The following is a 62,217-nucleotide window of genomic DNA, read 5'->3' as shown; positions in this document are numbered from 1 at the left end:
CTAATACCCTTGAAAGGGGACACGAACATGGTCAAATCAAACTAAATGTAATACTTCTTAACGTTTAAAGAGTAATTATATTCTAGGACCTGATGACATGACTTTATGAAAATATGCACATTAGCAGGTTTGCACTGGTCTTAATTTAAAATCTGTGGCAGTAATTTTCTAATCAGCTACATACATGTAGGAGAGTTATCAATTAGAATACCAGTTAGCAGTGAAATAAGTTAACGTTTTTTTTTGTTCCGATGTACCACAGACCCATAAATCAATGCAAAGCAAAGGGGTGTGAACATGAGTTGTTAAGGTAAATCAGAGTTTAAGAAAAGTGAAAAATGTATAGGCAATTATCACTTCATAATTTTACCATTGCTTTTTTGGAGAATGCTTATATCCCTGATAGAAGCACAGAATAATTAACTGGTGTAAGGACCTCATGGTAAGATAAGGCAATGTGCTCTGATGAGTCATCTATTTTCTACTCATGGATCCCAATAATCTGCTTCATACTGCTCTCCGTGGTGATAAATCTGTGCTGGTATGTGCAGCCATCTCACGTGAGTCACAGGGTCTCATGGTTTCTCTGCAGAGTTGCATGACAGCTACACAATTAAAAGCCATTTTACAGAACCAGAAGCACCTACCTCTCTGTCACAGTATTCCCTTACCCGAGATTATGATGCACTGCGCTAAAAATAACATTTCTATGGGGCGTCACTCTGTGGTTCGTACCCACATTCTCTACACCTCTATAAAATCTAGAAGAATTTCTTACTGCATTTTATATTCATTTAGTGTTGATTTATTGTGTCAACACTTTCATATTCTCATGATTATTGCTTTATGAGCACATTTATACAAAATGTTGTCAGTTACATGTTGTGCAGTCTGAGTTATATCATTTGATGACATGATATGGCTCCAAATGGGGATGAAATGTGGCAATGCAGGGAGCAGTGTATTCTTTCTGTCACTGAAGGCAGCTATGAGGAAATGTCGGCAGAGGCCTCCTTCAGTCTTTTCTCCTTTGTGCCAAAACATCACCTCCCTCTGGTGGAAATACACAGTCGTTTCTGGTTTGGTAGATTCAGGTTGATGAGTAATAACATAAATCCTATTGGTTGGATGATTTATTTTTAACATGCATGGTTATTTCTGTCATTTTTTTGTAAAAATTACCTAAATACTAGCACAAGCCTTACACATGAACATATTACAATTATTATAAAAATGTTGTCTATTCATATTATTGTTATTATTATTATTATTATTATTATTATTATTATTATTATTATTATTATTATTATTATTATTATTATTATTCCATGCAATATGACTTAAACCATTCCATTAATATAAATCCACAATTTATTTATATATAGACATATATTTTTGTTTATGTCACATCATTTTCAAGTATCTAAAAGTATCCACAGGGCACATTTAAACTGTCACACTTTTCAACAACAGCTCAAATCATACACATGAAACTAATACTTGTCTTACTGTATTACACCTCAGCTACCTATTAATAGGCTAGGATTATAATGTACTGCACATTGTGGCAATAATCGTTTTGCCAATGCTAACATTGCAGCTATACGTAGACTACTTGTGCAACATCTGAAAAAACACCACAGTTTAACATAAAAGTTACATGAAAGATTGGTCGCTAACACAACACATTCTGTTTCTTTTCAACAATTAAAACAGAAATGTCAAATGAGTTACAACGACTGGTTGAGGCACATTAGCTTATTCCAAATGTGAACACATCCCAGCCAGCAACAAGGCTCTGTTGCTCTATCATGGCAAACAACAGCATGTACTTATAGTACAGTCAGAACATGCTGTTGTTTGCCATGATGATTTTAATGAAACAACCAGATGAAGTCCTAAGGAACAAAAAATCGCAGTCAACTCAGCTCTCAATGCAGGCTAACTCTGTTTTTAACAGCTAGCTTGCAATGCTATCTACTTAAAAACCAGCAAGACTTGGTTTGTTCTTCACACATAGTGTCAGTGCTCTATTTAAAAAAAGGTTGTCAATGTCAAGTTATAGTGAAAGTAAATATTTTGTCTCTGTAAACTGATATGCTAATTCACATCTCGATCCACAAAATCCACATGTTGATCAGAATGTACCAAGGATCCAAATGAGGGTATACAGTTGCAAATCATTTGTTATATTTATTTGTAGGCTACTAGACATTTCAGAAGAGTTGATGGTAATTACATTACATTACATTTTATATTTGTAATTATAACAGATCTAAACAATCTAAATGCACATTGCTGTTTATGAGTTAATAGGTTTGCAACTTTAAATGAACTGCCAACTGGCTTTCCTTTATTGTGTATGTCATTTTTACGATTGTAACTAGAGCTCGATTGCTTTTAAATAATGCACATTCTAATCAAATGCTTTTTAATTAATGAGGAGCAGTAAGGGACCTCTGTCAGTCAGAATACTATGCTTGTTAGAGGCGGTAACACCATGTAGTGCCAGGCAGAGGTGACATTTGATAGGAAGGTTGAAGGTTGTCTTGCCTCATAGCTAAAATGGAGGGAAAGGACGGGGAGGGGTCGGAGAGGGCTCTAGCAGATATTGAATTTCAACAGGACAGCATTCCCAAAAAATGTCAAGACGGACGACGTGAGGCAGCAAGGGACAGGATAAGATCGTGGATGTTCTCTTAGCAAACAACTGGAAGCACAGTTTGAGTATAACCTGGTCACAGAGTTTAGCTGCCAGAGGACTGAAAGTAGAAAGCTAATCAAGGACTTTGTGTATATGACAGACGGACATGATGACAGAGAGGAAAACATACAACCTGATGAGCCACATCCTACCATTAGTCTCTGTCATCAGCTGTTTTACACTTAGTGAGTAAATGCTTTCATCTCGCTAGCTAACATTGCCTGTTTGTAATTGTTTTAGTCCACAGTTTGATTGTGTGTGTTGTGCTTGATTAACATTTAAAAGGAAGTTTTCGTTTTGAGCAATGTGTTTCTGTAACTATGATCAAATCTGTCCTGGAGAATATTTACTATTTTTACTATACTATCTCTCTTACAGCAATTTGCTTCTCATGCCATCTGTAATGCTATTCAATTGAAAACCAAATCCACTGATGGAACTATCACTCTGGTTTCAGACAGGGTTTGCTTTTAAGTCCAGTTGTTCTACAAATTATCAGGAGAGTGGTTTGTACAGTTCCCTGGCCTGGGACACGCAGAGGAATGGACAGCAGTGACCCACAGGACGACGAAAGAGGAGGCAGAGGGAAAGAAAGCGATGAAGACAATGATAAACAGCTGAAGAACCAGCTCAACTGTGAGGAAAAAGGAGTGCAGGAGATCAAAGGGAACGAGAAGGAGAACAAGAAAGAAAGCAGGCGTTCTGGGTCTCTGTGGAGGAGTGGATGGGCGCTGAGTGAAAGACTGGTCATCAATGTCTCAGGGATGCGTTATGAAACTCAGCTTCGCACCTTAGCCCAGTTCCCTGATACCTTGCTCGGAGACCCCAGGCGCAGGTCACGATACTTTGACCTACTTCGAAACGAGCTCTTCCTGGACCGAAACCGCGCCTGCTTTGATGTCATTCTGTACTTTTACCAGTCAGGTGGAAGGCTTCGAAGGCCAGCGAACATACCCCTGGACATCTTCATGGATGAGCTGATGTTCTACGAGCTGGGAGACGACATCATGAACCGCTTCAAGGAGGACGAAGGTTTTCCAAAAGATGAGGAGGCCCCATTGCCGACCAACGAAATCCAGAAAAGACTGTGGATGCTGTTTGAGCACCCCGAATCCTCATCGGGCGCACGTATCATAGCCATCATCAGTGTCATGGTCATCGTGTTGTCCATCCTCATCTTCTGCCTGGAGACACTGCCAGACTTCAGGAATGAGAAGGAGGCCCGGGAGGTACGTAGTGTGATCAATGTGTATGTTTGGGAGGAAGAATAGTATAAGGAGGGGTCAAAGATGGAAGGATTGGAAGTTTTTAGGGTTTCCGAATTTCCCTTAAAGTAAGGTGAATGGCTTGATGACTACTAAAGGTGGTAAGTATCCTCCATTAAAATAAACAATTTACTTACCCTGAGATCATTTAGGTGGGTGACAACCGTACAAATAAATAGGATTGTGCATTCAGAGAGGACACGGCCAAATAAATACAAATAAATTGTAACATTTGGCCTAAGATTTGATATTTCAATAGTAAATAGTTCGACATGAGAAAATATATTGTTGGTAGTCATTTTAAAAAGGCGCACTCGACCATTCAAAAGTTTTTAAACCGTGTGCTCATGGTTTTATAATCAATATGACACCAATTATGTAATTGCCACCTGCCAAAACTGTAAAAGAAGAAGCCCAAACCAAACCACCTGGGATTAGGTCTTGAATGGGATGTGTGAACAGCTTGGGTCAGGCTGAAACATGATATCACAGGAAGCAGGTGTTTAGGTAAACACACACTTGTGAGTACTACAGCGTGTTAAGAGGAAAAATACTGACATGTGAAGAACTATTTTCTATGTCTGGACACAAACCAGAGAGAGAGAGAGAGATTGAGTAAGGGAAGCTTGAGTGTGATTATTTTAGTCGGCTGTTAAATTTGATACACTAGGATTCAGGAAGCGCTAAAGGGTACAGGCAGTAACCCATGGGGCATGGAGTACAAATAAAAGGAGGGAAAGAAAGGACAGGGTGGCGAGACTGTTAGGTGTGTTAATAAAAGGTCACACAAGTGTCTGAGCACATGGGCAAAGGTGAACCAAAGCCTTCTCGTGGCTTAGAACTGGAGACTAAAAGGTCTCACAGGCGGCGAGGCATACATTGGGTCATGTTAACACATTCTTCCAAGACTGCGGTGCTAGGCCAGGGTGCCTTTGCACAAGAGTGTGCCAGGAAACTACTGTAACTTACTCCAGTCCAAGTCAGCTGCAGACCCACTGAACTGCATTGGCAATGTTGCATGGCTGTGGAGGCCAGGGAGCCAGGATAGCAACCAAGGTGGAGATGGGAGAGGAGACGTTCTCATGTTTCTCTTCGGAGATCTCACGGGGTTATATTTAGTCTTAGGAGAGCCCTTAGAGCAGATCAACACATAGATGTCCACCTTTAGTAATAAACACTACCACAGAAAGTCAAGAAGAATACTCGTTTATTCAAACAATGCTGAAATGTATTTACAGCCCATTACAGCATACTAAACTGATCCCCTTATATCCGTGTCATCCGCTTTCACACTTTTAACTTGATGTCAAGTGTAAGATTTTTTAAACTGTCACTCTCCAATGTTTGAATGTGATTCTAATAACAGACACGGATGACGGAAAGACAGGTGGAGTGACAGAGATAAACGAAGCTATGGTTGAAATGTAAAGCCGCAGATGTCAGACACTTTTATGATGGTGTCAAAAGTGAGAACCAATCAGATCTTGGACAACATACTGAACAGTCTATGTCGATTATAAGATTACCATGAAACAGTAGTCCTTTCTGAGTAGCAGTTTGTAAAATGAAAAAATTGTTTAACATTTCAGGAAATACATTTATTTTATCTGCAAGACTTTTATAACACGGATGGAACACGGATAAATGAGAGAACTGGACACCCCTAAGATGGCACCCATTTAGCCCAATGAGAATACTTGTCTGGTACATACGGGAACATTTTTCTTCTGGCTTCCAGGTCACTTAATGTTCCCAGTAATGTTAATCCCATCATTCATCGGGCCTAGACTAGCTATATAAACTAGCAACCACTTTTAGTGAAATTGGCAATGGTTCATTTAAGAATGCTATGCTAACAAACTTTCTGTCGATGATGGTTCGTCTTTAGCAACTGTTAAAGTGATACAGATTCCAAAGCCAAGTTCCAAAATATTTCTCTAATGTTTTTAGTTGTATGAAATTACTCAATTGACAAATTTGGAAAGTTACAGAAAGGTTGTGTATATTTAGTCTTGTAAAAGTGATCCTTCAGCTACGGTTTATAAGTATGTTTGATATCTGTCTTCTTTTACTCCAGGAATATTTTTACAGGTACCACTCCCAGCCAAAGAATGTATCCGAGCACATGCCTCTTCCACAAAGTATTTTCCAGGACCCCTTCTTCCTGGTGGAGACCATATGCATATGCTGGTTCTCCCTTGAGCTTATCATAAGATTTGCTTGTTCTCCCAGCAAGATAACCTTCTGCAAAGACGTCATGAACATCATCGATATCAGTGCCATCCTGCCCTATTTTGTCACTCTGGGTACGGAGCTGGCCAAGGACAATGAAGCCTCTCCAGGAACGTCTCTGGCCATCATCAGAGTCATCAGGTTAGTGAGGGTGTTCAGGATCTTCAAGTTGTCTCGTCACTCTAAGGGCCTTCAGATCCTCGGTCAGACACTGAAGGCTAGCATACGAGAGCTGGGCCTGCTCGTCTTCTTCCTGTTTATTGGCGTCATCCTCTTCTCCAGCGCCATCTACTTTGCAGAGGCTGACCATCACAACACAGACTTTGTTAGTATACCACATGCCTTCTGGTGGGCGGTTGTTACCATGACCACAGTGGGTTATGGTGACATGTACCCAATGACAGTTTGGGGTAAGCTGGTGGGCTCAATGTGCGCCATTGCCGGTGTGCTCACCATCTCACTGCCAGTCCCCGTCATTGTCTCCAACTTTAGCTACTTCTACCATCGGGAGACTGAATGTGTGGATAATACCGAGTACAAGACGACTCTGTTGGAGGACGAGGGGCCGGAAGGGGAGGAAACAGATGACGGCGATGGAGATCCAGAGGGGGGTTATTATGCCATTGAAGGCATCTGCAACCCTTTGAACGGGACTCTGCTGGCTGGACTGTGTGCAGGGCAGAGCACAGAGTTCAGTGGAGGAAACACATATCTGAAGGAATCACTGGTTACTCAAGTTTAGTGATGGTGAGTGTTATTTTGTACTATTTGACAGTATGAAAAATGACAAATGAATGAAAAGAAGAATGAAACGCAATGAATGAAATTAGAAAAAAGGTTACTGGAAAGTTAAACCATAAAAATAAGACTGATAATATGCTTTTTGTTGACTTTACTTTTAATTTACAGATATTTATTACAGCACTAGAGCAGCCAAATACCGCTGAAAAGCTAATTTTGTATAATGTAGCTTTAAAAAAGCAAGAAAAAGACAGTGAGTTTTATGTTCTCAGGTTCTTGATACGCAACAAATATAAGCTATTATTTATTAATGCTATCAGCTTGAGTTTTACAATGACTTTCTGAATATATATATATGTGCCTTGAAACTATGATGTCTTAGCCCTGTCACTTTTTGGCTTAAAGTTTGAAGTGGAAGCAGTTAGATTAGTAGCAATATAGATGTAACGTCTCATCAAAACTAAACCAAACCCACATTCTCAACATTCTTCTGTAAGAAATGAACAAATTCAACCTTTTTGTAGTTTTGGTTTAGGTGACCTTTATCACTGCTGTATTACTCATAATGACACAGTGTTACCTATTTGTGTTAAAGAGGAAGGTTTTGAATGCTATAAAAAAACTTCTGTACTTAACTGCTTAACTATGCACTCAGTGTTTTTAATAAAGATTATATTTTATTATTTTTTGTTTAAGTGGCATTGTAATGTATGTCTGTTGTACTAAGTATTTATTTAGAGAAATGTAACTGGTGCCTCTGAAAATAATATCAGCCTTATTGATTATAGCAGTGTGATTTTAGGACATAAAATACATCAAACTAGAGAATCACAATTAATACTTCACTGGTTAGCACAATGCATCCAAGCACAACATTTATTCACAGAGGTCTGCCAGATTCACTAACGTATGTGTGACCTTTTCCACCACAAACTAAGCCAGTATAAGCAGTAGCTCCGTTGTACTGGAACACGAGACTTTCCACAACATCACATGGAAGGTATGTGCACTAATATAACATTACCAAGTGTATACGTCTTTGCTGACGTGATATAGTTTGTGTTAATGGCGGCAGTGGAACAAAGCATAGAGACAGTGTAAGACAAACTATTGTTATTGTTAAAGAAACTTCTCACAATAATAATAGTAGTTGTGCTTATGAATATTAACTACTATTCTCCTTAATGGCGGCAGTGGAACAAAGCGTAGAGACAGTGTAAGACAAACTATTTTTTTTATTAAAGAAACTTCTCACAATAATAATAGTACTTATGTTTATTACTATTAACTGCTAATCTCCTTAACCGAAGCATCAGTTTTGGATCCAAGTAATAACCTAAATGTCTCTGACCGTAACAAGTTAACAGTAATGTACATTGTAGGGAAATGTCATTATTTAAATGCATAATATGTCATTTGAGAAAGGGTTTTGTAGATTCAAACAAAGACAAGTGTTTATGAGTGTTTGGCCCTTTTCGCACCATTGCTTATTTGTCCACCAGAGAGCGCTCGTGCTTTCAAAATATTCAGCCCACTTCCTCTCCACCATGAGTGCTATGATCATTCGTCAAAATAAGTTCTTCCTTATTTTGTATAAAGTTTCTCCCATGGTTTGTTTAAATGTTGATTGAATTCCCCTGCCAACCAATGACTGACTCAGACACACAAAAGAAAGTTACATCATGTGTATTTTCATTCAGAATTTCTCTCAACTGATACATAGACATACATAGTACAAAAACTTGCCATTTCTTACTTATTTCTTACTCTTACAAAATGTACTCAAAGTGCAAACTGTTAAATCTGATAATTTATGATTAGGTCTTTAAATACATTAATAATGAACCACACACACAATAAATAAATAAATTACATTAAAAACATTTTGAGGAGCAAAAACTACTCATTCAATAAATAAAAACAAGTCCCTGGTCAATAAATAATACATTTTTAGAATAGAAATCTATGTATATATATATATATGTTACTGGCCCAATGTGAACTGAGGACTGACCATAGCATTCAGACCCATTCCAAGAAGGTCCTCAGAGTCCACGTTGAATCTTTGAATGTTTGGCGTCTGTTCAGGCACACTCTCCCGTGCCAAAGTGTTCCTAAGCGGTAGGAATCTGGTGAAGACTGTGTGACGATCCGGGGAATGTCTTGGTGCGAGAGACAATGGAAATCCATGGTGCGAGGAAATAAAACGAGTGTATCCATCAGCCAGCAGCAGCTCTCTGAAGGTGCAGTCGTCCTCTGAGTAGAGCCCCTGAAACACACAACAGATATTAACCATCATTGAACTACAAAACCATGGAGTTTCTTGGGGAACATAGTAGTTTTTGCTTACCTGCCCCCTCAAATGACTTCCACTGTCCATACAGAGAAACAGAGATGATGATTGTCCCTTGATGACAATTTCCCCAGTTTTCACTGATTTCAGCTCTAGCACACCTGGAACACAAATATACGTCTTTACTGGACCTCAAATTATCCCATGAGGATGTTTTTGATAATAAAATATCCTCCAAAACATGCTCCCTTTCTGATTTATCTCCCAAATACTCACTGTGAAGAGTCTGAGCATCACTTCCTGACACTCTCCCATCCAGGGTCATCTGCAGATACATCCCTCTTCTGTGATTATCTGGATCATGAAAAAGGAAGAAATTAGCATAATGGATAAAAGAGCAGCAGCATTTCATCAATATGCAATATTAAATCCGTTGTCGTATAAATACCTGTGTAGAGATGTACCTCTCTGACTTGATTATCGAAGGATAAAATTGGGTTGGAGTCAGCGAGATAAAACGACAAACAAAAATGAAGTCGAACAATTAGGAGAAAAGACGACAGGCCAGAGAAATACTTGTGTTGAAAGCAAAACATTTGGAAAACAGGTTCAGGAGGGATAATAAGGAATAAATACAAAATAAATAGCTTGATACAAATAGCTTATAAATATATGACACTGTACAAGCAAGTTCTTTTTGTTAAAAAGGAGCAAGGTTAGCTCCCTTTTAAAGGACTTTGGAGAAGGAGGTGCTACCCCCTGAATGTGAGTCAGACATTTCTACATAATGAAAGCGTGATTTAATGCTGAGAGGAAGACCTGTGTTTAGACACTATGTATGGGCTTCTTCCTGCCATTTACAGTAAGCCTGGCCTTTAAAGTTGGGTATTTGGACTCGGAAGTCAGGTGGGATTAAATTCCTTCGGGTCAACTATCACTCGAATCCAAAGATTTATGTATTGATTTGATGTTTTTAAGTGTTTCCAGTATTTACCCCTTTTTTCAGCATGTGTTTTAACATTAAAGGCCTACATTTGGATTATCCTCCGCCACAGTTCAAATGCCTTATTTCAGATGTTGTTTCAAGTTATTAAAAATGCGTTTATTTGTAATTGTTATTCAATCATTATGTTTCCTCCCTATTCTTCTACATCACTGCATACAAGTGTAAGCATGATTCTATCCTGTTGTTTTTATATCTCTTAGCTATGACACATAGCCACATGTTTATGGTTGGCTAATGTGTTTCCAAGCATTTTTAAAAGTAAAAAACGTTGTTTATTAGGACACCTCCTCAATGGTTGAATAAAAAACAAAATTCCAAGTGTTGAGTACAGTTACAAACCACATTATGAGCTATTATCGGTTCACATTGAGAAATATCAGTAGATACACTTTGTCATGTAGATAAAACAGCTTACCATAACTCAGGGTGATTTCTACTTTTAGAAATATACACATTTTTACAACTGCAAGAAGATGAAACACAAAAACATGTCTGCGTCATCTGCTCAATAAATTATAATAAACATGCACGAGTGGAAATGCCTGGATTTCACTTTGTTTATCTTATTTTGATGTGTGTGTGTGTGTTTGAGGGCGAGAATGTGGGGAAACAGGGGCTGAAACTTATTTACAAGCAGGAGACAAGTGTTTATGTGTCTGCAGCTGTGCAGTCACAAGAGTAGCTGTACGTCACCTTGTAAAGTCACATATAACGAAACACAGGGCATCACCAGGAAATGTTACCTTCTCTCGAAAAAGTGCATTATCATTGTAATGGGATGCAACTTCCGGGGTCAGTTAATCCAAAGTGATATTATTTCTTAATCAAGCTAAAAGAGTTTGGGAGCAATATTGACATATTACACTGTCTTCGTCTGTATTTATATATCTTCACTTAATATATAAAGTTTCTAAACAGTCCTAAATCGGAGAAGGTTTTGTGGCTTTTTTATACAAGGGTCCTATGTGAAAGTTAAATAAAAATACACTACATTTGTGTTTGATGTGAAGCCTGCTCAGACATGTTTCCGGATGTTGAAAGTGAAATGTGAACAGAATTGCAGTCATAACCACAATGGCCACGAGATGGTGCTAACCTGTTTACTCTTCAACCTCCATATATGAGCACCTTCTCACAGGAAGTTACAGCACTGCCACCATCGCGTGTACAATATCAATAAATGTGATTTCAAGACGGGATATTTGAGAGTTGAATGGACTGATAATGCATCACATACGTATTAACAGGGGTTCAATTGTTTTTTTAATGGCTCTTTTTTTTGTATCGCCTTTTCAATATAGCCTTTCAATTACTTTTAAAGTGCCATAAGTGCCAGAGAAATTCGACATACTGTATATTTGGAATATTTGCATGTTTTTTTATGAATTATCATAGGTCAAGATTCACTACCCTGCATAAAGCAGACACCTACAAATTATGGTCTGGGGACGAGCTCATTGTTTCAGGAAGGGTTGAGAGGTTTTCCCGTCACCGCACTGAGGGCAGCCCCCTCCGGTAGAAAAGGACAGAGAGAACATCTTCACCAAGTCCACTTTCCCAGTGTTCAAGAAACGGCTGGCAGGTCAAGTCAAAACAACTCGAACACTGGCTGGTGTCTATAGCCTTTTTCACATCTATATTTTATAACATGTATTATGACTTTTTCATAATTGTTTCACTATGTCTTCTTGCCTGATATTTTTCACTAAGATATGACTTGTTTAGGTTTTCGGAATAATATATATTATTTATGTTTTTCGACATACTATACTATGACTTTTTTCATGTTTTTCGACCTAATATGCTACGACTTATTTCAACTACTTCCATTAAAGGTACATGTAAAAACATGCCCTATAACAATTTTATGTCACAGGACCTGTCACATAGCCAAAATCTGCCAATACATATGACATTGTTGATCCCTTCCTAAATGTTAACCTATTGGTGGGATGGTTAACTTTTCCACCCTAAACTTTTAAGTAAAGAGAAAAATATACCTCCTAAAAAAATTCTTGCTCCACTCTTACCTATTTCTGCTTAGTCTTCATATATTTCTTCGTGTTGTGTCCAAGTTGAAAGTTCAATTAAGAATCTGCATTTCAATAGTTACTCTGAAAAACGAGAGAGAGATACATCCCAGCCAGCTATCTGACACCTTCTCTCATTGTGGGGAGAAACTTCCAGAAACTCATCCAGCAGCATTTTTACAGGTATGTTTTTTTAATTACAGCTTTTACAATCATTATTATCATATTATATTCAATTATCATCACTACTCTCCAATAATATGATTGTAAATCATAACACAATTTGTTTTTTTTTCTTCAAAATGTACACATACAAGTAGCATATCTTAAATGTCCATAATTTAAAACATATTTCCTTTTTCAACTTAAAATTAAGTTACAGTCAGTCTTAAAACTAGGTATGAAATGAACGTACAGTTTAATACACACACACGCACACACACACACACGCACACTCACACACACATACACACACACACACACACACACACACACACATACACACGCACACTATACATACATACAATAGCATTTATCATAAAAAATGATACAAATAAAATACACACATTTTACAAAGTCCTGACCCAAGCTTCCAGATCATTAGATGATTGATATCATGACGTTCACTCTAGAATGGTTGATTTTGGCATGCATATTAACACAAATGCTTACCTCTTTTTTTCCCCACTTTGAACAGGATTTTGTCATAAAGCACTTGGCTAAACGTCTCATTGTCTGTCATATTCACATTTGTGCATCTCATGTCTGTTATGGCTTAAGAACATACATTTAATTTCCCCTGTGTATGCTCACACGCTCCCATTGAACCTCCCTCTCCCCAGACTCTACTGTGTTGTGATGTTACTAGTCAGAGTATGTTCTATTTTTAGTCTAAATCATATTGAGATCACCTGAAAGGGTTTCTTTCTCCCAATACGAACTGGAATGCAGTTTCCAATTTTTAAAATACAAAAAAATCATTGTGTCAATATTGCCATCTCACACTCAAAAACAGGATATGTATTCACGATAGGCGATGGTCACTTTCTACAGGCCACTTTCTACAGAATCAAACAGCGTCATGCCACAACTATGGATCAAGATGGGGTGAGAGGAAGAGAGGGATAGAGAGAGACGGAGGGAGGGAGGGAGGGAGGGAGAGAAACAGATGGATAAACAGACATTCACTCTCTTCAGAATTCATTCACTCAGTGTCTTTGATTCTTCGAGACATCTCGTGTAAATCTTGTTGGTCATCTTCTTAGAGTCCATTTTTTTTTTCAAAAATGTGATTTTTTTTTCTTCCTCGGGTTAGGATAGAGGCGGGGCTCTACAAAATGGAGTAAAAACAAAAGAATCGTGAAAGCTCCTGCTGAGATGAGATGTTTGATCTGGTGTTCACACAATCTATTTTTAGCTACAGATAGACTGAGAGTGATTTGTTCTCACCTGGTGTGCTTATCTTTTAGCAGGAATATGTTCTGACGGACCCCGACTCTCCTCTCGGACCTACTGACAGAGAAAAGAAGGTAATCAGTCATTAACCTTATTATGTGCTCCATGTGACATCTCATCATATCCTCTTAAACTCAGTCTTTGTAACGATTTTGACCTTGGATTTAGGGATATTTAACCAATTAGATAGCTGCTAAATCTCCATCTTTCACCGTCCATCTTAGACACTATGTTTAACACTGTGAAGTGCAAATAAATGAATAACTTCAAGCTTTATTAACACTAAAATAACACTCTTATGGTCTCCGCTTGTGTTGCGAAAAACGGTTTCTGAACAAACAAATAAATCACTGAAAAGTAGAGACGACAGAAACCAAATGTCACATACAGTAGATGACACTTTTTTGGATCTCTGAGAACAAAAACCTGCAATGACTTATTTTTGCTATAGAGGCCACTAAAGAGAAAGATCACTGATGTTTTCTCACACATGTTTAAACTCTATGAACCACTGTGTGATGCCAGATCCCAGCAGTTCTGCTTTAAATCAGCCGCTGGGAGCTGCTTCTCCTCACCTTCACTCTGGACTTTTCTCAGGGTGACGGAGGGGGTCGAGATGGCGGAGGCACGGAAGTTGGCAGGTAATGTCTCTGAGGAGTCGGACGTCACGCCGCGGAGGTCCTTCTCCCGGAACATTTTCCTCCATGACGGTGACCGTGTAAATGTTTTTGAGCCGTCCTGTGGAGATGAAATAACACAAGTGATTTTAAAATGACAGCATTCACACTTAGGGATATCTATATCAGGCTCTTGTTAAGAAGGATTTGGTTGTGACAATAGACCATAGTCACAGAGCATTTAGTCCTATAAGCTGTTACATGACATAAATACTTTCTTTATAAGGATGTCAGATATTTGAGTCTTCTATGCAACTATTCTTTACAACTGAAAGGAAATGATAATGTCGTGATACACATTTAACAAAGGGCAACAATTGACACGTTTTGATCAAAGGCCCTTTTGTAAAGTAAAACAGTCTTAGCCTCGGCTGTTACGATCAACACACACTCCCGCCTCCTGGCAGTAGTAATTATCGTGATTGATTTTCTACTGCCATCCTGCTTTGTCGTACCTCATCTGGCCTCCTTTCTGTTCCCATGGTGATGAGACCGTTGTACTCCTTCTCCAGGAGCTGCCTCGCCTGCATACGATAGACCAACAGCGTTTTCAGATCATAGTTAAGATCATTTAAGAGTTAGAGATCGGGATTATTTTGACGGTAAACATAAGGTGTGGCAAAGAGAACTTCTGACAACAGTTGTGAGATAAGGACTCTTTGTAGACACCTAAAGTGATTTGCTGGGGATTACCTGTGTGTTCTGATTGGGTATCTGGAGCAGGAGGGCCAAGTCAGTGTAGTCGAAGGTGTCATCTAGTGCCAGGAGGGCCCCGTGCACCCCGCTTTCTAACAGGTTGTCAGCAAACTCCTTCAGACCGATAGCCTGCACCCAACACATCACTCGCTCATTGGACCACACCATGACATCTGTGGAGAAGGTCCCAGAGAGGCAGTTATCAACAAAAAGCATGCACAAATGTACGCTTTGATATAATGTCTGAAGGGAACATTTGGTATTAAGAACAGAAGCCTCACCTTGGTTGTGGTGTTGGCTCTCGTCCCTCCTCCTCTCCAGCTCCTTCCTGTCATAGTTTAAGCGCTTCAAGCACATGATGCCATAGTGAAGACTCACCCTGTAAGTGAGAAGGACACATTGCTCTTATTTCCATCAAAGCTGGGGTATATACATCAGAGGATTATGAGACAGAGCTCAAACATGTAAAACAACTCATTCTCTACTTCTACATAGGAGCAAGTCACAACTACTTATTTGACTTAAATGTTCTGTGTCCCTTTGTAAACATTTTCGGTTTCTTTGTGAAACATGTTGTGTCTCATTGTGGTTGTTTTGTTTCTCTACGTTGTTGATTTGATTCTCAATGTTGTTGTTCCATTTCTATTTTGTGTTTCTTCATGGTTTGTTTGTGTTGCTTTATAGTCCTTTTGTGTCTCATTAGATTTGTGTTTTTTTTTCTTTGTGGTCATTTTGTGTCTCTCTTCAGCTGTTCTGCATGTCTTTGTAGTCATATGGGTTTCATTCAAGTCTTTCGGGGGACTTTGTTATCATTTCATTTGTCTAGATGGTCATTTAGAGTCTCTTCCTGGTTGGTAATTGTCTATTTAAAAGTGAAACCTTGTTGTTAAAGGTATCTTGGGCCTGTGCCCCATAAGCCTGTTCAGTTTTCCATCCATGGATATATACGCCAAAGAGAGACAATGTGTATAAACGTCTGACGTTCAGACCTGTGGAAACTGTCCACCATCTTCAGCTGGCCCCTCAGTTCCTTCTTGGTCAGGTGATCAAGCATACGGGCATCCACCAGAGACTCCATGAAGTAGGAGCGGTACTGGGGCAGACCCAGGCTGGGCAGCCATTCGTTTCCAACCCACTCATGGTTCATGTCTCCATAGGCCAGGATCTGGAGGACGAATGGGAGGTGGGTGTGAGAAGGGTCAAGACAACACAAAGTCCCCCCGACTACATCTGTCTCTCCTTCCCGTGTACGTTATAAACACTGCAGTGCTGTATATACGCACAATCATGCAACACATCCCGCAGTTGTGCCAGTTGATGCATCACACGTAACTAGAAACATGGGAATTGTAAGCTAAAATGGCAAAGATAAATAACTCTCAGGGATTTTCCGAGTAATTAAGTGGTGCAAATCTATCAAAACTAATTCCAGTCTTGCTCAGTTTACAGTATAGATATCATTAAGCTAGGTTTTTAAGGGTTATAACACCTGGCCTTAAATGGACTGTTTAACCACTTACTGCACAAATACATTTGAAGGTATCTGGACAAGAAATAATCTATAAAGAATATTTTTACTGTCTAACATTGAGCACTTATTTGATGTGAACTTTTGCTAAAGCACGAGCTAAAAAGAGCACACTTTTCAACAGCATTGGCCCCTAAGTTGCCTTAAAAGCAATGTTTGGTTTTCCGCTTCCATTGTGACATTCAGAATCAGTGACCAGGTGACTCACCTGATCCCAGCTGAACTCCTTTTGCTCCTTGTGTTCCAGGAAGAGAAGAAATGGAAGAGAAATGGAACAGAGAGTTCCAAAGAGAGGGAAATATCACCAGGGGGAAGTGTGTGTGTGTGTGTGTGTGTGTGTGTGTGTGTGTGTGTGTGTGTGTGTGTGTGTGTGTGTGTGTGTGTGTTTGTGTGTGTGTGTGTGTGTGTGTGTGTGTGTGTGTGTGTCCGAATCAGGAGAGAATGGAGAAGAAGTAGGGAAGGCAGAGGGAGGAAAGTTTTGTTAGTGAGAGAGAATTAGTTGGAAAAAACACTACATCAAATACAGATTTGAGGGAATAGTAAGGGAAAGGAGTAGCCAAACAAGCCTAATCAGAGACAAAGAAAAAGAACAAAAGTTTATAAATGTGAGACCTTTTATTGAGGTCATAATTTAAACGATTATATATATTTAACAATATTTGACTGTAAAAGTGTTGGTATTAGAACTGTTTGAGGTATTACGTGCTACATCCATAAACATTAAGTAAAGCAATATTCTAAATAATGGATATCTTTTAGTGATTTGGCAGAAATGTAATATTCTTACTGGCTTGACGGCAGCAGCGAGAGACTCCATCTCAGCATGCGTCATCCAAATATTACTGGTCGACTGTAATGAAAGTAAGCAAGTCATTTAGACATCATTTAATCGCTGATTTTCAAGAGTGATAAAATGCTGTTTTACTGAGCCTTACAGAGCGAGTGCTGGCAGGTGCAGACGGACTGGTGAGGGAGACCATTTCCTGAATGGCCAGGCGGAGTTTGAGCCGGTGGAGAGGGTTGCTTATGCCGATCTCCCGCTGGATCTCTGTGTCCGAGAGGTTGGCCATGATGGCGCCGCTTTTCACGTTTGCACGACACGCTGCCACATACCATGCTGGCATGCCTACCCACAGCTGGATGAACAGAGAGATGGTATCAAGCAATGTATCAAAAAGTGTCACTTTTGTTTTTAAGCATACAGATTGTGTAACTGTAACTTGACGCTATTGTAAAATTTGATCGGTTCCATTGGATTTGTCCCTGGAGAAGCTGGATATCTATGTGACTCTTTGGTGGCTGTGTCAGGACTTACCTCAAGCCACGTTACAACAGTCGGGCCGTCCCATGAGGCAAAAGGCAGACCTTGACGACAGGCTTCCTCTAACAGGTCATGTCTGGCGAGGAGAGAGGAAAACCTTTGTCAAAGATACATTTCTACATATCTGACTTCAACACCGTCTTATTTAAATCAGAAATGTGTCATAGTAAAACCATTGTATAGTATGTAACTAAGAAGTCATAAAACGTCAATGTTTAATATGTGAAAAATAAATCAGAAAGATCAAAAGTATAATGTTTCCAAAAAATACATTGAAATGTCATATTATAGTATGCCATAACATTGACTATTGTATAAAGTGATAATATATTGTTTACTAGGATAAGAGGCATTTAAAAAAAAACAAATGGTCATGAAAATGTTGTAGGATAGTATGTTTTACAAATGTCATCAAATGGAAGCTGGCAGACAGAGGGCCAAGAGTCAACGGACAACGAACAACACAGACCTCGTTGACAGAAACCAAATTATAATTTCCCCCTACATTCTACAGTTCCAGATATTTTATATGAGAAACAGAATTGATATGTTTTAAGTGTGTGTAAAGATGACTGATCTCACTTCTTTTTGCTGCGGCGGTCTTTCTCCACTGTTCCAGTCCCAAGTTTAGCCAGGCCTAACGGGTCAGCTGAACCCAGGTCATCAGAGGGTGTGGAGGCTGGAAAGTGAAACGGTCAATAAATAACATTTATTCTATGAATCCATGATCAATGTTGACATAATATATTTGTTAGTTAGACATAAAAAAAAGTATAGTGAAGTGATTGAGTAGTTTCAATCGGTTCACGGACCCAGTGAGGAAGATTCCCGACCAGGTGTACCGATCCTCCCTTTTTCCTTTTTGCCAAAGAGACGACCAATTGAGGACTTAATGCTTTTCTTTTTGCTGGCCTTGTGGAGGGAATCCTGGCTGGCGGTGGTAGAACCGTCAGCAGAGAGACTGAGGACAGAGACAGAAAAAACAGGAAGTCAAATCAACACATGGAGCAGATCTTGGGGATAGTTTGTTGGCCAAATAAACAATCTATAAAAAAAACCTTTGTGAGAGTACCTGCGAAATTCACGGAGGTCGTCGAGTCCTGCTCCCGGGTGAGTGTGTGTCATTCTGTCCAATCGCAGGGCTCGAGGAACCGCGGGAGTGTTGGAGTCAATCAGGGCAAGAGCTCTGCATTCTTCACCATCTTTGCTATTCTGCAGGGTGGAGAGAGTAGGGTGAGTTTATACAGGTTAAAATGTCCTCGTTAAAAAACACATTTGTAGCTTATATCACAACATCCACACCGTACCTGTCTGTCATTCTCTCTGGCAGGGGAATGTGGCAGGCGGGGGGTCGAATGTCCAGAACTGGGAGGTGAGGGAGACGCCAACGTGGAGGAGGTGATGGAGGGGGTCATGTATCCCCTCCCGACGCTGTCCCGTCCTCCCAGTGAGGAGGGGGGAAGAGATGGGGCATCGAGGGCCACGCTGCTGACCCGGCTTTCTATCTCTTCGGCCCTCAGCTCTGTGCTCTCCTTTTCTTCCTGAATGAGCCTGAGAGTAGATGGGAGGAGAAAATACGTTTACATTTCAGGCTTTAATCTTTAATCATTTTGATTTTAGGCAACCTATTGGTGGCACAAATGGCTTTAGCATTTCAAATGAAACTGTAGTGGATGTAGAACTCACTTAATCTCCTTGTTGATGGCCTCCAGTTGCTCCTGCAGCATGATGGCCAGAGTCTGTACATCTGTCTGTCCGCTGGGAGACAGCAGCTCCGACCCGAACAGAGTCTCCCGGTCGTCCTCATCGTCGGAGCAGCCTCCGTCTCCAACATCATACCCGGGACCAAGCATGGAGCCGCTGTCCCACTCTCCATACTGGGAAGAAGGAGAAATCCATAACATGATCATCCTAATACAAACTGATACTATAATCATCATCATCATTATTATCTCAGTGTGGGATGAGCACCTTGTTGCTGTCGTCTCGAGCCCCCCAGCGACCTCGGTTCGTCCGCCTGACCACCATCCCAGTAGTGGAGTTGGTGTAGCCGGACGGGAGCGAGCCTCCGCCCTGAGGGTACCGCAGCTCTGAGGCGCTCCCTGGAAGAGATCTTCGAAAGAGGGTGGAGGGAAGAGAGCTCACGCTGCCCGCCCTGTGGTGAGATCCAGAATTCATTTGCGATGTTAGTACTTAAAGATAACAATGCGCCCATTTCCTGAGACTAACATTATGAAAGACAACACACCAAATTACCCTAGAAATAAAAACAATGCAAAACAGTATCAATATGTTTAAAGCATACATTATTTGTACTTGTTAGCCAGGACAACACCCTCTAGGTATGGTCTGAATAATTACCTTTTAAAATAGAATTTAGTGGAAGCACATTAAAAGTAAACACAGGAGACAACAAAAAGAAGGGGGCAGCGTAAATGTAATATCCCTAGAGAGAATAAATTCCCTTAAAGGTTCATTGTGGCTAACCTGGAATAAGAGCCAGGCCTGCCTCTCAGCTGATCTAGCTCCAGTTGGATTCGCTCCAGCTCAGCAAGGAGTTGTTCCTAAAGCACAGAGGAAACAACATTGTTATTTGCTTTGTTTCTGAGGAAAAGGTAAACTGGGACTTTTTTTAAATGTAAGAAAAAAAGTCAACATCCTTAGCAAACATGTAGGAAGTGTGATTATGCACAAGACGGACAAATGACCTCGTCCTTTCCCACACAGAAAGATGAAAATATATTGATTACATAGCTGAAAAAGTGAATACCTTATTAGCTATGAGATCATCTTGGATTTTCTTCATGTTAGACAGTTCCTCTGATAGAGCATTCTAGCAGAGCGGAGGAAAGAACATACATGTTTTACCAACTTTTTCCTTATCTTCCATTTTATCACAAAATATTTTTGCACCACTAATTAGTCTCCTCGTTACCTTCTCCTCTAGCGCTGCCATCCTCTCTTTGAGGTGGAGCTGCAGCCTCTCATTGGACTCGGACAGAAGCTTGTCCACTGTATCTGAGAGGCGTTTGTTGTGTTCATCATTCATCTTCTCCCTCTGCCTCGCCTGAAATGACACGATCCCAAGAGAGGTGTTCAACATGTATAAAAGTAGACAAACAAACTTTCATCTTGTTTAAAAACGGTATACATGTATGTAGCCAAGTAGAGAGAAACATAATATTTTACCCTCTGTAGCTCTTGGTTCTTCTCCTCGAGTTGAGCCTCCATTTGTCGTAGTCGCTCCTCAAAGTTTCCATGCCGTTCCTCTGCCTACATTAGAAGAAACAACATTTCCATACGCTCTTGCAAACAAAACCAATTTCTTTTTTATTTGGGGGCAAAACAAGTGTTTTCCATTTCTTCACTGCTTGGTGTTTTCAGTTCTGCTTATGTTCGTATGTTTGTATATGTACGTGAGTAGGAGTGTATATACATATACAGTGTATGAAAATGGGTACCGGTGGGTATATAGGTTTGTATTAATGTATATTTATAAAATCCTCCCTCTAATTCCTTGTCCATGGTGAAGCATGAATTGCATTAACTGAAGAAAGAGCTAGCCATTGGATGACATCATGAGTAACATATCTTAGTCCCTCCCGCATATCACTGCCCTGTTATCAGCTTTAATATAACTTTAAATATATTATTAAAAGTATCCCAAAAATTATGTAAATCCAAATAAAGGCTTGCAGGCTTTTGTTCCAAAGGGGCACATTATTATCTGTTTAACTGATATTTAACTATTTTATATACAAATATATAAAACATAATCATCCATTAGAACCGTAGTGGCATGTGTTTTGGATAGAAACGGACAGTGTGTTTTTTCCCCTTCACTCAACGTACCTTGTTGAGAGCAGCAACCCTTTGGGCAAGCTGGGCCTCGATCTCAGGCAGCGTCTCAGCCCTCTGCAGGGTCTGCTGGAGCTTCTGCTTGGCTTCATCCAGACGTTCCTGCAGCTGTCTGTTCTTCTCTTCACTCTGGACACACAGAACAAAACACAAATGTTCAGTACTGAATGTATGAGTCAAACATAACATACGCTGAATATTTCATTTATTTGAGCCATTCTTACCTGTCTGTGCAGTGATTCCTTGCTGGCCAGCTCATTTTCCAGCTTGTCTTTGATATCATGGAGAGAAGTCGCCTCCCTCTGGGCGCTGAGGTACCTGCATTCAACACCAAGCCACCATTGAATCATTACAGCTGCATTTCTCAGCCAACATAACTTGATAGATGTGATTATTATGCAAGGCTGTAATTTCCACTGGGAATTCATTCACTAAAATACCCAAAAACCGTGTCCTCTTACTGTCAAACTGCCAGAATCCAGATGGGAGAAAATATGAAGTGATCAAAAATGTTTAAATGCTGAATCTGAGATGCCTTCATATAATACTGTGTGCTCACAGCATCTAAGCTTTACAAACAGTATTGAGAGAAAAACAGTCATTGTTTGCCCTCAAGCAACAAACACAAGATGCTAATCTACCCTTATGGGTGGAGGTCGATGGAAGCTTGTGAATAAACCATACACTGTATATATAAAGGAAATAAACCTGCATATAATACTCAAGTGTAAATCATTCTTATTTACAGATAATTCTCCTAAAAAGACACTATCATTAATTCAACATTATGCAGTTAAAAACCGGCTCTTTTTTTGGTAATTGATTATTTATTAGGTATTGATTTAAAAGATTAATTGTTGACATTGGAAAAAGGGAAGTTTGAATTTCTTATTTTTTTGAAGACATCTACCTTCAGGCAATTAAATGAAAAGATTCATCAATTTAACTTTTAAAATATGATATTCTTTAACACTAACTTAGTTTTCTATACTGTACATTTAATCCAAAGAGTATGATATCCAGTTATATTGCTGCTTTTAAACAAACTGTGCAACAATATCTGCTTTCTTTGGTTTTCACTCACAGCTTAATAAGGATATAATGCAAATGCAGTTATGTTAAACAGCCTTAGACTGTATAAAGAGGTGTCAGAACACCTTTGCGACACATTTCCACCCAAAATGTGGAACATATGGTCCTTCTGCTATGTTAATTACAGCTTATGTATGAAATTCTGGATCCAATAGAAGTCCTCACTAAAGCTAAGAATAGATTCCTCAAACACGGCAACGGTTACCTGCGTTCTAGTGTAGTAATCCTTTCCTCCATGTCCTCCCTTTGGCAAAGAGCCTAGAGGAATACAAAATGTATCATGAAACAAGACGATGTACAGGGCGTTTTATAATATACAAAAGGTATTTTTACAAATGTATTTCATAAGTAATAGCTAGGTAAGAGTTATTCAACAGAAGAAGAACATGTATGTGTGGGTTGCCTTTATTTTTCTTAAGTATTTATTATATCTTCTTTTGTATATATGCAGTAACAACAATATTCACATATCCATGTCTTAACAGTTTAATTTATCTTAATTTACTTCAACTACCCTCCAAAATATAGCATATTAATACTTATGCCCATTGTGCAAATATAAAATTGGAGCCCCAGGACTCGAGGGATCTCATGGTCTGGGCCGGAAAGATACAGACCTCTTTCACTTCCCTTTGGAGCTTCTGATTGGCCTCCTCCGACTTCGTCACCTCCCTCCTGGCGGCCGCAAGCTGTTCCTCTATTTCCCCAACCTGACGTGAAGATCACAAATGGACACAAGCTGACACAGTTTGAACCTACGTGAGTCAGAGTTAACTCCCACGGCACCAATTGGAATAAACACTGCACGTGATTCATTACAAATGTCTGTCTGGCCATTGTAGAGTTCAAAAATAGTTTTTAAAAGCATCACTGACATAAGTGTAACATGCTGAGAGTCTGACGCATCCAACACGCAGAACTAAAGACAGAATGTGCTTATTTCAGTTTTCTTGTACATCCTTATCTCCTCTGACCAGACTGTCAAACAGATTCTCGGTTAGGTATCTTTACCTATATATTGTTGACACGTTACACATGTCAAACAGTGCTACATACAATATGTCTATGATAACATATAAATGCCCTTTTTATTTTGCATTATATAGTTTATATTTTGACTTTTAAAAAAAAGCAGCTGTAGTTCAACAAGAGTGGAAAGGGAGACTTGTAGATGTGCTGAAGATAGATCACCTCTTCAGTGTTTGAGTTACCTCTATTCAATTGAGGACATTAAACAACATTATGATAATATCCAGTTGTCATTGAATGTAACAAAACATTTAAAAAATGCAGTATTAAAGTTCAAACGTGCAGATAAATGTTTATTTCTAGTCCTCCGTGCTAACAATTCACTCACCTTTAAAGGATTGTATGACATTTTGGTAAATGTTTTTATTTGCTTCCTGTCAAAACTTTGATATGGAGGAAAAAGGGGTAAAAATTGCCTGTACACAGATAGATATACATTTATATTGAAATTTCGGCTAAGATTTAACATCGAACCCTGGTCCCCACTTTGGAAAAATAATTCCAAAAAGTGATGTCCCCACTTTGTAAAAATAAAATATTGGTCCTCATGATGGCAGTCAAACAGGAACACACACTCACCTGGCGACACATGAGGGCCAGCCTCTCCCTCAGCTGGGAGAGTTCAGATCTCTGCCGCTCTATCTCTCCTTCTCGCTGCCTCTCCAGCTCGCTCTCCTCCAGGCCAGTGGAGGGCCCATTGGGTAGTCGCTGGAATGATGACAAATATAGAAAAAAATGAAAAGTGGAGTGATGAAGGAGAACAACTAGTTAGAAAAACTCGAGGTTGTAGGTGAACTAAATGACATGTGGATGACATACTGACACACGTGGTACCCATAGAGCACATCTACTTTCTACTGACTTTCTAGACTCTAACACATACACATGAACAACTGGAACCAACATGCATAAAGCCCTCCCTTACATCTTTCCCGCCGTCCGCCCCTTGTTGACGTCTTTTAATTTGGTCTCTTAAAGAGATTACCTGGAAAAAGGGAGACACAATATAAATGAATTTTCTTTCTTAACACATAGCTAGAACATCCTTGAGACACAAAGAAATCATTCATACTGGAGTTTACCTCTTGAGCAGATGTTGCAAGCTGGTCCTCTAGCAAGGACACCCTCTCGAGGGCCACGCGGAGCCTCTCTCGGACCTGTGGGGTAAAACAATAACTGATACAGCGGTGTATACAAATTACGAGTCAAGCAACATTTTGATTTGCTCTAATTCGTCTCCCAAATTAACTACATCTTCTTGACCTTCCTGATAAGCTTGAAAGAGCAAGTTATCAAGCGATAAAGCCAATTAAACAGTTCCTAATTGGCTAAAACTGTCACATCATTACATTCTTTGACTATCTTTAAAATGTGCCTTTAAGCAGTCTAAGGCCCTGCAGGAAAGTACTTTATCCCACCTTCTCATCCAGAGCCTTGTGGTGCTCAAACAGAGACTTGAGGGCCTTGAGGACTTCCACCTCACTGGAAACCCCCGCCGGGGACTGGGCTTGTCTTTTCACCACCGTCATCCTCAGACTACGCTCATGGCGAGACACCAGACACTCCAGGTGCTCCAGCAACAACTACAGGAAAGAGTGGATCAAAGTGGAAGGAGACGGAGAGGTGGCACGATATTGCAAAGAGGTGAACAGAGGGAGGTAAGAAAGAGAGTTTAAAGGATGGGGACACGTGAGGAAGAAAGAAAATAAGACACAGAATAAGAGACACACAGAGATTTGGAGAAGATGCAGAGAAGTGAAGGGTTTGTAAAGACACAATGACGAAATATGGTGGAAAGATGACGGCAGGTAGCATAGTGAGTGAAAGTAAAAGCAGAAAAGGACACAAAAGGAGTCATGAAGACAAAATGTGGAGGAGAAAGAGGAAGAGAAGCAGGGAAAACACCCAGAATCAAATTAAACAGTGTGACACCCACACAATCACAATGGGTGAAGAACATAACACAGAGGCTGTTTCAGTGCTAATAAGCAAAATGGCCGCCAAACATCTTACACGTGTGTTGTTTCTCTCCGCCTTGAGCTCGGCAATCTCCTCCTCCCTCTCCAGAAGCTGCTCCCGGCAAACGTTCAGATCTTTAGTCAACACAGCAAACTCCTGTGGAACACACAAGCTGCGATCAGGGGCAAAGAAACAAACTGTTTGGTTTGATAGTTTAATGTGAGTGGTCTCCGCTTGAGCTGAAAGTTTAAAGGAAAAGATAATAATTCAGGCCAGACCAATGAAGTGACTCGGAATGAAATGGAATCGGCTGCTGTCAGCACATATAGATGGACACATAGCACTACAAATATCACCAAAGCCCTCCAGAAAAATACTGTGTGGAACACCTGAGACCATGAACATGGGGAGACGCACATGAGGTAAACCCACATAACAATCATGTAAATCACTGACACACTTTCCATCACTCTCTCTCTCTCTTCATCGCTTGCTCATCCTCCTCAGTGAACTTGCATTCATGGATGGATTACATCACACTGTTACACAATGGCTCTGCACTGGAATAGAAGAGAGACCCCCCTCAAAACACAGCATCAATATGTCCCCCACAGCACTGCTGGGAATACATTTGCAACTCCTGCATAATGCCTTTAACTGAGTGCAAACAGGAGGGCGTGTCTCACATTTTGTACACTGGTACAATCCATGGTCAGTGATTTTTTTATGTCTCCATAAAACACCTCTGAAGCCCTCAGCTAAGAGGCAATAGCTGTTTATGTGAATGACAATGATGTGCATATGCAGTTTTACAGTCAGGATTACCTGCTTTATGATTCAGAAAAGGTTGAAGTAGACACATGAAATTGTTCTGTGTTTGCATGCAGGATGTAAGATGGAAAGAGATCTATACAGATGGTGACACAGTGGGTCCATTGGCTCTTGGCCTTATGGGATTGTTTCTTTTTTGGAAAGGGGTCAGCTTTTCAGTGTTTTTCCCTTATCCTCTTCTTGTTCATTTTCTATTTGATTTCATTTGTCCCCATAGGCCTCAATTAATTTAAAATATTTTGCAGCCCGCTTTATAATGTACAAGGACATTAGATGCATAAATTGGAAATACACATTTGAAGTGATGGGCTGCATATTGATAAAGATGTACAGGTTTGTACACAATATCGCAAACACCTATAAAGATTTATAAAGTTATTGGTTATTGTAAGAATTTTGCCAATGAGAAGCAGGTATTCACTGGTAGTCAGTATCGCCGTCTGAAAGAAATTCATAATTTAAATCCTTCAACTAAATTAGATTTAACTTGATTCCATCACTTTTCATGGTCGTTTTTGTAACTAGCAAAGCATGCAGACATGTTATGACAATGGGAGCAGCTGTGGTGACTCACTATGTTGCATATTGAGAGCTAGATTGAAATGTTTAATTCCCTTTTCTTTCTCCTTTCATTCCTAGACACCAAAATAGATTTTAAAACGTAAAAAAAAAAATACCTTTCTGACTTGGAATGCTAACCATGCCAATATAATGTTGTTAACGATGTCAGGACTTATGTCCTAAATGTTGCTGTATTATTGTTCTATTGTTTTAAGTGTCGGACCCCAGGAAGAGTAGCTTTTGTCGAGAGCAAAAGCTAATGGGGATCCTTAATAAATATAAACATATGGGACTTATAAACACAATCAGAGTTTAAGAATGTCCCGAACAAAAGAAGAGAAAGCTGCTCATGTGATAACAAAATGTAAAAATGGCCATTATTACTACTAAGCAATTTCATCCCATAAACTACAGAGAACTCCTAGAAAATCAAGTGTTCATTTAGTTTAACTGAAACCATTAACATATTAGCTTCCAGCATCATTAATCATCCACTAACAACATGGTCAACAAACACAATAAAACCTGATTACACATCGAGGGGGAAATTGCGGATGCAACTTCGACTAAATAGCCAGAAGATGAAAGGAACATAAACCCTCTGCATTAGTCAAAACAACATTAGGAAGGAAAACTCTGAAGACGCAGAGGGGGAAGTATTTAACATAAACTGTCTCTCTGCATGAACTGTCACGGCGAAGGCTTACTGTCTCATGAGCTCGCTTCACAATGACACACACTAAGAAACTTGTACATAACTAGACACTGATATCACTGAGGAAGACGATGTTACCCACCAAGGAGGAGTGTTCAACTCAACACACACACTAGGCTGATTCCTCCACACACATACAAACAGCCGTACCTGTGGCAGGGCGATGGTCAGCTGCCTCTGAAGGGACTCCTTTTCGTGGCCGAGGTCTCGCAGGCGGAGCTGAGCCGTTCCCAGGCAGTCCTGCGTCTCTCTCAGGTTATCCAGCAGCCTCTCCCTCTCTGTCAGCATGTTGACCATTAAGGACTCCAGGTTCCCCGTGCTTCCTCCTTCGTCTCCTCCGCCCCTGGCCTCTTTCCCACTGAAGCCCCCTGCTCCACCTGCACCTCCGGGGCCCCCGACTCCTGTCCCAGGAGGTGAGGTAGTACCCCCGCCAGTTCCACTTCGCCCATCCTCAGAAATGGTGGGCATTACCTCGCACATCATCATGAGACCGTGGTTTGTGTGTCAGGTTATTGAAGAAAACTAAATGGGGATTGTGCGTGCAAAATGTTTATATAGTCGTGCCTTGGGTTTTTTATTATTTAAAAGTTTAATGTACAAAATATGAATCTTTACATCATCAGTTCTCCATAAATGTAATTCGTTTGATAAGCATATCTTCCTCTGTCTCTTGCTTTTGCTGTATGTATGCCTTTGCTTACTTGTGCGCCTTCACAAAGTCCCAACGTGCACCGTATATGATCCGAATACTTATTTGTTCCTGTGTTATACAAGAGAAAGGAGTATCTACGGGGAAGCCGTTCTGTGGGCGGTTGGGATTGGCGGAGGGTGAGGAAGGGAAGGGGTTATGGGGAAGGAAGGGATAAGATAGGACGATGCTCCTAAATCGTGTCCACGAGGCAGAGCTCCTCACAGCACCAGGAGTGAGAGCTAGAAAGAGAGAGAAGGCATTGCATTAGATCCTTCTTAATAAACCTCACTGTGCACTTAACAAATGAGAATGGACATTGCTAGAGAGAGATTGAAGTCTATGGAAATGTGACAGTAAGCCAATTGATGGTATAGAATGACAAAATAAGGAATATGTTGACTTAGTACATAACAATGTGATAACAACTCTAATATATTGTGATTACTTGATCCCTGGTTATCGTGACTATAATGAATGATGTATTTGAATAGCATACACACTGAGTCATGTCACTTAACAAATGTCTTGAGGAGACAATAATACAACTGTAACTGTTTAACTTAAATGCTGCATGACATTAAGCATCTCACAAAGACTGTAAACAGTTGAAACAGCTAGCCTGGCTCACTACATCTTTTTTTTAAACAAAAAACAAACATTGCTAAGTGTAGAACTACTGGTGGGATGCCCAAAGCGTAAGCTCTCAGAGCAGAAAGTAGAGAGAGAGTACAGGGACAGTCTCTGATTGGTAACATTCATGTTTGATAGAGGGCTAATGTTAGCAGGCATTTGAATAAGTTGTAAAGCTCTGTTAATACAAGTTGAGCCATTTACAACCCGTTACATGTATATCTTTATACATTTGGAAAGGAATACTTAAATTAACACCAGCAAAGATCCATTATATCATAAATATTTCACACTAAATAAAAGCATATTAAATGTGTTCTTATTCTAAGTATGTGATTGCAAACTATCTTTTTTAACAGGTTCTGTCTCATGCTGCAAACGGGGGCCAACATGGATTCAGGCAATCAGCATTATTATAGCGCCTCATGTGCCTCTCTACTCCTCACCATATTCTTCACTGTCTAGTCTACAATACTCAGGGGCTCGCACTGGCCTTTATACTTTTAAGTGGTTTGGTCTGATTTAGTGCCTCTTGCAGGCTTCTGTACGTCAGTGAGACTGGGCAATGCAATACAGAATGTCTTTGTCCAACCAAAATCATCCATTTTCTGAATCAAACATACAGTATTTAGCACACAGGCCTCAGCAACAGTGAAAACAAGTCCTGCCATTGGTCTTATCACTGTGCTATTACATGGACAGCCACAACCATAGATGGGGACTGCATGCTGGTAATTGGAGGCCTGGTACAGCTCTAAATTAGCTCCTCATGCTGGTGAGCTGGCTAGGGTAATTGGCAACCTCACCGTATGTCCCACTGAAAAACGACTTCCTCTCTTCTGTACTCTACTGATGGATAATCACTGATGTGGGACTGAATTGACATTTCCTTAAGATATATTTTATTGCAAGAGTTCAAACGAAATCCAATTCATAAATGTTTCAAGCTTATCTCCTACACTCACAGCTGCATCTACAGTAGTAAAGCAGGTCATGATAACACAGTACTGTGTACACAAACAAAGGGATAATCCTAAAAATGACCAAATACTTTATAAGAAGCTTTAACCCAGATGCAGCATGAGTATTAGCAATAACCTTCTTATACTTTTACAAAGACCAAAGATACGTATAAGGATGTAAACCTTTTTATGAGAAACAATATATTTGTGGATGGAAACATTTGGCACCTAATGGATCCCTTTTTTGTTGATAAAACTAGGATTGAGAACATGTGCAAACTAAAGACAGTCTCTTACTGCTACTTTGTGATACAAACCGTAACAAATATCTTTCTTAAATTCATTTGACTTGGCTCAGGACCTTAAAACACCTGTAATACTCTTGTTAAAGAACAGGGTGGCCTGTAAGAAAAACTCCTCTTGAGGTAATTACTCATCGTCATTACTGGCAGCTCTTCATAAGCTCAGCAGGGGCAACAGCAAACAGGGTAATGTAATTACTGCAGACACGATTGTACAGTAATAGTTCACTGTATTCCGTGACACAAGATTGCTGCAAAAAACAAAAGCATTCATTGCCGGAGTCCTGATTCAGTACAGGCAAAACATAACTGTGCAGCCTGCAGTTTTGACTGTACAGCGAGCTGTGAGGTCACTGGCCTGAAGTGTGTGTGTTTAGGAGTGTGTGTGTGTGTGTGTGTGTGTGTGTGTGTTAAAGAGAGATGACTCGAAACAAGAACACACTGGTGTCTCAAAATGTACACTGTAGACATAGCCATAACATTACAGCTTTATGAGCATCATCGGGACCTTTTTCGTTGAATTGTTGCCACTCTTGCTGCCATAGAAATGAGGGAAATTATCAAGGGAACATGGCAGTTTGAAAACAATGACAACATGTTTCTATAAACGAGCTAGCTTCATTGGTGTATTAGCTCATGTAGAGGTGTCACCACAATGAAATCGATTGAGTAAGCATGTGGGGTTTTTCATACTATGATTACCCACATAATCATCATCATCATGGCCACACTGAATCCTTCTTGTAGCCGCCTACCCAAGAGTGGACTGGCTGGCATCTGGTTGCTATATGACCAATTAGGACAAGGCCTCCAATCAGGCCGTGTATCAGGTTACAAAATATTCCCTGCCTCCGAAAAATAAGCAAAGGGAAAAAGCCATATAGCCTTGTGTGTGTTGGTGTGAGAGGGAGGAAGAGAGAGCAGTAAAACAGCTCTCCTCCACCAGACACTGGGGCGGGGAGAGGGTTTTGCAGGCTTCCACATCCGCCGACAATAAGAGCTGAAGAAAGAAGAGGGTCTCTCTATGCTCGGCTTTTACATCCTGTTACATGTTAAATCGCCTTGCCAGCGAAAGAATGCAATCACGACGGATGCACACTTTGCATTTCAATAAAAGCAGAGCATATAGCGACTAATAATGACCACCCCCCTCCCTTCCTCCTCCTCCTCCCCCAACCCTAATGCCATGAAACAGTACCCCCGCTGGCCGAGAAACCGATCATTGGAATCGATAAGTGATCGTCGGCAGCTGGGCAGAGGGAATGAGATCTGCGCTTTTTATTTAACTGCGCTGGCATTCACACTGCATACAGGGCTAATGGGGAAATGACGAGGTTGACAGGTCTGTGGCTACCTCCATTTCTAGATGTATGGAGGAAAGACCACTCGATGATAGGCGCGCGAGCATGCACGAGCACGCACGCGCGTCTCTACATTCTTATAGTAAAAAAGCAGTGAGGCTACTGGGGATCTCGAAATTGGCTCCTCATGTGTTAAAATTGCACTTAGGCAAACGGGAGGAAGATGGATCTGTACTTCAGAGATCGACTGTGAAAAGCATCACGTCAGGAGAATGGCCCAGAAATGCACATCGCACATTTTCAGTAATGGGCCTGCCTTTCTCCAGACATTATGGAATTATAGGCAGCTCCATATAGCCCAGTGACAGCAGGGAGACGAGTTGGGAGGTTTGACTACAAAGCTCCCAACGGCAAAGGGCTTAGTTACAGCCATGATTAATTACAAGCAACACATAGTAGGCCAATATACAGTGGCATCGTATCATCTGCCCCTCTCTCTCTCTCTCGCTCTTCCTCTCTCTCACCTCACCTAACTGTATGCAAACGGGAGCGAGCAAGCGCGCCCTAAATAAATCGTGCTGTGCACTGCCAACACACCTGTCAATGCCTGACACTGACATAGGCACCGCACATTGCATAGTCTTTCTCACATAAGCCTATTTGCCTCTATTCAAATAGTACCCCCCCCAACCTCCCTTTCCACACACACACACAAACATACACATGCACACCACCACCCCCCTCAATCCTTCACAACACAATACTTGTTATCACACACATGCACGCACACAAATGCATTTATCATTATATTATTGCATGCATATTTCTCCTCCGCGTCCACCGATGGGTCTTATTTTCCTTCTCAATGGAAACTGGGTTGCGATGGGGCGGTGTGAAGTTGCATCCTTACCACAGTCATCGCGGGGAGCCTGTAGTGTCCATGTTTGATGTTAAATATTCCTTAGGTCCATCACCGGGGATCGTGCCTCGGTGCCCCTCACCCGAAACCGGAATAAAGCTTACTCGGTGTGTTATCTTTTCCCTTTTCTTTCTGTCTCTCCTTTTTCCACATGTAAACGGCGAGGAGGGGGGACGCGCAGAGAGACGATACGCCACCTTACCACAGACTCCCCCTCTGTCGGATTGGAAGGTAATGGGTCTTAAAGAAACATTCTCTCAGCATTCTCCGCATCCCTGTGATTTACGCGCGCCCCACAGCTCTCACGCGCAATCGAAGGCCAATCAAACACCTGATTAATTATACAGAGTATATATATTAGAGATAAACTAACTGAGAGACATTTTATTGCAAATAGTCCATATTGTCTTTTAAGCTGTAGCTTAAGCCAAAATGCACCTATTCAATAGAAATACAGCATGATAAACAACAAGCATGCAAATCATACTATATCTGCAGTGTGCACCTGCAAAAGAAGCAATATGTGTGTATAGATTCCCTATAGGCCCAATTTTAGACCATAAAAAAACTCATGGTATTAGCAGCATAATGGCATGCACTATTCTGATCCATTCTGATCAAAAATATGCCAATAATGAGTCAAATGTTTGAATAAATAATTGTATGTAGGTTGTTTCCGTATGTAATGTACTAGTGCAGGGATGTTACCGATTCAGCTGCATACATGTATTTTGAGATATGAATACTTTTTGCCCCAAAAGCTTTTATTTACTGTAATCAAGGAAGTCTTTATACTGTGACATGCCAGGAACATTCAATATTGTCAGGAGTATGTTTCAAAGTAATGTCTTTGTATCCAAATGCCAACTTGTAGCTTTTTTAATCGCCCACATCTATGGGCATTGTCCTGAATTAATATGCATGTTGATACTGATATCACATTTGTAAACAGATAAGCGTGTCTTTTCCTCTCTCTGTTTGTATGTGTGCATGTGTCTGCAGCCCTGTAAACATAAGGTGGTGCTGTCTTTAAGAGAGAGAGCCTGGGAAGGGGTGATGTAATGTGTTCTCAGACAATGATGTCATCGACTGAGACACGGCAAGGATTTAAAGTGACAAAGGCATTTTCACTGGCTCTGTGTAATTCTGCATTAGGGCAGCACCTCAGCACCAGAGGGGGACTTTCATTGAGCAAAAACAAAAAAAAGGAGATGTGCAAAAAGAGAACATAAGCGTGTTTCTAGCACATATCAAAGGAGGAGTTGGCATCTTGATGTAGTCAATTACATGTTTATTAATCAGGATATTTGAGATACAAAACACATTTTGTTATAGTGACAATAACACGGTTATGTTGCCATCCACCAGCAGCAATCATGTGTACTCCAGTGTTATGTTAAAAGCATGTTTGGAGAGGAATGAAAGAGTTAACCTATACTCGGCATTTTTTCCACTTGATGTTCTCCATTAAGTCAAACAACAACACTGTAGTTGCAAACATAGTTTTTGTTTTCATTAAATATTCATAAGACTTTCTATTATAACTCTCCATCCATTTCAAACCATGTATTATGTTAAAGGACAATGTTCTAATTTACCACCAACTATTCCTAAATGTTCCCATTTTACAGTTTCTAATGAAAAGTTAGGTCCAAATTCTTTCAATCACACCAGGTCCTTCTCCTCATTCAATTCTTTACCATTAATCACTTGTCCTTTCCAAGTTCGTTCATTTAAGCTCCTTAAGCCTTTTGCCGTTCTTGCATCTACAAACTTGTCCTTAATACTGTAACTCGTGCCTTCCCAAAAGAGGCGCTCCGAATCAAACGTTGGCCTTCATACCCTGATGGAGTGATGGAGCGGTTGTTGCCTCCTTCTGGGACTGTGTCTTTGTCCTCCTCAATTATACTTTGACATTTCTTCCGCTCTTCAGCTCTCTCTTGGTCCACCTTGCTGTCTTCTGACTCTTTCGTCCCACTTTCTTCTTCTCTTTTCTTGGCAGATTCATCCAGGGCCTGATCAGAATTGGTGTCCTGAACAGGATCTCCATGGACAATTTCTTTAACTTCCAACTGGCTGTTCTGCCTTGAGGTGTCGTCATCTTTTTCTAAATGTGCTGAGGTATTTGACACTGCGTTGTCCTCGGTTGAATCTTGGAGTTCATCATTTATTGAGAGACTATTTTCATCTACGTCTGATGGCAAATGTAGTCTTGATTCTTGGAGGCTCTGTTGTTTGAAAGATCTCCCAATACTATGGATCACCTCGTCTAAGAGAGATTCAGTGATCAGCAGTTCTTCTTCTGGCCTCGATGATGTTTGGCTATTGCCATCAGTCTTTGTTATATCTGTGTCTGAAATACAGATATCACATGCAATCTTATAGAAGAGTGAGTGGTTCTCTTTCATTTTCTCTAAGCTTTCACTGACTGACAATGACATTGCATTGGAATCAGTCAGGTCATCAGTGCATGCCGTTTGGTTTTCGACGTCTTCATTGCACGCGTCCTTAGGCATAGGTAAGCCTTTCCACTGGTTGGTGGAGAGAAACCACTTGGCTCTCAGGTCGGAGGATGAAAAATCCCCATCACGATCATCAGCGTTGGGGTCTACAAACTTTTTCCCCTCTCCATCCTTGCATCTCGTGAACCCCTTGCCTCCATCTTTCTGGTGGACAGTCATAGATGAGATGTGATAGGGTGAAGCTGGGCGTCTGATTTTGGTTTTGGCAACCCCTGTTCTTCCACTGTGATCTTCGTCCTGTGTTTTGTTTCCAAGTTTGAGTTGACCTTTCGATTTTTTCACATGTGCTTCTCTTTCGTCTTCAGCGTGACATGTTCCACTAGACCGCTGAAGTTCTGCAGAACCTCGGATATGATCACAGCTTCCATAGCCATCGTAGGATCTCTGGCCTGAAAACAGACCACATTTGCCGTTAACTTAATGTTTTGGTAGTATGCTTTTAGATATTGCTATTAATCTAAATAGGAATGGCTATTTATATAAATAGCAATATATATATATATATCTATTATGTTTAAGATATTTCTAATATTATGTAAATTCATACCTGATTTCATCCTTTGTTTTCTAGCTGTGTCAGGGGGAACTTCCTGCCCCTCCCCCCTGATCGGCAGTTGATCGTGTGAAGTGGCACTCTGTCTGACTGCGCTAATAGATAGATAGATAGATATAGATATAGATAGATAGATAGATAGATAGATAGATAGATAGATAGATAGATATAGATATAGATATAGATAGATATAGATATATATATAGATATAGATAGATATAGATATAGATAGATAGACAGAGAAAGATCAACACATTTATGGACGATATAAACCTAGTATTATAAGTGTATGTAGACATGCGTTTAAATAAAATAAATCCCACCTTTTTATGACTCTCTCCCTTATTCGTTCAACACGACGAAGTTTGGCCTCTCGCTGTTCAGGGGTCAGACAGAGGTCAGGGCTCATGTCAGGGGTCAGGTGGGCAGAGCGCCGTTCATCTGTCTGTTCAAGCATTAACACATTAGACACTCTTTAACAGCTCAAAACATTTAAATGACACCAGAAAGAAGTGAGTTATGCCAAAGGCTTTCCTATATCCCATTTAGAGCATCAACTGTTTTTTGACAAAGGTAAAAACCACCCCAAGCAATCGAGAAACATTGTGCTGTGTGCAACATCTCTCCTGTTAGCAATCACAGAATACAGCTATTAAACATGTTTCTAAATCCCAAATAATTCTATTTGTATTTCTGTATTTTAAGTTCACTGGAAGTAGAAAGCCAATAGGAGGCCTAAAAAGGAGTTTGACCCTCTTGTTGACCCCAAATACTGTAAGTAACTTAACTATTTTGGGTAACACAGCGTACATTTAGTTTATTCCATGGGGAAGGGTTTTCACCACAATACTTTTTCTACATACATTTTTACACATAAACTTGCGCCTATGTGTGTGTTGCTAAACAATGAGGAAGTAAGGGCATTGACAACAAAATCAATGGTTGTGTAAACTATAATTGACAAGAAAGTATACAATTATGATGATTTAATCTTAATGAATATGCTGTTATCATGTTTTGTTATTTCTTACCCTGACGTCTAACCTCTCACTTCCATTTCCTAAACCTTCTTGGTCTCGGAGTTGATTCCTGGAGGTCTTTTCTGACCGTGACTCCCTCTTTGGGGACCTCAACCCTCCCTGCTGCTGCTGCTGCTGCCTGTTTGCCTTTCTAACAGCCTGATCATGGTGAATCTCTGCAGAGGAACGCCTCTGATCAGGACCCTCCAGCACCAGACGCCTGGATGGCTTATTCAAAAATGTTTCCTGCATCTCAGGGGGGATCTGCTCGGGCAGTGGGTTGTCGAGCTCAGGTGGGGGATCCTCAACAGAAACCCGCCTGGCCACAAGGGAGGACGGCAGTACAGCTGTAACAACTCGGGTCACCCTTATAGGAAAGGGAGCCTGAGGAAACACAGAGATAGATCAGTAAATGTATATTAGTATACAATGTAGGTTATCAGTCAGCTGTACTGATTAATCATTTGCCAGACCTCCTCTCTTGTCTCCAAACTTTGACCAGAACCATGTATTGGGGGTTTCTTCTTATTCACCCTCTCCTGATTCCTCTTTATCCGTTCGATCTGCTCTTCTTCACTCATCTTCATCTTCTAGGAAAAACATTCTTTTCAGAATTTGAGTCATTCATGAACCCTGCACCCCAGCAATATGCATGTACAGAAGGTAAAGCAAGAACCAGAATGTATTTGCATATAAAAAACACTATGATTACAGCTGTGTGTTTCTGCAGAGCTACGTGTGCAAACAGCTGCATCTGTATATTCACATATATGTATGTTTGACCATGTGAGAAGGGGGGTTTGGTGACAAATGTGACAAGACTGAGCTACTGCATTGAGACGCGTGCCTCTGCCTCCCCCTCTCGCCTACAGCAGGCACTGCAACATGCCCTAATTGCAAGAAAGATGAGAGAATCAAAGAACTTGAAATTGGCTGTGATTGCAAGGAGGAAAAATCTGCTTCTATATTTGGAGCATTTTGGACCACATTTCAGAAGTCAGGCTTTAGTTATAACCAGCAAACAGGAAATTGCGAGGTATCAAACCTTGGTTGATTGGTTTGTTGCATCTGGTGGGATCCACTTTGAACCAGATTCTGAAAATGAAAATGGGGAAAGAGGAGGAGAAGGATAAAAGGGGGTGAGTGAGGATGGGTGGGAGGAGAGAGTGACAGGAAGAACGAGAAGTTAGGAAGACAAGACAAAGGAAATAAACAGCATGAAAAACACATCAAACCTTTATGAAATATTAGAACATATCACTACTTTTATGTATAACATTGATATTGAATGTGTACCAACCAAATGAGTCTCTCTGTGCTTTCACATTTAGGAGGTCAGGCTGGCTGTTTCCTCCTCTCTGTGCGGGGTCAACAGTATGGCTGTAGATCGCCTGAAACATAAGCAGAGACATATTTTATAACAAACATTCTATCCTGCACGTATGCTTGCCATTGTTAATGTCTTTATTTCACACCTCATATGGTGACTCTGTCCAGCCATGGCCCTGATCCCTGCTCTGGAAGCTCTCCTGCAGCTCCTGGGGTAACGGGGGACGGAGAGGGGGCTCCTCCTCCTCCTCACCCTGAGAGATCATTGTCACAAGGGGTTGTATAGAAGATGTTACTGCAACCATTCCAGATTAAGAAATACTATTACACACGTCTAGATTAGAAGTTTCACAATATACAGGTTCAAAAAACATAACCATCATTTATTTCAAATGAAATATTGATTGCGTTAATCATCATGCACAAAGTGAAAATCTGATATCTTGACAGTCCTAGTCTAGATATGACGGAACACAACACATTATGGCACCGAAGATTCTGGCCTGCGAATCCTGAAGATTGTTTTTACTGATCACTTTAGTAGCCATAAATCGTGACCAACTTGAAAAAAGGAGAGCAAGACATATAAACCCATACATCACAAATAAATCAGCAGTAAAAATATCTATATGTAGTATAATTGCAGGCCTGTTCATTGTCTACTAATATAAGTATTTGACCTTTGCATTGAATGTACTTCATCTCCCCAGCAATGTCAGGGTTTGGTGAAAATGAAACAATGGACAGAAGTCGTACCATTTGCAGTCCACTCTGCATTCTCTCTGTGGGAGAGCCAGGAGATCCAGGATGTGGAGATGACGGCTGGAACACTGTGTGGTGGGGGGGGGGGGGGGGGGACAGAAAAGGTCAAAGTACTGACACTGTTCATCTATTGTCAAGTCTCAGGTGCATAATCCAGCGGAACCAGATTCCTTGATGCAATGGCGACACCAACTGGAAGCAAGGAGTAATTCAACTTTTGAGACTTCAAAATCAAACTGCAGCCAGAAAACACTGACATTTGTGTTACCTCTTACACTTTACAGGAAGAATTATACAGTACTCTATATTAGTCACAGACTCTCAGCATGACAGTGACGGAAAGCAGATTCTTACAGTGGTGCCTCTGCAGTCCCAGCAGGAAGCGGAAGTGATCCCTGTTGATCTTTAGTCCAGCCAGGATGTCCTCCATCATCCACAGCTCTCTCTGTGCCTGAGACTGGTCCTAAAAACAAGAAAATTGATATGAATGTTTTAAAGAGGGACATATTATGCTCATTTTAGGTTTATGATTGTATTTTTTGGCATCCTTTCATTTTCAAAAATCACTATATTTGTCTCATACTGCCTGTTCGAATAAACCTGTATTCACCCTCTGTGTGGACACTGTCTCTTTAACCCCCCATCGCTAAACATATTGTTGTAATTGGCTTGTGAGAACAATTCTAATGGTATTTCTTAAAACGTTGGTGGAGAAATGTAGATGGGTTGCTGTTTATTTTAATGAGTCTGCATGTGACATATGAAGCTTCACCAATTCTTAATTCTGACCAAGGTCAATGACTAAAAGCTACAGACACATCACGACGCATGCTTTTTGTCAATTTTAAATACCTGTGGCACTCCAAAGTTACAGATGTGCTGCAGTTGTGAACGTATAACCCACAGTTCACTCTCCATTCTTTCATATTGACTCCACACCCTTTCCATTTCCTGAATGAAATTTTTTGAGAAGAAACCCCCAATTTATTTGTATACAAAATGTAATCAAAATAAAAACACTGGAGAATCTACAGTGGATTTCATTATTTGTCTAATTTTGGTGGATACATACCAATGATACATCACACATTTTGGCCCTGATTGTGACCAGCTCTTCCTGCAGCAAAGCCTTCTGGGTCAGTGCCTCTTCCTGTGCCCTCGGCCCCTGACTTTTCCACTCCTCCAGCTGCAGTCTGGACACCTCTAATGCACACTGGACGCTATCCTGCAACATCGGGAAAAAAACCGTTATTATGTGTATTCTTAAAACAGTCACAACATGCTTTAAACAGCCTTTAATTTGTAGTCCTTTAGAGTTATTCTTCACCTTATCCATTTGCAGCTGGGCCAGCTCTACAGAAAGAGACTGGAGCAGCTTGTCACACCCACACAACCTTGTCAACACAACCTGAAGAGGCAAAATAAAACATCCAGTAACATAAATAATGGGAACATACTCTGGGGCCGGTAAGAGCCATATGCAACGTTGTGAATACTCACGTCTGCATCACTTTCAAGAGGCCTGATTGGGGGGGTTTCAGGCTTTGGAGGCTGAAATGCATCAAGGTTATCATTTTTGTTAAACAGTTCTAATTAAAAACAGTGATTTGTTGATATTTCTTCGTCCTATTCACCAGCTTTAACAACAGGTGATTGTTAACAGATCCTTTATGAGTTTTCTGTAATTGTTTTGTGTTGACTACAGTTGGTTAATGCTTGAATGTAAAAACGGAGCAGAACAAGCAACAGTGGCCAAGGTCATGAATTAGAAAGAAAAATACATTTGCAACTTGGCAACAAGCTGCTTTATGTAACACACATTTCATGAGTCATGCACATGGCAGAACTCAAAGAAATCAGACTTATCAAACAGATTCAACCACAACTAATCACATTTAAAGAATGAGCACAATATATGATGAATCGGTCACATATTAAACTGATATAACAAGCATTAGTGACAATACAATATATTACATTGACATAAACAGTCAGTCCGCAGCACAAATTCTACAAAAACAATACTTTTGTTTCAGAAGACATGCAAAAACACAACACAGGTTTAAATGTGTACCACATAAAGACACCGTGAGGAACACAGAGGCCAGCAGACTGTACCATAGCTTGCGGTAGCACACAAACAGACAAATTGCTGCGGTGATGGTGATGATGGTGGTGGTGATGGTGGTGTGGGTGCTGGGGAGCATTTGGGGCCCTGGCTGAGGGGGGCAAAGGGGGCAGTAAGTCTGCATGTGCCCCTGTAGAGCAGCTCTGAAGGAAGAGACAGTATGTAGATGATAAGAAAACATATTGCATTATACAAACATACAATGCTACAGTAGACTGCTGCACATTAGTCTGGATGTGTACATTAAATGTGTTGTTCATACTATAGTCACCTTTCCTGAAGGTCGTCTCCCACTCGAGATATGGAGGACAGACCCATAGGTGGGTACAGGCTGTAAAATATGAAACGAAAAGGTGAGAGGAGATAGAGATGAGAAGAGACCTCACATCTGTTGCTAAAAAAAATTAAAAACATAAACACACATCTGAGGAATCACAAGACACAGTCATCATAGTCATTATTAAGCCCATACTATTTAGATCAGGCGTGTCCAAACTTTTTTCACAGAGGGCCACACACAGAAAAATACAAGAAGGGCTGGGCGACTCACTCGAGGTATTTTGCCTCATAGGTTCTGTTATAAGTTGGAAAAGTCAATCCAATGTAGCTCAATTATTCTTGATACTTGAAAATGCTTTAAGAAAGAAAACAGCTCACAGCTCTCCAGAGGGTTTCATTTATTGTGTTGGCAGCTCATTCTGTTAAACAGAAGCTTCAGATTGCTTATAATCATAGGAAATATGAAGGGTATATTTCAAGCTTGTTATGTCAATTTTTTTTTTTTTATTATCAACTTAGAACATGTTTTCAACTTTAATTGACTGAATTTATTTGAAAATTGGGCTTATTCACAAATGAATACCATGATATATATATTTAAGAAGTAAAATACAAGACAAGCAGAAGTTTATTATACTTAATTTGCTGAGTGAGGGCCGATTCAAAATGGTCCGCGGGCAGCATTTGGCCCCCGAGCCGTAGTTTAGACACCCCTGATTTAGATTGTATAATTAAGATACATTCATATCGTCCTGACCTTGCTTATGTTCTGCCATCTTTCCGTGACTGGAGTGGTCGGAGTGGATTTGAACTCCAGCTGAGGGGAGGCAGGTGCGTAGTACAGAGTATTTGGCCCCATGGTAGAGTCGTCGTTAGGCCGAATGTCAACCCTTCCCACTGGTGTGTGAGGTCGCGACCCCAGCTGACCTCTTGAGCTCAAAGAACCTGTTCTGATCATTTCTGTCTGCATGGGTGGTGTGATTTGACCAGGAAGATAGTCTTCCTCTTGGTGTGGACCACAAGCTCTTCTTCTGCTAAATTCAGGAGGGCTGGGTGTTCTATTTGAAGAGAAAACAGACCAGAAATGACAAAGCTGGGATGTTACTCAGAGGATTTTACCTCAAAGTAAACCACTGGGATTTAAATGTGTGCCTTTTGACAACCTGCTGTTTCTCTGACGCACACTCCGCCTCCCCCTCGGCTCCGAGCGCGACGTCCCCATCCTCCCACCAGCCAGGTGGCTCGGTTCGCTCAGAGTCCTGCTGACGTTCCTGTGTCTCTGGGAAGGATCCTCTCCATCAGAGGGGGTTCTTGGGAAATCCACTGATTCAGTGCTGCCACCTATCTGTGTGAAGTCCTGATAACTTGAGCAGCGCCTGAAAGGATCAGATACGCAGCAAAAAATAGGCTCAATCATGAAAAAATGCTTGATATTTAGTGTGAATATCTCATGCAAAGTGAATGGGCTTTTACCTGTTAAGGGAGCTGTTGGACTCCATTGCAGCAGACTGACTGAGGGCTCGGACCCAACCCAGCATGTCCTCCTGAGTGTCCGCGCTGAAGAAGTAAGAGCGCATTCCCTGGTGCACCACCTAGGTTTACAGAAATCATTCACAATGTTTCACTGTTGAATATTATCCTTTAAATTCTTAATTTGGCCTGGTTGAATTTGTGTAAAATATAGAGTGTGTGCTCAGTGAAGCCATGATAGTTCCTGTATAAAACTTGATTCATGTGATCAACAACAGTTTTAAAGTGCGAGACTTAAAATGAAATGTTAACAATGTATTTATTGTTTGTACGAGTAACCACATGAGGATACCTTGAATGTGAACTTTCTGTTCTTGCATTCCCGTGGTGTGCAGAACAGGATTTTGTAGCTCGGCAGTGGGATGCTACCCATCACAGACTCTTCTCTACTGTCTGGCATGGAACAATAAATACAAGTGAACAAAAGAGATAATTGGTGTCAGAGCACATGAAATGGTTTAATTTCAGACAAAGTGCTGGGCTATGGGATGTGTACCTTTATAGTAATACAGACAGTAGTTGGAGAGGACAAACCACCTTCTCTTCCATAGCTTCAAACCAGAGCTGTCCTGCAGGAGAGACATACATTAGGTTCATGTTAAAACAGTTACACGTTTACAGGAAATTATGAATTGTTAAGCACACCATAGAAACTTACTTTTTTGTTGAGCCATCCTCTGATGACCACAGAGCAGTTGGGATCTCTCCTGGCAGACTGACATCTTTTCCCAAAAGCTTGCACCCTTCCATCACATTCCTGTTAGCAAAGGATGATAATAATACATATTCATGCACTCACAGTATCTTAATAAGCTGTCCACATGTGCACATACTGTAATGATAGAACATGTTAACTAACCTGCATGACGGGAAAGTAGGAAATGGTTGCCACGCTGGATGTTTGGCTAACTCTATCCTGATCATCCATTCTGCATTGGGAACAAAAATAACATATAGAAAGCAGTTAAAGCCAACAAAATAGACACACACAAATTAAAATCGAAGATGCGTTCACTAGAGGACTATCACAGTCACAAACCCCTGTCATACATTTCAGAACTGGATGCAAAATGCACTCCAAAATGTAGATTTTAGCACCCAAACTAAGGCCTAAAGTGGACTTTAACCAGGTTATTTCATACACAGGTGTGTTCAAAAGAGGATACAGTATGTACTAAGTGTACACAAACACAAATAAACACACAATATCTCAATAGAAGTGGATTTTTTAAATGAAACACCAACAAAGTAATGACATCACATACAATAGGACGCACACTTGAATATTTAAAGTTTACCAAAATCTCTGAAGAAACAATTTCCAGTTTCCATAATAACATGAACATTTTAAAACTATGAATACACATGTCACGTGCGAGCGTGTTAGCAATACTCAGCGGACACATTAGATGAACTGCCTTACCAATACACTCAGTATCCCTCTGTAGAAGCAGTCAGTCCATGAACACCGCCATGTAATCTCCATAGACACATTTGCCACATTCCCATATAGTTTAGATTTTTTCCCCCCGTCAACTGTTCATCTTCTCTGGGACTCGGTGTTGTGCTCTCAGACTTCCAGCTTAAAACTCTCCCACATTTCTATTCTGAGCTACAACAGGCCAGTGCACTCCCCACCACCCAAACTGACAGGTGACAGCTGCATCGCCATGGTAGCAGGTAGGGGCCCCGGGACCGTGTGAAAACCAATCTATAGCAGCAGGGCCGGCTTGGTATGAGAGACGAGATTTGGAATGCGTCCCAAACTGCAGGGTTGACTGCTGAGGACAGAAAACCAAAATAAAAGAGCCTTGAGCCGAGGAAGTAAAGTGGCCAGCTGAAGAGAAATGAATAAGAAGGGAGTCTTTTGGGAGAGTCACGCTGTCTATTTAAGCCAAGGCCACAAAGTTTTATCAGCAGATTTGGTTTTGTACTTCAGGTCACATGATAGCATGTTCCTTACACCTGCAACTATTCAACCCATGATTCATTTCCTTACTCCTTTCTTCTGTTATTGCTACATGTGCACTCAGTTTAATCTCACATTTTTTAAAGTTAATTTAAAGTTTATGCAGCTCAGATGTTTTGCCAGAATGCAGTAAGTGCAGTTCATTTTTGTATTTTTGTTTGTGTATTGCTACAGTATGCCAGTGTCACACTCCTAGGCTCATGTCACGTTGGTAGTTTCGTATGTTTAGGTTATGCCACGTTCTATGTCTAGGTTTGGGTGTTTTGCTGTTTTCCCTGTCATGTTTTCCTCCTGTTTATTGTCTGGTCCTTTTTCCCTGTGTTTTTTCTCCTGTCGTTAGTTTCCCTGGTGTGTCTAATTGTCTTATTATGTTCACCTGTGGCCCCTGTGTTTCCTCCTCCCTCCTCACCTGTGTCTTGTTGTGTGATTAGTCTTTTGTGTATTTAAGTTCTGGGTTTTCTGTCTGTCTTTGTCGGTTCGTCTTGTACTATGACTAGTTCTTCGGTGAGTGTTCTAGTTTGTCTTTGTTATAATCGCATAGCCTTGAAATAAAGGAGTTTTTTCAGTTTATATCTGCTTTTGGGTCCTGCTTCATTCACAAAACGTAACAGAACGAACCGACCAAAAAATATGGACCCAGCGGATATGGAAGATTTTGAGATAGATCCGTCCGATCTAGACTTTTCCCTTCAATGCTCTCATGCCGAGGGGAAAGGAACTTCTTCTAGGAAGGACAAAGAGGCTATTCTCGAGAGAGCACGAATGGAGGTGGCCGAAATGCCTTGGTTGAGAAGTTTGTTGCCGGATTGGTTACAGCTTTTCACAAGTTGTCCTGAGGACTGGTCCGACGCTTCTAACCCTTTCCTCGGATCCGACTACAGTCCTGTTGGAGGTCCACGGAGTCTCCAAAGAGCCTCTAGGAGACACAGGGCCAGGATTCCAGCCCGTGCTCCAACAGCCATGATCCCGGTGTGGGATTCCCAACCTGGCACCATATACCTCGGTGGGATCCGTCTGAAGACAACCCATGCTTTGCCCCAGTTCCTGCTCCAGTCCAGGAGTCGTATGCTGGAACTCGTCTGGCTTATGGAGGTCCACTGAGCCTTCAGGCGGCTCCTAAGAGAAGGAGTCGCAAAGCCAAGCTAGCAGCCCGAGCCCCAAGAGCCATGGCTCCTGCCCCAGTACAGGCCCCAGCAGCCATGCCTCCATGCTCCAGTACCGGCCCACGCAGCTTTGCTTCCATACTCCATTACCTGGCTTACACAGCCGGGGTCCAGGCTTCCGCTCCGCGCCCAACAGCCATGGTTCTTCTACAATTTGAATTTTTCTGAATTGCAAAGTGTGTATGTCTAGTTCATTAAATGTAATTATGCATGTTTTTGAACAATACTTTATGTATTTGCTGATAACGCAGTTTATGTATATGTTTATAAATATGCATAATATAATAATGGAATTTTACTGACTCACTTACCAAACTCCAAAATGATTGATAATTAGATTTTAAACCACATTCTCAGCTTTTTTTAAACACCTGTTTCCTCAGCAAAGGTTTGTTTTTTAGCTTTTCTAAACTGTGCAGATTTCGTTGACCCCGGTGAAAGAGCAGCCCAGATTAATTTGAAGATAAAAATCCATGAGAAGCGTCTCACACGGAGCCTCCACACGCACTCGTGGGTGAACCAGAGGTTTCACATGGTTTGGCTACCGCAATATACACTGGTATCAATCCTCTATAACTGAGACACGGAGTAAACAAAGAAAACAATCAAGTGTTTGTAGGAGATGAGAGTGGAGACTAACAACCTCAAAGCCACTGGGGGTTATGTGGGTGTTGAGAAATATTTGGAAAATCTCCTTAATCAGCGGGGGTGACTCACGCGGGGAGGGGAAGACTTAAAATGCTAAAGAGGGATGGAGGGGAGGACAAACGGTGGGTCTGTGTACAACACAGAGTGCGCTTTGTAGGGCCCGAGGACTCCGTAGCATCATGTGAAGTTGGACACAGAACATGTTGAATAAAATATCCCACCCTCTCCATCAACAAAAAACATTTGCATGTCTCCTGCATTCTCAAGTCTTTCAATGTCAGGGAAATAATCACTAAACCTTTGACCCTGATAAGTAAAGTAATGACGTAAGGCGTTGTCATACAATTTGACTGCCTTAGAAGATTCCGTCATGAAGATACTGGATTATTGTACGCAGTCTTTTTCATGTGGCTTTACACAATGAAAATGGGCACATACAAATAAAAGGGGTGAATACAGCATGGGCAACGCTTAGAAAAAGTCAGATAAGACATTACGTCGTAGCTTTACAATACTCTTAACCTTGAGCCACAGCAGTCTTTTATGTCAAAGTGGAAATTACTAAAAATTGATGGTAATACAGGATTAGTACATTCAGAATAAGTAGTTTTTCACTGCTCAAATACTTCTCAGAATAGCATAAGACACACATGATTATAAAGATGCCATATTGCTGTACCTGACTAGCTGTGCCCGCCTGCTGGCTGCTTCAAGCTCCATCACTTGGCACTTTTTCCTCACAGCATCTCCTCAGGCTCGGCTGCCCTCTTCCTGTCTACCAAAAGCTCCTGTTGACCAAAACACTCTGCTGCTAATCTCCGCTTCTCTCCTCACAAAGTGTGAACCTTCCTGTGTGTTTCTCACTCTCCGGTCTGACTTGTGGCTGCTGAACTGTTTGTCCGGTGATCTACCTACGCTGGCTGTTAACACTCTTCTGTCCTCTAACAGTGCACTCTCTGTGAGACCCCATCTCCCCCCCCTTCTCCCTATTCAGTGTCCCTCCCTCTCACCCTGCCTTTGACAGCCTCTCTGTCTTTTGCTGAGTGTGGGTTTGTCACTCAGGAATTTGCAAAAAAAACAGCTGTTCTCCCATTCTTTCTTCTCTATCCCTTTGCATAAGTTGAATTTCATTTATCAGCTGTTTGGATCCAGCTTCATGATGATGAAAGATTCGCATGCCAGTGTTAAATCAGCAGTCTTGATTAAGGCCTAACCATTCAGAGAGCTAATGCTACTGGTTTTGTTTGACTTGCAAACATTAAACTTACATTATACAGGAATGTAAAAACAGAGCAAGAATTAAAATATCTTAGTTGAACTGATCAACTGTAAAATGTCACTTAGCTGCACCAGGTTATTATTGTTATAGGAATCCTTTTGAATATTTTGTTGTTATTTACAATCTCATTCCATCATTGGATTTTCTGTTTCACCGGGTAGGAATTCACTGTTTCTACCGCCACCGCCACCACCTTCTTCCCCACAATGAGCCGGGAGAAAGAGACATTCAATAATTAAAAAGTAAAGCACATATTAGAACAAAAATAAAAATACACAACATGGCTAAAAATGAGTAGCACCCATTTCACTAAACTAAGTGACATAGATGGCATTGTGACCTTAAACAAATACAAGTTAGGACATTTATAAAAATAAGTATTTTCTACATTAAAGGGATTATATCGCTGTGCAATTGTGCAATTAACCTACTAAGCACATTATAATGATATAGAGTATAATGTAATCTTAAATAAATATTTTGCAAATTCTTTTTTTGTGTTGTGATTTTCACTTGACACCATTATTGTTTCACTGTATGATTTGTAACTGTGTGTTTTTATTAATAATATTAACAAGACAAAGTAACCTTAAGGTTGATGTCATTGTAAAACACAGGGTTTCATAAGGAAATGCGGTTGTAATCACTTTATGCCTTGAGAAAAAAAGTATAATGTATAATAGGTTTACATGTAATTTGACATGTTGATATGAATGATAGGCAATGCTCAAGGTTACCACCCTGCAGACATTCTAAACTAAGTTAAAGAATCTTTGACACATTTTGATCTGTGTAAAATACCCATATATAAAATATTAATGTCAAGAAAGTAATGGAGTATTTTATTATAAAACATATTCACTATGTCCTCAAATAAGTCAGTCTGGACTGGGTTCAGGTTTCCTGATTATGTAAAAGCTTTTTCCCATGTAGTACAGTAGGCCCCTTTTCAAGTTTTCTGCTGCACTGAGTCAGCGTCTCGTAGAGTTTCTTTTATGCTTCACTAATCCAACTGCACGGAAACAGGTGTACGATGCTTTAAGATGAGAAGAGGGCGAGCATTTCCAGTCATGAATGATATCAAAAACCCAGACAGGGTGGAAAGCTCTCAAAGGAAAAAAGAAAAGGGGTGCTCAGTCAGCAGCGGGGCACTACAGATGCCTCAGGAGAGCTGGCATTAAAGCTGTACAAGAAGAAGGTATGAAAGGCATGTTGAGACTCATGATAAGAACAAAAAGATAGGACACAAGTCATGTCTAAATCAGGAAGCTAAAGGCCTGTCTGGTATGCTATTGTTCAACCACAACACTCACTTAGTTTAGTCAGTTTAGTCAATTTATTGAACATTTCAGAAACAAAAACATACAACAATAATATATACATATATTTTTCTCACTCAAATTAATAATTATAACAAAGTACAACAAAAAAAATAATAACAAAAAAAATAAATAATAATTCTCAAATAGTCTCTGTCATGTTCAACAGGGGCAAGAGGAAGCTTAAAAAAAACTTTTCTGGTCCTACCCCCTCTAGCATATATTTTTCTTATAAATAAAATATTAGGTCATCGTCATCAGCGACATGTTTGTCTTGTTAAACATGCACTTACTACAGCACTAATGCACATTACTATTGCTCAAAACTGAAATAGCAATCATGCCAATTTATAATAAGTATCTCACATGTTTAGGCCATTTGGTTTTAACAGGAAGGTCGTGACCTCAGATGCCAGGATTTCCAATTCAGGGGGGGGATTCAGTCTGCCTCCAGGTATTTACGAGCCGTCCCATTTAGCATACTACGCATCAGCCCTGCTGACTGACAGCTGCGTGGCTACATGTCCCCTCCTGATACACACTGAACAACCTGTGGGGCGCTCTCATTCAAAGCAGGGACCGTGGTTTCAAGGCTCATGGGAAATGTGGTTTTTGAGCTTAGAGTCCACATAATGAAGTGTTCAATAATAAAGAAAACGGTAAAAGTTTCTGAAATAAATGCTCAAATGAATAAATGAATAACTCTTTAAAACGTAAATATTAATGGCAATGCTATTTGGTAACTTTTCAGTCCCTGATTTTGTGAAGAATCTATGGAAGATAACACAATGATGCAATATATAAGTACATCTTAATATTTAATTTTAACACAGTTTGTGTCTACACCCTGAAGTAAAAGGACATTAATAATTTAGTTGTTATTGTGTCCTTAATGAGTGGAAAAGTTTATAATGTACAGTTGGTAAAATAACAGTCGATCATATCAGGTTTTGACTTTTGTTGTGTACAAAACACAACAAACCAGCAGATGGAGCTGTTTGATAATTTTCCACCTCACTTCTACAGACAGATTCAAAAAAAGATATTCAAGCAATTAGCAACTGGTTTAGATATATATATACAATTTAAATATAAAATATTGAAACTTTTGAATAAATATTTGATTATCATATAAAACGTGTCCTACAGTATGGTCGGTAATATATCATATGTTCTGGGTGAAATCGTTTTAATCAGTTACTTACTTTTAAATATGTTGTGTAGTTCAATCTAGAATAACCCATAATATAATACAAAGTCAACTCACTATTGGGTTGGTGTTTTATGCAAAGTAAATGAAAATGCAAGTACAATTTATTTCCTTCAAATTTTGTACAGGAATATTCAGAAACATTAAACCACTGACACTATTCAGTAGACGGTTTGAACGCAGGCCAGCAGCAACATGACAGTAAATCTGCTGGGACCAATAGTGTCAGAGTGTTGGACCAGTTGGGACTGGGAGTCATACCATGGGAGCACATTTAGTGAAAGTCATTTGGAAACAGCTGCTAAACGCAACTCATCAAGCTGTTGTATTAGTATAATGAAAGTGTAATGAAGTATGGAAGAAGTGAGGAGACTGACATGCTGTAAGATTACAAATATTATTGTTTTTTTAATGCTATTAATGAATTACGGATTTTACACAATTTTCCTCAGGTAAATGTGGAAGCTTCACAAATACCAGAAACTACTTTATATTGTTGTAAAACATCTAGGTTAAGTTGTAAGTATAACTTTATGTAGGTTAAAGGTCCCCTTTTATACTATTTTTCAACAATATATTAAAGGTCTCAGATATATACAAAACAAGTCTCTTAAGTGTTTGGTTTGAAATACTAAACAGATCATGCATTGTAGCATGCCGTAAACCTCTGTTTCAGTCCTGTTTCAAAAGTGCTGATTCTGTATCTGTGAATGCTAATGAGCTGCTGCTGGCCACGCCCCTCTGAGAAGTGTTTGGTTTAAAAAACACAATGGTGCTCCAGGAGGAGATTCAGGTGATAAGGTGGGGGGATGTTACCTTGGTTGGTTATTGGCTAATGGTTACACTGTAAAATATTACCATGATTTCACAATATTTAGCTGTAATATTTTACAATAAATTACTGTTTTACCACTTTACAGTCTTTACCTGTAATGTTCACAATATAATGCTGTAATTTTGAATTTCACAGTGAAATCAATACAGGCACAGTTAATTAATGTGAATGTACAGGATAAATGATTACCAGGATTTCACAACATGTTACTGTGTTATTTCACAGTAAAATGCTGTATTCAGACCATCCTCTGTGATAACATAACAAATTAAGGGATTTTCTTGCTTTTATCGCTCTTGCTTGGCTTTAAATACTAATTTATTTATTTGGTGCAGGTTTTAATTCAATTGAAAGGGGCACCGCTGCATGTGCATGCATAAACGATGCAACATATACATCTATGTAAAATTGAAATAGTTGTCTTGGGCTTATTGTTTTCAGGTGCTTCCTGGGCATTAATCCTGAGACGGGCTCGGAAGCCAAAAAGAGGCATGGCAATTTAAACCCCCATGTCTGCACATTCTTCAGAAAAATTGTTGACTTCGAGTGGATGTCTGTGTAGACATGTGTTACGTGCTCCCCTCCTTGTTTTCTGCACCTGGTCTGCCCCTGGCTCCGCCCAGGTGTTCCAAATTCCACTCGGCCGTGTATATATAAAGACTGAGAAGCTGGAGGAGAAGGATGTCTCGCCTATCCTAATGCCCGGAGACACTCTCCTTAGAATACCTCTTTGCCATGTTGAGCTGTAGGCCATATTTTTGCAGACGTGTTTATGTTTATTCTGGAGGACCTGTTAGTCCAGTTTTCGCGGCTTTATTTTGTTTCCCATAGGGTTTATATTTGATTTCTGGTTAGGGGGGGGGGGAGCTATGGGTCCTACGGTCCGTGGTGTGGCTGGCTCGGGTTCCCTCCTTCTGTTTGTTCCTTTTGGCCACTCCTCCAGACCTCTTTTTGTTTCCCGTTTCGCTTGTGTGAGCAAACGGCTGATTATCAATAAATGCTCGTTACCAAGTAGGCTACCGGTTATTGAATTACGTGTATTCTTTCATGTTGCGGGTCTCAACACGAGCCACTACCGCGGAGTAGAGGTTGGGGCCATAACAACATGTCCAAGACACTGTGAAATGTACTTTGAGCTTCAATGGAGTAATAAAAAGTTAAAATGGGCATTTTCTTTGTTGATTGAGCTGATTGAATTGTGTGGTAAAATCCCAGTTAACTAGTCAAATTTACAATATATTATCGTATTATTTACAGTAAATTACTGGCTACTGTGTTGCATTATTTCTACAGTAATAGTGTGAAAATACAGGTAATTACTGTAAATACCACAGCTCTGTACTGCTATATCACAGTAATTCCATGGGCATGGCAACTGTAAAGTCACAGTATTTAGTTGTACTTTTATTTTACTGTAAAATATCTACAGTAAATTACTGTGAAATATTTACAGTCAATTACTGTGAAATCAACTAGTAGCCAGTAATTTACTGTAATTTTACAGCAAAACAGTTTACAGTGTGCACAACCAAAAAAACATTGTGACATCCCAAAGTGACCAAAATCTGATTTTCAGACAGGTTTTTATATACATGGATCAGGACAAAAAGAGAGAAATTATTTTTTCTTACATATTTATGTAAAAAAAAACATGAAAAAGTATATTCTTCATAATAGGTGACGGGACAATGAAATATATTGGACAAGAGTAGGGTCAGCCAATAAAAAGCACTAATCACAATGAGAGGAATAGTCATATTAATATAATAAAAACAAAATTACAAAAATATATATAATGAGTTGGCATAGAATATAATAACTATGTACACATACACAAAAACGAAGTATTGCACATATGTATAAGATTAATAGATATATAACAATGTAGCACAGTGAAGATTTGCTTCCTGTGTGTTTTGCTGCTGGATTTCACATAGGATAGCAGTCCAGGTTCCAAAGCAGCAGTCATATTTGAAGTGCATTCTTAAAGTACAGACACAACTTTGTTTTGCTGCAAACCATTAAAACATTTAAATATTCATCCAAAAGTTTTATGTATTGTCTATGTTTTGTCAGCATGAAATGTGGGACACTCTCCCCTCCAACCTGTAGGCTATGTCATGCTATATGTGTCACTTATACCAGTTGCTAATGTCACAAGCTTAGAGTTACAACTCACTCACATGCCGTTCATAGTCACAAACTTGTGCTGGCTCTCTGGGTGTGATTATTCTTAGATCATGGGATCGGTTGGGTTTTCTTTCGGTCGACGATGGATGCTTGTATCCGACTTTCCGGTTTAAGTCTCATGCTTACCGGCCGTAAATCTTATACTCAGGAGCCACTGTGTAAATCAGACTTGATCACAGGTACGCGTCCGCATTTATATATGGACACAGTTATGTAACACTATCTTTGTTTATTTTACAGTTTGTCAGCAGAGCCGCCCCTCCCTACACGCAGAACACACAGAGTGCGTAGGGCCTCATCTTGCGGAGGGGGCCACCATCTTATGCGCAAATGGGGCGCAATTCATCTTATGCGCAAATGCGTTGCAATTATGCGCGCTACAGTTTTCTCGCTGCGAGGCTCCGGCGCTAACAGTTCACGAGCATGCTCCACCAACACCCCATCCCCCCTGTGTATTTAACTATTTATGAGATGTGAAAACCTTAATCTACTGTGTAAACAAATGTATTAACTGTCCAATGGTATTATTAGATGAATCCATACTCCCTATACATGGTTACAGTTTACTTTATCAAAACAAACTAACACAAGCTTGTATTTCTTTAATGAAATTCTAGTTTTACTGGTTATCCATTTAAATGTGTTATTAACCTTTTTACTTTTAATGAACACAAATAGTTGTAATTAATCCTTATTTAAAACACCGGGGTCAAATATTGACTAAGTTAGTATTTAAAGTACTAATCCATTTGTAGGTTCAAACCCCACTGCAGTCAGCATGTCGTTGTGTCCCCGGGCAAGACACTTCACCCCAAATAGCTCCCATGGGGATTGCCCACAGTATTGAGTATGTTAGTTGCTTTGGAAAAGCGTCTAACAAGTAACATGTAATGTAATGTGATTTTTAACTTAGTTTGAAATAATTTTTGTTAAAGTTTTACCTTAAAAGGATTGTCTTCCCTTGGGTACACATTTTTTCACCTAAACAGTCAGATTGCAGACTAAAACTAATCAAATGAAATAAACATTTTAACAGTTTTTCAACTGTGGACTTACGTGTACTTTCTTCCGCTTTTCTTGTTTGAAATTGACGTTTTTCTGTTTACTCCTTCCTTGTTGATGTATATTCCGTGACATTACCGAGTCAAGTGTGCGCAGCCGGGTCGGTACAACGCCGTTGACCCATTAGATTAGCTTAGTTAACTTAGTTTAGCTAGCTGGCTGAAAGAACGTAGAAGGGTCATTCCAGAATTGGAGGACATTTCATGTCCCCCATATAAAAAATCTAATAATCCATGCCCAAAATGCTAAAACATGCACTTGTTGTGTTAAACATACTTGTCTTGAGACAAAATGTGTATAAAATTGTAGAAAAAGTGGTTTCAAAATATTATTTAAATGATCAAATAGCTCTCGAACATCCCCTAAAATGGCATTTTTCTCTTGTCCCCGCTTCTTGGTGACCAACTTGCATGTCAAATATAACATTTAAAATAGGGATTTTATTTACTTTTTTTGGTATTATTCTATTGATATATGTCTCTTGTAATGGTAAAATCTATTTGTTAAATCATAAACATATTTTAAATAAAAGTGATTTTGCACAGAAGGTGTGTCCCTCAACATGCGTTCAACCCTGTTACCCAAACCTTTTTAGATTGGCAGAGGAAGTGAAAAAACTGTAAGTCAGATGACACAGTGGAAGTGACATCAGCAAGCCATGTGCTAGTGCCATGGGTAGACCAAAACTAAGTCCTCTCTTTTATTTTTCATATTTTTACAATCTTTTCAGTCGTAAAAGAGTGTGGCACTCTGACCCACTCAACCCTGTTACTGATATTATCAGAATAAAGCATATTAATTTCAAAGTTATCTTTCTTGCATTAGATATCCAAGTTTGCCCTTGCCTTGGAAAGTAGCATTACATGCTACATCTAGCAATAATTCCTGAGGTTAAAGGCTCAAATTAGCATTGATTTTCAACCCTGTTACTTTCAACCCTGTTACTATTGGGTTGGCTGGGTCCATAATGGTCAGTTCATTCTGTTACGAACTCAGACACTTAAGATGTAGGACCCAATTGCACGACCCGGGAGACAGAAGTAAAGTATTTGTTAGATACTTTATTTTCCAATACAGCAGTGAACAACACAAAAGGGTAACTATCAATCTCTAGTTGAGATGACAAAAATAGCGAACAAAAACTGAAAACTTGGGGATAACTGAAAACAGCTATCCCCAAGAACAACATTCGAAAGCTCAATATGAGGAATTTGAATTATATAAAGTTCAAGCATTTTGAATTGTTAATATGTTACTGTTATAAGTTTCACTTTATTATCTATCCTCAGGAGCCTCCAGTGGGGTCTCAACATCTGCTTCCAGTGAGCCGTCAACATCTGCCTCCAGTGGGGCGTCAATATCTAACTTGAGTGGGGCGTCAACATCTGCCTCCAGTGAGGCGTCAATATCTACCTTGAGTGAGGCGTCAACATCTGACTCCAGTGGGGTGTCAACATCTGCCTCCAGTGAGGCGTCAATATCTACCTTGAGTGGGGCGTCAACATCTGCCTCCAGTGGGGTGTCAACATCTGCCTCTAGTGAGGCGTCAATATCTACCTTGAGTGGGGCGTCAACATCTGCATCCAGTGGGGCGTCAACATCTGCCTCCAGTGAGGCGTGAACATCTGCATCCAGTGGGGCGTCAACATCTGCCTCCAGTGAGGCGTCAACATCTGCCTCCAGTGCCGGGGCGTCAACATCTGCCTCCAGTGGGACAGCAACATCTTCTCATCATGAAGATGACACATCAACCCCTACCTCCAGCAGCACTACCACGACTACAAAAGGTTTGATCACATCAGACGACCCTGCACAATGGCGAAATGTCCTAAATGATAGTGAAAAGTGTGCACTAGTAACAAGAGGACCAATATAAGAAACAGATATAGTCTTTCCGCAGAATACTGAAAAAACTTCACGTAGATTAACAAAGGAAAACTATTCTGGTTTTAATTGTTCTTTATATTTATATGTGTGATTTATTCGTTGTTATATGTCTTTTATAATGATATTACTAACTAATAACTAAGTTTGAAAATAACATAAATGCGAAGTTGTTAAATAAAAAACTGTTTAGCAATTTTTTTGTTGGTGGCAGATTATTTATAACACAATAGCCGCGTTCACACCGCGTACTTTGCAGTACTTAGTGCCGGCACTTAGTGCCCCGGCACTTATTACCCCAGGGCACTACAGTAAGTACCAAGCGCGTGCACACCGGAGTACTTTTCCCTGAGGGAATATTACGCAAATGAGCCGCTGACGTCACTTCGTCTTCTTCTGCTTTGGGTTTACTGGCAGGCTGCAAACAACTTCACGGCGTATACTTCCACCCGGAGTCCCCGGCCGGAAGTCCCCGGAGTTGGGGACTGGCTTCAGTAGAAGCTGCGGGGACTCCCAGCACTTTTTCCCCCCAGGATAGTACCACCTCTCAGCATGCACTAAAAATGGGGGTAAAAGTTCCTGGCACTAAGTACTCTTTTTGGTGTGAACGCAACATAAGGGGTACTAACGGAACTAAAGGGGATAAGTACGGGGAAAAGTACTCCGGTGTGAACGCGGCTAATGGTGATGAAAGCTGGTTCGAGGGGCCCCCAATGAATTTTTGCCTAGGGCCCCCACAGACCCTAGAATTCGCCCTGGGTATACCGATACCGTCCAATCAGGTACCGGTATTGACTTAGTACCGGTTCTCTGTACCCATCCCTAATAGTAACACATTTATTTTAGATTACAGAAAGTCGCAAGGCACTCAACACATCAGTACATAACTTTCCAATCAGATGCTACGGTTTTTAAAAAATACAACCAAATAGAGCTGAAGAATGTGTGATGTGAAAAAAAATACACTTAAAGGCGGGGTATGTAATTTATTTCAGAAACACTTTTTGTTATATTCCATGGAATGCTCTTAACATCCCGATAGCAATGAATATATTAAATGCTTTGACAATAAATACATTAAAAAATGTCATCTATGGAAGCCGTAGTAGGCTACTGTAAAAAGCACGACCAATCATTTTAGCCGGCCCGGCTAAAATAACTGGATGGCCTACCTGCCTGTCAGCCTTCCATCTGTGCACAAACTTATCTCGTGCCCTCATTGGTCATGTGCGCATTTGTGTGTGTTGGAGGAGGGGCTCTGTAAGGAAGTCTGAAGGAAGAGGCAGATTTGTTCCGGATGTGTACTTTCAATTTCTAGTGCACTTGGCTGGTTTCTCCAAAATGACATACCCCCACAGCTAGCGGGGAACGTTCTCACAACTTTGGCTAACGTTACCTATTGGTTCTAACAAGGTTTTAAAGAAACGTTTTAATTTGATTTTCAAAGAACCTTTTTAAGATGTTTATTTGTTCAAATAATGTTCCTATAATGTTTAAGGTTAACTAAGACATAATGTTTTAACTGCAACTTTCAGAGGATGTTTTGAGGATGTTATTAAGGCCTGAGATGACAGAAAGTTTTTTTTTTTCTTTAATGTGATATGTTAACAAAGGTGGAACGTTTTGCCTGCAACATTCTAAGGACGTGTTTTGGACGTGGTTATGTAACACATTAAAGATGTGCTTTATAAAACGTTCCCTCAATGTTACATGATAACAATTGAAGAACATTCTCCAAGAAACATTCTGAAAATGTTTTCAGGAGGTAATTCTTTTTTTATAAAACGTTCCTGTGATGGCAAATATGAACACGGTCATGGTCAACGTCAGATTTATTTGTAGAGCGCTTTAAAAAACAAACTTGTTGCATTTGTTTGAAAAGGATGTTTTAAAAAAAAATCTGATGTCACCATATTTTCCTTTTGAAAAAAACAAACAAGCACGTAATTCATGTTAAGCTGTAAACAGATATTGCATGTTTGCGGTGGCATGTGTGAGTTCCCAGCTAGAAATGTTTGTTACCATTCGTTGTTCTAGGAATGTTTTCAGCAGGACGTTTTATTTTGGTTCCCAGAATGTTCTTCTGAAAGGTAGGATAACGTTCTTTAAAAACATTCTTGAAATGTTTGGTGATAACTTTCTTAAGATGTTTTTGATAACATTATTAGAACATTATGCCCTACTGTTAAACATTTTAAGAATGTTTTTAGAGAGCGTTATCCTACCTTTCAGAAGAACATTCTGGGAACCAAACAAAAACTTCCCTCTGAAAACGTTTTAAGAATAGGAGGGCATAATGTTCCAACAATGTTATCACCAAACATTTTAAGAATGTTTCTAGAGAACGTTATCCTACCTTTCAGAAGAACGTTCTGGGAACCAAACGAAAACCTCCCGCTGAAAACCTTCCTAGAACAATGACTGTAACATTCTCAGAATGTTTTTAGAACCAAAAATGTCTAGCTGGGCCCCCTTTAAGCTATTAAAATAAGATGTACAGGAATATATGCAAAAGTTGACATTTAAGTATCAAAACCGTTTATGTCATCAATGAATTTGATCAGTTACAGCTTTAGCAATTCATTCTGGTCTCTTCACTATTGTGCATGAGGACTGCATTCCCATCCAGAAACCTGGAAGAATATTTTCCTTAAGAGTGGTGGTAATTCTTTGCAATAGCTTGACCTCCTTTTCTGGCCCCTCACCGGTCACAACATAAAAGCTGATAATCCCTGCAGGCTGGTCCACGTAAACTCCAATGGTGGAGCTGTACGGGATATCTAATATTTCTTCGTTTACACTGTTGAACCAGATCTGGTATTGTGTGCCTGACCAACACAGACCCCAGGACTCTTCATTCTCCCCCAGGCCGCTCTGCCCGGAGTTTGCTCTCCTTGCTGCTCCTTCATAGGTGGCTCCGACCGCCACCCACCCGTCGTAGTCTACCTCCCAATAAGCCCTCATGTTCCAAATAGACTCTTTGCACAAAACCTTTTAAGAAATAACAAAAAATAAACAACAGTTACAACAAACAAACCATGTGTTTCTTTACAAGCCTGTCACTGTATTTTCTATTATTTTCTGAGTCACCTGTGGAGAGTACTCGTATCTCTCTGATCTATCCAGGACAGGACAAACCTCCTCGGTCCTACGTAACACTTTAGACCCATTGTCGGAAATCCACAAAAGCTTGTTGGCAGTCTTATCATCCAAAGAAAAATTCTTCCAGTCTGTAGGAGGAAAATAAAGCAAATGCAGTTTTCGTTAATTAAATCCTGGACAAAAGTGCTAAACATTCAATTGTTTGAAAAATAAATCTGCTCATACACTTCAATAGCTCGGCTCTGCATGTTGGCTCTGGGATGTCCGCCTCATAAACAGGAACTTTTTCTGTATGGAAAGAAAAATGGTTGAAAATACAAACTAATATTCACATCATAAAGAGCATTAAAGCATGTATCAAGACAATTACCTTGAATTGTCTTCTTTTTCTTGTTGGAATTCATTTTCTGGCCTAAAAAGGTTAAGACCAAAGGTTAAACAATCAAAAATAGATCTCAGTATTATGGATTCTTCTTTCAGAAAGTATAGAATTTAAATTATTAATAAATATTAGGAACAATTCTCTCGTACATTTTTGAAATTCTAAGTTCATAAAGAGTTTCAAAATTGTAGTTTACATTGGTATCTTATTCTGAAAAGGTTGCACTATCAACTTCCGTTCATTAATATCACTGCAACAGGTGAAGTTAAAATCCCCCCTCCCCTTTTTTCCATTTATTTTTTTCCATTTATTTAATTCAAATATTTTGAACTTCACATCTCTTTTGAAAAACAATCAAAACACATGCTATTTAAAGGTATTACAATATTTAACACTCATATGTATGTGTTTTGACATGCTTCATTTTGGTATTAAACCCATCTGTTGCTTACACTACACCATGAGGGATTTAAGACATACAGTACACGCCTTAAATGTAATACAGTGTTTGACAAGGCAGCTACCATAATCCAAGAAAAGTCCGGCAGTGGTAATGAATGTTAAAAGAGCTTATACATGTTTTTAATAATGCTAATGCATTTGATTTAATGAACAATATTTTCATGCTACAAAGTCATTGTACCTGGTTTGTTGCTCTCTGAGATGATTATGGCAGACTTGGGTGTAGTGGGCATCTTTTAGCTGGGTTTTAATAATCCATTTCCATTTGCTTACACAATATGAAGAGTGCAAGTCTTCCACTCGACTTTTATACCCTCAGTAAATATGATTCAGCGGCATTGAGGAGCATCTCACGGGGTATTTAAGGTTAATGGAACAGTATTTGGCAGGGGCTATATGAGGGTACGCACTTGGCTGTGTCATATAGATTTATGTGAGGCTAAAAACAGACACTGGACACATTTGAAACATTAGAAGTCTGTTTGTAAAAGAGTATCAGGTGTGTTACCAAGTCCTGCATCAAGAGCATCATCGCTGATTTGTTTTCGTCAATTCGAATATGACATTAGCTTTGTAGGTATATGCATGCTAACAGCTAACCTTAAGGCAATACAAATGTTAGTGTTGAAATCGCAATAACCCTATTATCAGTGTATTGTTTAAGTAATCTAATATATGAATGCTTGCACCACTAGTTTTTAAGAAACCAAACAAGACAAATTGTGTCCCACTCAGTGTTTTATTATTTATTCAAACTTTACATATAGCAAACATTCAAACCATGTAACCCTACATACATTATACATACATTAACAATGGAGGAATAAAAATATATATAAATATATCAGTATAAACCTTGAGTGGTCCAGTGGTGACAGGAAAGTCCAAAGGAGCGGTAGGTCAAAGGTGAACCCCACGCACCTGATTGCACTTTGTTGCCTTACCTGAAATGTACAACCCTAACTACTGTATATATCTAAGAGATACTGAATATAAGGAATACATCTCATGTGCACTAATGCTAGTATTCTAATGTAATTTGTCATTTTGTGTTTAAAGCTGCAATAACTGTAGCTTTAATATTAAAGGTAGTTTAACTTCTCTCTCATAATCATCAATATTCAGATATGATATTGTAATGTTGATTCTGACATTTATTCCTCCTTCTTTTTGATAGAGCAGTGTGACTGCGGCCCTACCCAGAAACCAGGTATCATTTTCTGCTCAAAGGGGCTCCTGATCTGTTGCAAAATGTAAACCTCCTTTTCTCCTGTGTTTTCCTCTCCCTCCTTCACCTCATCCACACCATAGAAATTGAGGATACCGGCAGGCTGGTCAAGGTAAACACCAATTGTTGTGTACTTGGGAACATCCAGGATCTCTACAAAGGAGCCGTTGTGCCAGGTGTTATAGCTGGAACCGCTCCAGCCCAGACCCCATGACTCCTCGTTCTCTCCCAGGCCACAGGATCCGTCGCTGTTCCTCCTTCCTGCTCGTTCGTACGCGACCCCGGTCACGACCCACCCTGAGTATTCGATTTCCCAGTAGGCTCGGACACCCAGGATTCCCTCTTTGCAAAGAACCTTTGGAAACGTGGATGGGAATGAATGTGACTCAGAGGCAATCCAACATAACCTGTGATTTATTACAGCTGCCGGGCAGGAGAATTCAGAGTACTCCGACTTGCAATGCCAAACCAGCTGCATCAGGATTTAAATAAACACACGGGATAGCCCTCAAGTAGAGAGTCCCGTTGCCTGGGTTTTACAATCATATCAATGGCTATGGCAGG

The 62,217-nt window shown here is 40.1% G+C and overlaps 6 protein-coding genes across 19 annotated transcripts in view; 1 reads left to right on the top strand and 5 right to left on the bottom strand.

The window, feature by feature from the left end:
* Positions 1 to 2,310: 2,310 nt before the first annotated feature.
* LOC307023666 (potassium voltage-gated channel subfamily A member 1-like) lies at positions 2,311 to 9,166 on the top strand. Of its 3 annotated transcripts, XM_079657107.1 has the most exons (4): positions 2,311 to 2,889; positions 3,083 to 3,933; positions 6,047 to 6,948; positions 9,031 to 9,166. In XM_079657107.1, exons 2-3 carry the CDS (start codon positions 3,247 to 3,249, stop codon positions 6,941 to 6,943), a joined length of 1,584 nt encoding a protein of 527 aa, XP_079513233.1. In that variant the 5' UTR covers positions 2,311 to 2,889; positions 3,083 to 3,246; the 3' UTR covers positions 6,944 to 6,948; positions 9,031 to 9,166. The 3 variants fall into 3 exon arrangements, with proteins under 3 accessions (XP_079513233.1, XP_079513234.1, XP_079513232.1); XM_079657108.1 differs by lacking the exon at positions 9,031 to 9,166 and having other exon boundaries at positions 2,402 to 2,889; positions 3,162 to 3,933; positions 6,047 to 7,625; XM_079657106.1 differs by lacking the exon at positions 9,031 to 9,166 and having other exon boundaries at positions 2,402 to 2,889; positions 6,047 to 7,625.
* fgf21 (fibroblast growth factor 21) lies at positions 8,840 to 11,382 on the bottom strand. The gene is made up of 3 exons (XM_079657133.1): positions 9,684 to 11,382; positions 9,512 to 9,589; positions 8,840 to 9,396 (listed from the first exon to the last, which is right to left on the bottom strand). Exons 1-3 carry the CDS (start codon positions 9,829 to 9,831, stop codon positions 8,927 to 8,929), a joined length of 696 nt encoding a protein of 231 aa, XP_079513259.1. The 5' UTR covers positions 9,832 to 11,382; the 3' UTR covers positions 8,840 to 8,926.
* Positions 11,383 to 12,451: 1,069 nt separating this feature from the next.
* Positions 12,452 to 33,051, bottom strand: LOC307023660 (liprin-alpha-3-like). Of its 5 annotated transcripts, XM_079657087.1 has the most exons (32): positions 32,790 to 33,046; positions 28,144 to 28,923; positions 25,941 to 26,042; positions 25,346 to 25,510; positions 25,010 to 25,084; positions 24,853 to 24,912; positions 24,507 to 24,635; positions 23,516 to 23,608; positions 23,104 to 23,156; positions 22,031 to 22,124; positions 21,801 to 21,935; positions 21,138 to 21,221; positions 20,884 to 21,015; positions 20,719 to 20,781; positions 20,436 to 20,512; positions 19,920 to 20,103; positions 19,635 to 19,825; positions 19,256 to 19,499; positions 19,021 to 19,160; positions 18,761 to 18,909; positions 18,531 to 18,627; positions 17,943 to 18,024; positions 17,563 to 17,763; positions 17,415 to 17,477; positions 16,836 to 16,862; positions 16,089 to 16,264; positions 15,381 to 15,478; positions 15,097 to 15,272; positions 14,859 to 14,927; positions 14,302 to 14,464; positions 13,721 to 13,783; positions 12,452 to 13,601 (listed from the first exon to the last, which is right to left on the bottom strand). In XM_079657087.1, exons 2-31 carry the CDS (start codon positions 28,477 to 28,479, stop codon positions 13,737 to 13,739), a joined length of 3,705 nt encoding a protein of 1,234 aa, XP_079513213.1. In that variant the 5' UTR covers positions 28,480 to 28,923; positions 32,790 to 33,046; the 3' UTR covers positions 12,452 to 13,601; positions 13,721 to 13,736. The 5 variants fall into 5 exon arrangements, with proteins under 5 accessions (XP_079513213.1, XP_079513211.1, XP_079513210.1 ...); XM_079657085.1 differs by having other exon boundaries at positions 13,721 to 13,780; positions 15,097 to 15,478; positions 32,790 to 33,048; XM_079657084.1 differs by having other exon boundaries at positions 15,097 to 15,478; positions 32,790 to 33,047.
* Positions 33,052 to 34,072: 1,021 nt separating this feature from the next.
* Positions 34,073 to 47,631, bottom strand: plekha4 (pleckstrin homology domain containing A4). 5 transcript variants are annotated; one of them, XM_079657079.1, is made up of 24 exons: positions 47,380 to 47,626; positions 43,780 to 43,849; positions 43,579 to 43,677; positions 43,417 to 43,489; positions 43,213 to 43,313; positions 42,864 to 42,982; positions 42,554 to 42,766; positions 42,148 to 42,448; positions 41,383 to 41,442; positions 41,102 to 41,254; positions 40,484 to 40,534; positions 40,311 to 40,391; positions 40,056 to 40,208; positions 39,836 to 39,934; positions 39,338 to 39,446; positions 38,978 to 39,051; positions 38,368 to 38,475; positions 38,193 to 38,283; positions 37,938 to 37,987; positions 37,366 to 37,482; positions 36,905 to 37,276; positions 36,197 to 36,318; positions 35,868 to 35,968; positions 34,073 to 35,709 (listed from the first exon to the last, which is right to left on the bottom strand). In XM_079657079.1, the coding sequence occupies exons 1-24, from the start codon at positions 47,418 to 47,420 to the stop codon at positions 34,565 to 34,567; spliced, it is 3,903 nt and encodes a 1,300-aa protein (XP_079513205.1). In that variant the 5' UTR covers positions 47,421 to 47,626; the 3' UTR covers positions 34,073 to 34,564. The 5 variants fall into 5 exon arrangements, with proteins under 5 accessions (XP_079513205.1, XP_079513206.1, XP_079513207.1 ...); XM_079657080.1 differs by having other exon boundaries at positions 37,366 to 37,479; XM_079657081.1 differs by lacking the exon at positions 47,380 to 47,626 and adding an exon at positions 44,344 to 44,725.
* A 9,819-nt stretch (positions 47,632 to 57,450) lies between these two features.
* Positions 57,451 to 60,785, bottom strand: LOC307024090 (tripartite motif-containing protein 16-like protein). Of its 2 annotated transcripts, none has more exons than XM_079657906.1 (5): positions 60,607 to 60,785; positions 59,952 to 59,993; positions 59,807 to 59,869; positions 59,570 to 59,709; positions 57,451 to 59,470 (listed from the first exon to the last, which is right to left on the bottom strand). In XM_079657906.1, exons 1-5 carry the CDS (start codon positions 60,656 to 60,658, stop codon positions 59,060 to 59,062), a joined length of 708 nt encoding a protein of 235 aa, XP_079514032.1. In that variant the 5' UTR covers positions 60,659 to 60,785; the 3' UTR covers positions 57,451 to 59,059. The 2 variants fall into 2 exon arrangements, with proteins under 2 accessions (XP_079514032.1, XP_079514033.1); XM_079657907.1 differs by having other exon boundaries at positions 59,952 to 59,988.
* Positions 60,786 to 61,234: 449 nt separating this feature from the next.
* The window catches only part of LOC307023921 (stonustoxin subunit beta), a 6,510-nt gene continuing 5,527 nt past the window's right edge, over positions 61,235 to 62,217 (bottom strand). For all 3 annotated transcript variants that reach the window (XM_079657605.1, XM_079657606.1, XM_079657607.1), the window contains one exon: positions 61,235 to 62,008. In XM_079657605.1, the coding sequence (XP_079513731.1) occupies positions 61,580 to 62,008 (429 nt within the window). In that variant the 3' untranslated portion in view covers positions 61,235 to 61,579. The remainder of the gene's footprint in view (positions 62,009 to 62,217) is intronic.

Source organism: Notothenia rossii (genome assembly GCF_949606895.1).
Source record: "Notothenia rossii genome assembly, chromosome: 11".
Lineage (NCBI taxonomy): Eukaryota > Metazoa > Chordata > Actinopteri > Perciformes > Nototheniidae > Notothenia > Notothenia rossii.
This window is presented reverse-complemented; position numbering and strand designations above follow the sequence as displayed.

Bases quoted from the DNA above. Each gene is read 5' to 3' on its own strand.
- LOC307023660 (XM_079657084.1), bottom strand. From the start codon at position 28,479: ATGATGATGTGCGAGGTAATGCCCACCATTTCTGAGGATGGGCGAAGT. The intron at 17,478-17,562 runs GTAAGGCTCAGT...CTTTCATTACAG, and splicing joins CACCTGCCAGCACTCGCTCT to TCGACCAGTAATATTTGGAT. The intron at 15,479-16,088 runs GTCTGAACGTCA...TCTCACTTACAG, and splicing joins ATGGTGGACAGTTTCCACAG to GGTGAGTCTTCACTATGGCA.
- plekha4 (XM_079657079.1), bottom strand. From the start codon at position 47,420: ATGGAGCTTGAAGCAGCCAGCAGGCGGGCACAGCTAGTCAG. The intron at 39,935-40,055 runs GTATGTATCCAC...AATTTCATTCAG, and splicing joins AAATGTGTGATGTATCATTG to GAAATGGAAAGGGTGTGGAG. The intron at 38,284-38,367 runs GTGTGAAATAAA...CTTATGTTTCAG, and splicing joins GGACAGAGTCACCATATGAG to GCGATCTACAGCCATACTGT.
- LOC307024090 (XM_079657906.1), bottom strand. From the start codon at position 60,658: ATGCCCACTACACCCAAGTCTGCCATAATCATCTCAGAGAGCAACAAA. The intron at 59,710-59,806 runs GTATGAGCAGAT...TTCCTCCTACAG, and splicing joins CAGAGCCGAGCTATTGAAGT to ACTGGAAGAATTTTTCTTTG. The intron at 59,471-59,569 runs GTGACTCAGAAA...ATTTCTTAAAAG, and splicing joins GATACGAGTACTCTCCACAG to GTTTTGTGCAAAGAGTCTAT.
- fgf21 (XM_079657133.1), bottom strand. From the start codon at position 9,831: ATGTTTTGCTTTCAACACAAGTATTTCTCTGGCCTGTCGTCTTTTCTC. The intron at 9,590-9,683 runs GTATTTATACGA...TTCATGATCCAG, and splicing joins AGAGGTACATCTCTACACAG to ATAATCACAGAAGAGGGATG. The intron at 9,397-9,511 runs GTGAGTATTTGG...TTTGTGTTCCAG, and splicing joins TGATGCTCAGACTCTTCACA to GTGTGCTAGAGCTGAAATCA.
- LOC307023666 (XM_079657107.1), top strand. From the start codon at position 3,247: ATGGACAGCAGTGACCCACAGGACGACGAAAGAGGAGGCAGAGGGAAA. The intron at 3,934-6,046 runs GTACGTAGTGTG...CTTTTACTCCAG, and splicing joins ATGAGAAGGAGGCCCGGGAG to GAATATTTTTACAGGTACCA.